The sequence below is a fragment of the Beta vulgaris genome, chromosome 2, assembly GCF_026745355.1.
Source record: "Beta vulgaris subsp. vulgaris cultivar EL10 chromosome 2, EL10.2, whole genome shotgun sequence".
NCBI classification, from domain to species: Eukaryota; Viridiplantae; Streptophyta; class Magnoliopsida; order Caryophyllales; family Amaranthaceae; genus Beta; species Beta vulgaris.
The window spans coordinates 48,428,875-48,500,066 of record NC_079203.1 but is presented as its reverse complement, the minus strand read 5'-3'; the positions used below and the strand labels follow the sequence as shown (position 1 = coordinate 48,500,066).

The 71,192-nt window shown below is 34.0% G+C and overlaps 8 protein-coding genes, 1 non-coding gene and 1 pseudogene across 15 annotated transcripts in view; 6 read left to right on the top strand and 4 right to left on the bottom strand.

Moving 5' to 3' along the window:
* The window catches only part of LOC104884892 (U11/U12 small nuclear ribonucleoprotein 25 kDa protein), a 6,558-nt gene extending 4,335 nt beyond the window's left edge, over positions 1-2,223 (top strand). The window contains exon 5 of one of the 2 annotated variants that reach the window (XM_019247698.3): positions 364-2,223. In XM_019247698.3, coding sequence (XP_019103243.1) covers positions 364-658 — 295 coding nt within the window. In that variant the 3' untranslated portion in view covers positions 659-2,223. The remainder of the gene's footprint in view (positions 1-363) is intronic. The other variant, XM_019247699.3, reaches the window with a different exon arrangement.
* LOC109133834 (ATP synthase subunit b', chloroplastic) lies at positions 2,223-3,009 on the top strand. The gene has a single exon (XM_019247697.3). It carries the CDS (start codon positions 2,230-2,232, stop codon positions 2,896-2,898), a length of 669 nt encoding a protein of 222 aa, XP_019103242.1. The 5' UTR covers positions 2,223-2,229; the 3' UTR covers positions 2,899-3,009.
* Positions 3,010-5,769: 2,760 nt separating this feature from the next.
* Positions 5,770-5,850, bottom strand: TRNAL-AAG (transfer RNA leucine (anticodon AAG)). Its single transcript has one exon. It is a non-coding gene; the product is annotated as a tRNA-Leu (tRNA).
* A 3,534-nt stretch (positions 5,851-9,384) lies between these two features.
* LOC104884888 (uncharacterized) lies at positions 9,385-13,892 on the bottom strand. 4 transcript variants are annotated; one of them, XR_008968214.1, is made up of 4 exons: positions 13,184-13,892; positions 12,015-12,613; positions 11,368-11,779; positions 9,385-9,701 (listed from the first exon to the last, which is right to left on the bottom strand). XR_008968214.1 is itself a non-coding variant. In XM_010669592.3 (2 exons), exons 1-2 carry the CDS (start codon positions 13,478-13,480, stop codon positions 12,326-12,328), a joined length of 585 nt encoding a protein of 194 aa, XP_010667894.1. In that variant the 5' UTR covers positions 13,481-13,884; the 3' UTR covers positions 9,385-12,325. The 4 variants fall into 4 exon arrangements, 1 of the variants encoding a protein (XP_010667894.1); XR_788798.3 differs by having other exon boundaries at positions 11,368-12,613; positions 13,184-13,884; XR_788799.3 differs by having other exon boundaries at positions 9,385-11,499; positions 13,184-13,884.
* A 6,484-nt stretch (positions 13,893-20,376) lies between these two features.
* LOC125495386 (small nucleolar RNA U3) lies at positions 20,377-20,492 on the top strand (annotated as a pseudogene).
* A 5,467-nt stretch (positions 20,493-25,959) lies between these two features.
* LOC104884887 (E3 ubiquitin-protein ligase KEG) lies at positions 25,960-31,471 on the top strand. 2 transcript variants are annotated; one of them, XM_010669591.4, is made up of 5 exons: positions 25,960-26,360; positions 27,845-28,232; positions 28,333-28,424; positions 28,560-29,033; positions 30,285-31,471. In XM_010669591.4, the coding sequence occupies exons 2-5, from the start codon at positions 27,870-27,872 to the stop codon at positions 31,210-31,212; spliced, it is 1,857 nt and encodes a 618-aa protein (XP_010667893.1). In that variant the 5' UTR covers positions 25,960-26,360; positions 27,845-27,869; the 3' UTR covers positions 31,213-31,471. The 2 variants fall into 2 exon arrangements, with proteins under 2 accessions (XP_010667893.1, XP_048495194.1); XM_048639237.2 differs by lacking the exon at positions 25,960-26,360 and adding an exon at positions 26,385-27,016.
* Positions 31,472-32,629: 1,158 nt separating this feature from the next.
* On the top strand, positions 32,630-34,940 carry LOC130590538 (protein FAR1-RELATED SEQUENCE 5-like). The gene is made up of 2 exons (XM_057393030.1): positions 32,630-32,732; positions 33,871-34,940. Exons 1-2 carry the CDS (start codon positions 32,630-32,632, stop codon positions 34,938-34,940), a joined length of 1,173 nt encoding a protein of 390 aa, XP_057249013.1.
* Positions 34,941-35,685: 745 nt separating this feature from the next.
* LOC104886407 (uncharacterized) lies at positions 35,686-36,736 on the top strand. Its single transcript, XM_048639236.2, has 2 exons — positions 35,686-36,378; positions 36,466-36,736. The coding sequence occupies exons 1-2, from the start codon at positions 35,686-35,688 to the stop codon at positions 36,583-36,585; spliced, it is 813 nt and encodes a 270-aa protein (XP_048495193.2). The 3' UTR covers positions 36,586-36,736.
* A 1,639-nt stretch (positions 36,737-38,375) lies between these two features.
* Positions 38,376-46,629, bottom strand: LOC125495017 (uncharacterized). 2 transcript variants are annotated; one of them, XM_048639232.2, is made up of 12 exons: positions 43,929-46,629; positions 42,962-43,099; positions 42,434-42,818; positions 41,311-41,717; positions 40,882-41,220; positions 40,200-40,675; positions 39,930-40,088; positions 39,669-39,838; positions 39,296-39,433; positions 39,050-39,193; positions 38,768-38,963; positions 38,376-38,690 (listed from the first exon to the last, which is right to left on the bottom strand). In XM_048639232.2, the coding sequence occupies exons 4-8, from the start codon at positions 41,311-41,313 to the stop codon at positions 39,679-39,681; spliced, it is 1,137 nt and encodes a 378-aa protein (XP_048495189.2). In that variant the 5' UTR covers positions 41,314-41,717; positions 42,434-42,818; positions 42,962-43,099; positions 43,929-46,629; the 3' UTR covers positions 38,376-38,690; positions 38,768-38,963; positions 39,050-39,193; positions 39,296-39,433; positions 39,669-39,678. The 2 variants fall into 2 exon arrangements, with proteins under 2 accessions (XP_048495189.2, XP_048495190.2); XM_048639233.2 differs by having other exon boundaries at positions 39,930-40,085.
* A 144-nt stretch (positions 46,630-46,773) lies between these two features.
* LOC104908969 (MAR-binding filament-like protein 1) lies at positions 46,774-52,200 on the bottom strand. Its single transcript, XM_010698140.4, has 2 exons — positions 51,878-52,200; positions 46,774-49,172 (listed from the first exon to the last, which is right to left on the bottom strand). Exons 1-2 carry the CDS (start codon positions 51,941-51,943, stop codon positions 46,875-46,877), a joined length of 2,364 nt encoding a protein of 787 aa, XP_010696442.1. The 5' UTR covers positions 51,944-52,200; the 3' UTR covers positions 46,774-46,874.
* Between the last annotated feature and the right edge of the window lie 18,992 nt (positions 52,201-71,192).

Here is a 71,192-nt window from a genome sequence, read left to right as displayed (position 1 = left end):
GTAGCTCTTTTATGTAGTGCTCAGACAGTTGTTTATCTAGCTGGTGGTAGAATAATGCTGCCTCTGTAGATATAAATGCCAAGTATGCTGCTCTAAAGATCCAGTCGTCATTCCCAGAAAAAAAAAGATCCAGTCATCGTATGGAGAATACCGGAACTACTAGTTGTTTTTCGAGATAGAATAAAGAAAGACAATAACATTCTTTTTCCATGGTATCATAATATTAGAGATGAAGAACATTAATCAAACTTCTCTTAAATTTAGCTCTTTCATTGGTGAACCCCCCAATGGTAGTAGACTAACACACACACACTTGCACTCTAGATTAAGAAAACTGAATGATTGGGGTGTATTATCATGCAGAGTAGAGACCTACGAAGAGGAAATGCCGAAAGAAGAGGCCTCTGATGATCTGGAGAATCTAAGTTGTCAAGTAGAGGATATTTCAAGCCACAATGATACGTACATGCTCTCTCAGTTTTTTAGGGGGTGGTTTATGTATTCGAGACTTTCTAGCTCAGAGCAGCTAAAGTTGGAAGCGCAAGCCAATCGATCAAGGTGGACAGGCGGATTTGTTGGCTGCTTAAGAAGCTTGTTTCATATTTGTGATAATAGACGCCCCAACTATTCTTCCAGAGTTGCACAGGTAGAAATTTGATTAGTATCATTTGCACAAACGTACCTCCTCCCTCTGCTGAACTGGCTTCTGTTGGATAGTCATGCATTAACAGTACTATATAAAAGTTGTGTACATATTTACACCGCGGGAATAATTCGAGTGCTTATACGGAGCTTCAAATCAAGCTATAGGATCATTTTCAATACCTGATACATTTGTAGAAATATGGCACGTATGAACGAGAATCAATAAATATATTGAAATTTTCACTTTCTCCCGTCATTACCTGCAATTCTTATCATTAGTTTGCTACATGTCTTTTCATATCATGAGTGTGATGAAGCTGGTAAACTGGTAGTTCATTTGTGATGCTTACTCTTCTCAGAGGAAAGAACAATTTAGAAGCAGTTCGGTTGTTTGGTTCAAAGTATGGAATAGAAAGGGAATGAAAACAAATAAAGGAGAGTAATGGTAACAAAAATGTTTTGCTTTATTAGGTATTTGGATCAAGCCATGGAATTGAAATGAAATGGTAACTATTACCACCAAATAATGTATTTTGTTACTTGAGGGGGAGGGAAGGGTAACAAATTGGGGGAGTTCATTAGCACCAAGTAATGGTAATGGATTAATGAGGGGTTGAAACTTAAATCAAACAAAAAGAAAGGGAATCGGTAATTGATTCTGTTTCTTGGAGCCCAAAAATCACGAATCAAACGTGCTTTCAACTGGAAACTTCGGGTAATGGACTTGCTTACTGGGCGAGTTGGTGGCTTGGTGCAGATTTAGCCAATTGTGGGTTATTTGGCTACTTAATTCCAATTTTTTTTTACATGGTTATGATATAAGAAACCCTAATTTAGTCAAATATTGAGAATAAATAAAATTGAAAGGGAAATGAATAAAGAGGGAAGAAAGTGAAGCAAAACAAGGTTTCACTTTACTTATATGCCATTTTCCACTTTTAATAGTGATACTAACTACTAGTAATTCCCCTCAACAAAAAAAAAAAAAAAATTACTGGTAATTACTATAACAAAAAGTTCACATAAAAGATGCATCACAAATCCTCGAATGAAACTCTTGTTGTAAGACCGTCTCACTATTTATTTTGCGAGAATCACTTTTCGTATGCTTTTTTTTTTTAAAGATAAGTCCTTTAAATAAAGAAATGATAATCAGATAGTCTTGTAGTAGACCAATAGAAAATGCATCGTATTCACCTTACTTAAAAAGTAAGTATCAAGTTTAAATTCAAATAATTTTCATAAATCTAACAAGATTACTTCAAAAATAATAACGTAAAGAAAACACACCCTAATCTCGGTCGAAAAAGAATTTTCAAAGAAAAGAATATTCATAATAAAACAAATTATTGGAAAAGAAAATTACAAAAAAAAAAATGAAAATTGTTTGTACCACAACTTGGGAACCCAAAATTGTGTGGCATAGATTGGGATAACCTTTTCCCCAAACCCATCTTCTCCCTCTCCAAACCAAAACACCCCCCATCAAAAATCTCTCACCAATAACTCCATTATCATCTTACACACACAAAAAAAAAAACACACAGAAACACAAAAAAAAAAAAAAGAACAACAAAATCCGCCATGGCAAACATGCTAATGGCATCTTCCTCCAAATCCGTGTTTGCCATGGCATCTTCCTCAAAATCTCTCCAATCTCCCACCACCACCACCACCACCACTCCAAAACCAAAACTCTCTCTTCCAAAAACCCCTCTCAAATCCCTAAATTTCTCTCTCCTGAAATCCGCCGCCATTTCCATAACTCCACTTTCTCTCTCCTACCTCCTCCCTCACCCTTCCTTCGCTGAAGAAATCGAAAAGGCTTCTCTCTTCGATTTCAACCTCACTCTTCCTATTATCATGGCGGAATTTCTCATCCTCATGTTTGCTCTCGACAAAATTTACTTCACTCCACTTGGTGATTTCATGGATAAACGTGATTCTGATATTAAAGAGAAATTATCTGATGTTAAAGATACTTCTTCTGAAGTTAAACAACTTGAAGAACAAGCTAATGCTGTTATGCGTGCTGCGCGTGCTGAGATTTCTGCTGCGTTGAATAAGATGAAGAAGGAAACTCAAGTTGAAGTTGAGGCGAAATTGCTTGAAGGTAGGAAGAAAGTTGAAGCTGAACTTCAAGAAGCGTTGGCTAATTTGGAGAAACAGAAAGATGAAACGATTAAATCTTTGGATTCTCAGATTGCTTCTCTTAGTGAAGATATTGTTAAGAAGGTTCTCCCTGTTTCTTGATTTTTATTATTATGTGTTTTTGTTAGTTGTGTCAAATTTGTATGTGAAATTGGATATATATGAATTATGATGATGAATTATAGTATATGATACAATGTTTTTACTTTTGAATTGTACTTGTATGTATGTGGTATTTTGATTATTGCTAGTTATGTTGATGTGTGATTGGGCATATTGACTTTTTTTGTAATATTAAAATATCAACTTTGATCATCTTCAATTATTAATTTATAACGATAAACGTCAAAATTTCAATTGTTGATGAGTTAATCTCGATGTATATTACTGAAGATATAAACGTGCCCAATCAATAATGATGCATCTATATCAAGAATGTCTTGGCCTCGTGATTAAAATTGAGGTGATGTGAATGATAGGTCACGGGTTCGAATCTTCCTCCTTTTCTCTGTACTTTGTAGTGCCTTCGTGGGTTATATAGATCAAACACATAATAATGATGCATGTACTAAGAAACAAATTAATTATTAGGCTCGTGCTATGTCGCAGGTAAGAAAAAAATTCATTTACAATGGTACTTCAAAATGATAACACTAAATACAATTTGGTCTAGTGATTAAAATTTTACTATATAAGCTTGAACTCACGGAATCAAAACATATATTATGCAATTTCTAATTTTTTTTAATTGTTCATTACATGAACTAAAACTCTTCGGGAAGGCCGTCATGTGGTACAATTTCTTGTTTAGGAACTTTTAATATATTTATTTATATTGATAGATGGTGTGCTTTTTTTAGTTGCTGTCAAAACAAGAAACTCCGAACTCCAAATTTGTTTATTGTAATGTGTTTTAATTGTTCCTTGTGTATCTTGTATAAGTTCTAGGAAGCTCGAGAACCTTTGGAACTTGAGATTTGTCTATTTTAGCTACATTTGGGTTCATGAAAACCAGCTGCTTTCATGGCTTCATGCTAATAAAGCCCAAAATTATCTGGGACTTGAGTTTGCCCAGTTTCGAAACTGTTTCCATGGTCGAATCTCCAACTGTTTCCGTGCTACACAGTGTAAGTCTCATGAATTCCCAAAGTACATCGTGATGTTATGCACTTTAGTCTTTATGTAGGTACTTCTCGGTGATAATTTTGGCAGACCCAGCATGAAATTGTATGATAAGTAATTGTTGGTCTAGTAACTTTTAAACAATATGTAAGCTCATATCAATTACTTCCTTCGTTTCGTTTTAAATGCAACAAAAAAAATTATATATCTCACAAATAATACCCCTTTATTGCATTTAAAGCGAAACAGAGGAAGTAGATCTGATGAATAGGTCTAAAACTTCAAAAGGAATGAAACAATGACATGTGGTTAAGTGCTAATTATTGTATTAATTCACCAATTTCTCATGATAGGTTATGCAGCATTGTTGGTAACTTAATTGTTTGGTTGGCAAAAACATGGGAAGTAGAACTTCCTAGGAAGTTCTTTTTCCTACAAAATGGAGAAAATAACTTACCTAGGCCCCCCAGGTAAGTGGAAATTTCCATAGGAAATAGAATTTCCCATGTTCAATCAAATAAAAAAATGTACTTCCTAGGAAATGAAATTTCATGGACAATCCAAATTCAAGGGAAGTTATACTTCCCAACTTCAACCAAATGACCCCTTAAATTTGTCCAGAATGCCTATTATGATGGATGATTTGTTCACTCTTGGAAAGTGATCAAGGTTTTCTCCTTTCCATGGTTGTGTATGAGTAAGCTTTGCATAAACCCTGTGAAATGTAGTAATTTACATGGGGGTGTTTGGCAATTAGAGTTTTGGAGCAAAAAGAGAGGTTTGGACCACTTTTAGAGTTTTGACTAGTCAAAAACTCTAAAAGGTGTGTTTTGGTAAAAGAGAGTTTTAGAGAGAGTTTTGGAATGAAAACTCTCAAAATGAAAAAGCTCCTATTAGGAGCTTTTCCTTTAGAGGATTAGGTAGGAATATGTTTAATGACTTTTTTGCCTCTAATAATAATACTACACATTTATAAAAAATGTTGTCAAATCAGCAGTCACATCTGTTGAACAAAAAGTTAAAACTCTAACAACAAACTCTAAACTCTAACCGCCAAACTCTAAACTCTAACTGCCAAACTCTAAACTCTATTTGCCAAACAGGAACATGGTCTTTTTGAAGTAATGACCTGTATAATTATCATATAATGGTTGTTTGTGGTAATGCCGTAATGGCGATCTTTTTGCAACGTGGTAGGAATACATGATATGCCATAAGATATAAATATAGGAGATACATAATATTTCCTGAATGCAATGATATGTCGAGTACAAAGTAAAACATCTCATCGATTTCATCACACTTCAATTTACTTATTTTATTCAAAGCTAGATGATTTTATGTAGAATCATGTGAGTTTGATAAGGAGGATTGTGGTAATGGTATCAGTATGGATGTGCAATTACATGTAAATCTGGATCAATATTGGTTGAACTTATATACAATTTAAGATAAAAAAAAAAAAAAACTAATGAGAAAACAAATTTAGACATGAGCTAATTAATCGGACCTTTGTAAGTTTTCAACGAACCTTGTCTAGTTTCACCGTTGACCTTGCCAGCTTAAATAAGAACATACTATTTACATGCGCTTGCAAACCATTCAACGGCTTATTACTTATTAGCATTCCACTGTGCACTTCATTCAAAATATCATGTACAAGAGCAAAAGGATAAAAGATAATTGCGTTACATACATAAAGAACTAGCTCTCTATAATTCGACCCAAAAAAATTATTCATCTCAGGTTTATGAAATATGCAAAGTAATTAATATTTGTTAAAAAAAAAATTACTGGATGTTGAGAAACCTCAAAGTCTCAAGCGGACGAAAAGAATGTAAAAACGCAATATGTTGAGAGTGGGATTTGAACCCACGCCCTTTCGGACCAGAACCTTAATCTGGCGCCTTAGACCAACTCGGCCATCTCAACTCTGGTAAATTATTTTACGACAGCTTATATAAGGAGTAAAAATAGTTGTTGCCAACCGTCTAGCAAAAATGACAAAAGTGCAGGGGGTTAATAATGCTAAAAAACTACATCATTCATGTAATCATGTTAATAAACAACAAGGTACAATTAAATTTAGAAAAGATATATTAATAAAAAAAAGGACCTTATGAATTATATGTTTCCCGTCTTGGTCGTCTATTTTGTACAGATTTGAATGGTCGATCAATTGATAAGCATTTGAAAAAAGATGTGCTCAATTTGTGTGGAAGAGTGCCTTTGTAAATATGGGTATGAGAGAGATGAATCTGTGTGTGAGTGTTAGGGGTGTTCGTTTTAGATAATGCGATCCGATTCGAAATTCTTGACATGAGGAAATGCTATTCAAATTCGATTTGAAAATATTGAATATCTGAAATTTTGGATCGAATATTTGATAACTAAAAAAACTGAATTTTTAAAAGAAAAAGCTCAAGAAAGTTTCGTATCTAGCCGAATATTTAGCATATTTGGTCATGAATCTAGATATCTCTTGTAACACCCCAGAATTTCAAAGCGTAAAAGAAAGAAATAATAAAAATAATATTATAGGACGATGGTGGAAACATCGTCTTCTGGGAATGTCACTACTACAAGAAATACGTTTGAATAATTAAGTGACAAAAACAACATAAATAAATAGTATAAATAAATTAAATTAATTAGATTAATATCCAAAAGAGAAAACTAACTCTTAAATTAACGGAAAATCTAGGCCTAAAACATCAAATCAACCCGAGCCCAAAACCAAAGAAGATTTCCATCAACATAACTACCTGTAAAAATATACAACAAATATCCACAATCAGTGGGGAGTAACTAACAGCTCTTCCAGCCCAATATAGGATTCAAATAGCAATTTTAAGAAAAGCCCAAACAAATACTACTACCTAGCAACATGCTTCATAACAATCAGTAAATCAACAATAATTAACTTAAGATAAGCATACAAGATCCATAGCATAAGCCTCCAAAATAATTAAAAAATTAATATAATAGGTTTTGAGAAAGAGCAGAACGTCAGTGGATCGCAACCCTCTTACTGACGTTCCCTACTGCCTGTGTCTAAGAATGGTCAAACTCCCGATGCAGGATAGTACCCAGCTCAGTACTTCCCAACCTCTCAAACTACAACAATTAACGCAGATAATACCCCTAAATGCAACCTAGGTGGTTGACATGTTTTTCACCGGGGACTACATCTATCCTGGCCAACGGATATCTTAATCTCAATAAAATATTTCTACAAATAAATACTATAATTTATTCATCAAATATAAATAATAACGATGTCGTTCAGGCCTTACACTTAAACCCAGCAGAAACTAGGATCACAATCCAAGAGTTTCAATTCAACAATATTTATTTTTCTCAAAGTAATAGTGATAATAATACCAATAAAAATTATTTCGCTCAACCAAAAAGAATAAACACTCTTTAAAACATAATCATATACCAAATACACAATGAAATCAAATACTCCAAACTGCTACTACACTCTCATCGTCTGAGTTTGGGTACAAGGTTAATTATTACAATGTTAGTTATAATACCTCCGGTGCATAACTCTTGGTGAAACGATACTAAAGACAATATTATTCCCCCTCGAGTACTGTAACGTCGATAACTTAGTGCCCGTTTGGTATTATGATGGTTTTCTATTTTTTGGTTTTCTGATTTTCAAAGTCATATAATATATGTCCTATAATGAACAAAAAATTATCAAATTTATTGGAAACATGCTAATTTTGAAAACTGACAACTAAAAAGTGAAAACCACTTTTCCTGGTTTCCTATTTTTTGGTTTTTAGTTTTCAAAAAAACTAAAATTTGAAAACAAAAAAAGATAACGAACGGTCCCTTAGATATTAATTTATAAAAGTACAACATTATTATACTCTCAATTTGATTACAAACAACAATACGCTCATAAAATAAATTAATAAGACACTCACAATATAACTATAAATAAATATATCATTCAACTCAATAATAAAAATGAATAAATAAAACATGTAACAATTCTTCCGAAAAACTCCACATAACAAGATTTCACCTCAAAACAAGCTAAATCTTAACATGCTTCAACACAACAAAGTACACCTTTTGAAATGGTTTTAAACATAAGCAAATTCAAATAGACATAACTTTTAGCATACACAATATTTGTATGAGATTCCAATTGCATGTTAAAGCTTATCTCAATAAATTTCTAACGAATGGTCATAAGCTCAAATCCGATGTAAAATGAATGAGATATGATACTTTGAATATACACTTCCAAACTGGTCGCAGGTCGAGAAAAGTCGCCTGCTTCTTTTCTGGCACAACCAATATAATAGACTAGCCTTCATATGCACGCGATGCGTGCGTTAATTTCAAAATTTGTGATTCTATTAGATACTCCATTCGTATTTTATTTATGATTAAACTTAAATGTGAAAAATTCAACAGTTAGATGAATTTAGATATATTAATTCGCTAATGCAAAAAAAATAAAAAGGTTGTGAGTGATTGTTAACATTATGTTTTTGTGAATGAATATTGAACAGAAAGAACAAAAATAATGAGTTGGTTTAACTGAATTAAAGAGTATCAAAGGTAGTGAATGTCCAGACTTTTCATGTGCATGTTATGTATGCCATCTTTTTTTATAAGGTTAAATATTTTGTCCATTTAATTTTTGATTGAAGTATTTGATGCATATACCATTTTGAACTTGTTTTAAATGGCAAGTTGGAATGAGAATTTTTGAATGATTTGCTTTTGTAATTTTTTTCATTCCATTAATTAGATCATTGAGGGTATTTTGGTCACTTCAAAAGAGGACACCACACCTCCTCCCTTGGCTTATATAATAGAGATATGTTATTTCACCTGATGTTTCACCACTTATACTCATACATCAAAAGGAAACATACCCAAGCCAATATATGATTATTACCATATAAATTAACTACTTTAACATAAAACATAAATTACATAGCCCAAACATGATAATTTCCAGATTATATAAAGGAAATATTTACATGAATAATCCCAGTTTTCACCAGTCTTCTAAAAATAATCCCAACTTTAGATTATTTTAGAATAATCCCTACTTTACGGAGTACCTTCTCAAACACTAGTGGAAAAAACATCAAGTGCTCCGGTTAAAAACTGTTCAAGTGCTCCGTATTTGACCCGTAGCAGACGTCATACGAGCACTTGAGTATTTATCAAGTGCTCCGATTGAAAACCGGAGCACTTAAATTTACAAGTGCTCCGGTTGTCTTAAAAACCGGAGCACTTGTGAATTTTATATATTCAAAATACATCAAGTGCTCCGGTTGTTAAGAGAAAACCGGAGCACTTGATTCACAAGTGCTCCGGTTTTTTCCTAACAACCGGAGCACTTGAAGTATTTTTTTTTAATAAAAAAATTGTTGTTGTTGTACAGCAGCAAGCATACAACAACAACAACAACACTGGTTGGAATATTAAGGAAGCAAAGGTTAACTAAATTCTAATGCACACACAAAATCACCAATCATATGTTTCGCGTTTCCCATATGACGAATTCCACCTTAAATAAATAAAAAAAAAGGAACAATAACTAGAAGAATAGACAGGGAACATCAGAAAAGGAAAAGAAACAGTCTACAATTTCCCATCAAAAGAGAAAGCAACAGTAAAGATCTAAAAACACAAACAAACACCATAATCCTCATACTCCTCACAATTTCCCATATGGCTACCTTGAGCTTTGCTGCATCCTCATAATCCTCTTTCTCAACGACATTTCTAAGTTGAGACTATCAACACAAACACAACAGGGATTGTTTAGTTAAATGCCTGCAACTATAATATCAACAAGCAAAATATCAATTGCACCACAGCTCAATTAATATACTAAAAGTGTCCTTCCCGTAAAGAATCATAATAGATATAAATAACCAAGAAGAACAAATATCAGGTATCATGTGAAACCATTCTAAAATAACTAATAAGAACATAAAAAACTGTAGGTATCATTCAGAGTTCAGAATAAATTAAGCCACATCATGAGTTTAGTGTTAAATTCTACAAGTAACCCGAAGTTGTAATTTTAAGTTTATGAACTTATTATCCATTAATGAGAGGTAACATAGCAAATTAAGAAGGGAAAATTTTAATGAGACATAACATAGCAGATTAAGAGGGGAAAATAAGGCGCTAATCAGAGTGTGACAACAGAAAAGTGAGTGTGACAACAACAACGGCTAGGACCCAAGGAAGAACTAAAGCACAAATAGGTATCTATACAGAGATGTTTTAACCTGTCAAGTGTAAAATTGCAAATTATACATGTATTAGCATTGTCTGCCAGGGCAGGTGGCTCATGTAAGTTTGTTGTCTGAATAGGGAATATGACTCCTGCCTAACAGTATTAGAGTTGAGATATATATTCCACAATATAATTATACATCATCACATTAACTATAACAATTAAAGCTATCACATCCTTTGACTAACAGTAAGAGAGCAAATGATTGTTTTACTAAATGTTAAACGATAAGTGCAACACCCACAAAAATCAGAGCTTATTAAAGGTAAGAAATATACTAAAAAGTCATCCTAAAAGCAATTAAAAATAAGAGTAGCAAAAGAGATAAAGACAAGCATGAGTATACATACTACCTTGAAATGCAACCAACCCATTTTATATAACATTCGTCTTTGTTGATTCTGATCAGTTACGGTAGCTACTTAATGGTTAACATCGTAATAATAGCAGATAACTCATATTACCGCAAGATTGTAACTGTTTCCCTCCCTTTGACATATATGTAGACCTTCAATCTAGCAGTAAGTGTATAGAAGAAGCTTTTTTCTATTATTATAGTATTCACTTAGTGGGCACATTAGGCACCCCTACTTATACTTTATCCTTATACACTAATCTATACAAAGAACCTCTAAGAATCAGCTTTGAAAAGTACATTTCAGTAGCTAAGTTGAGTTAAAGAAGAACATAGCTCGCAAAAAAATTGGCCAAAAACAAGCAATATACTTATTGTAACCCAACAATCACATATGAAAGCCTTTCTCTAAGTACAACTATAACTAAGCACTGTCTCGTAAATACATTTAGAACCTTTCTTGTTCTAACCTCTCTAAAGAACCTTTCTTTTTTTAGAAGACACTATAACTAAGCACTGTCTCGTAAATACATTAAGAAGTGAAGCTGTATAGTGCATAACTCAGAGATAACAAAACTGAATAAAATCTAAAAATCAGCTATACAAAAAAAAAAACAAATAACACCAAGTTAAACTTTAGCATGTTAGGAACTAAAAAAATAAATCTCCGACAACGGCGCCAAAATTTGATACGTGTCGTTTACCGTATACAAATTAATTACAAATTAATTACCTTCATAGGCATTCAAACACATGGGTGTACTTTAACCAGAAATAGGGTCGTCAAAACAGCTCTTACCAATTACAAATCATGAGAATATGGCCTCAATGAAGGCTTCGGCATCAAAAGGTTGAAGGTCTTCCACGCCCTCACCAACACCCGCAAATTTTACTGGAATGCCAAGCTCATCAACCACCGCCTCAAAACTATCTGAGAAATAAGAAAATAGGAGGTTGAAGGAAGAAAATAAGAAGTAATCAATTTATTTAATTAGAGCAAAACAAGTCATCTACTGTTAAATACGTGCAGCTACCCTACATTGATGAGAAGGGAGATAAACAAAACCATCCCCTTCATCATTTTCAAACCATTACTTAAAAACACCTTTTTCCTCCTGTTTACAAATCCAGCCTTCTCAATGATATCAAAATTTTGGAAACATTTCTCTGTCATAGTATGTGCACATTACCAAGTTCTTCAATCTGCAAAACTGGAAGTACAGACCTAAGCAGAATTATAGCACAAAAAATTTTACAAGAACAAAACTAAAAGATGATATGTTATTGGTATTATAGCAACTATATCATAGAGTTTAAATTCAGGCAGTGTTGTAGTGTCATAGTTAATTTAAATGCATAAAAGTAATTTAATATTTTCTAGGCTACATTCATAATGCAATTGTAATCCTAAGAAATACTTAGAAACCAGAATGAGGAGCAACTTACAGTTTCAAGCACTTAGACTTTTTACAGTTGCAATGCTTACACGATTTTCCTTCTCTAATAGTTTCGAATTTGCGCCTATTGATTGGTTTAGGACATCAATAAGAAAGCTCTAGCTTCAAATGCAAGCCTGTGTAGTAGTCATTATGAAATCACAAATTAAGAATACTAAACTTGCCTTTTCTTCTTCGGACTATTTGGATTTAACTCCTCGATAGCTGCATATACTGATGCCTGAGAAGAATTTTCTGCAATTTCAGCTACATTTTCAGCAGGACCCTCATCTTTTCTGAGAGATGATGAATCTAATGAGTTCATGAAAGGATCCTAAGCAGTTGGAGAAATAATTTCCTGGTGGGGTTGCTACAGTCCTTTGAAGCTGCTGCCAACGCATTCAAGTGCAGACCTATACCTGGCAGAAGGCGCCTTGAAGAATCATTTCCAGGTGTGATGGCCTGCCTAATGCAGGGCAAAGGTTTCTCCTCACTTTGAAGAGAAGACAAAGAACTGGAGAATAGAGCACCATCTATACTCTTCTTAGTTCTTGGTATCTCAAAGGTAAGACACCACCGTCGCAATGCTTGATGTAAATTACTGAAAGGCTGCAAGCAGAAAACACGAACCTGCTTAAAAGGAGTTCTCCATACTTCTTTTTGAAGAAAAATGTTGTGGAAGCACTAAAATTACAACCCTAAAAAAAGGCATGCAAGGATAAAACACCATGTACAATGTTGTATAAGCAAAGTTACACAAAGAGGTGGAAGGACATCAAACATAGAGCAAATATGGATTTTAGGCTTGTAAATTGTATTCTATAAATTGTGTAATCCAGAAATCAAAAGGTCATATGAACACAAGAACAAAGACAAAAGTCTTGTATCCAAATGCTTATTGAAAATTGTACATAAGAAAAAGATTTGTAGCAATTTGAGCATTTGAACTAAGATTGGCACATCAACCTAGGGAGCATATACGTCGATATAAACCACACATCTATCATTTCCAACTGCAGAAAAGGTAACTAGCCAGCAAGCACAAATAAGAATAAGAAAAAACAGAATACGAAGTTGATGTGGTCAACTGGTTACTAATGAAGACAACTAAAGGTGACAGCATACATAGTCCAGAAAAATATGAAGTATTTTATAAGCAAACATGTAGATTTTTCTCACCTGCTTTCCTTTTCTTCCAGCAGAATCACCACAAAGAAGTTCACTAACAGAGGAAATTTTCCAGAGTCTCTGGCGCTGCTCCATTTGCTTCAATTCAGGAGCCTCTGTGGGTTGAGTTGAATTTCCAGCAGAATCACCACAAAGAAGTAACCAAGGAGGCCGGAGGTGAGACCCCAAGAAGCAGATCTGAAGTTTTGGGAGGACAGAGAGTGGAAGAAGCATATCTGAAGCAATGGTGGTTGAATTTTGTGACGGCCGGAAGCAGAAACCGATGAGGGTAGAAGCTTTGTCAGTCATGAACAATAATAATGAAGTCGAATTTCTCTCGAAAATTCAATCCAATTGAAACCTAGGGTTTAATGAAAAAGCAAATGGAAGAGAAATTCGAATGAATTATACTCTGCGCCATTCGAATTCAAAGTGTTTGCAGGCCATTATTTGATCGAAGAAGAAGCGAGAGATTGTAAAATCTCCTCGAGAAGAAGAAGCGCAGAGAAGAATTTTGCGATTGTTTTGTTCGTTGGATGATAGACCAGAGCGGAGAAATACGATAATTGCAGATCTAGTTGAAGCAGCATGAATAGTGAGGAGAGAGTAAAAGGAAAACAGAAGGTACGAAGAAGTTCGACGGACGAGGGAGGAGGGCTCCAAACTTCCAATTGACGGAAAATAAAAGTGAAGCGCAGTACTTACACCTATAGTCGAAAATAATTATTTGGAGGAAAACTTGTGCAAGTGCTCGGGTTGATTAACCGGAGCACTTATTCACAAGTGCTCCGGTTGACTAATCAAACGGAGCACTTGATGTCAAGTGCTCCGTTTGACTAGTCAACCGGAGCACTTGTGAATTTTTTATATTAAAATTTTCACAAGTGCTTGGGTTGATTATTCAACCGAAGCACTTGACAAGTAGCACAAGGAGTTTTTTCCACTAGTGAAAATAATTCGAACTATTAATTTTCTATATATTATATATAGACCTAAAACGGATTAGTGAAGGTAACAAATTAAAAGTGATACTTTGGTTTATTTTGAGAAGATTCCCTCAAAGTTAGGAATATTCTGAAATAATCCAAAATTTGGATTATTTTGATAAGACAGTTGAAAGTTGGGATTATTCATGTCAAATTTTCCCATTATAAATCCGACCAAATTACACCCAAAACTACACCAAATGACAATAAACTTAAAATGACAATAAACTCAAAATGACAAATACTAAGGCATTAACATAACTTCAAGGCTTTAATTCCTACCATTCACAAGTACTTTCATGCTATCAAAACAACAAGATACTTAGCGATAATCATCACATAACAAAATAGACTTAATATTAGCCACATAAAACTCCAAATGAAAATAATCCTAACATGAATCTAAGCCTACTAACATGGATTCTAACAAGACTAAAACAACTACTTTTATCCTAATGTGCTAGAAGAGATGTTAGTTACCTCGAATTTAGGTGGAAAATAATGCTAGAATGGCAAAGAAAAAAGAGAATAACATTGCTCCCGAAAACTCCAAACCGGATGACTCGTTTGATCGGAATGGAAACTACAGTCACGTATTTCACTTTCTTCAAAAACAAATCACACTACGAGCAACATCTTTTCGAGCAGATGAATTTTGACTACTCATCATATGTCCAATTTCAATAAGGGACGAAGGCGATATGGGGCCAACAAGATGGGTTGTAGAAATGGCCGAATATGCGAGAAGGAAGAAGGACTATTTCTCTTTCTTTCTAAGGCTGGCGTGAAGAGAGGTTTTTGAGTGCAAGAAAATAATGTGATTATTCATATCATTAAGCAAAAGTTTAATTGCATTAAGATGGGTTAATGGGGGATGGCTCTTCACCTTTTGGTAAATACAAAGAGAGATAGAAGATGCTAATACTATACATACTCCTCTAAATTTCGGACAACATAAGAAGGAAATGGACTTGCAAAATTCGTTATGTTGGTCGGTCCAAAATATAATTAACGCTTAAAATAAAATCACACGCTACTTAAATTTATAGAATTACTAACTATATGATCGATAAAATAAATACGCACATTATATATATAACTAATGAAATTTAAATAAATATATATTTAAACTAATAATCACAACAACATAATACGATAATTAAATAATTATACACTTTCAAAATAGTTTTTAATAATAAATTATTTTATTTTAACAGAAAATATCATTTCAATGTAAACAATGCCAAAAATGAAGAATGAAAAGTACGGGGTGTTATATCTCGGATCGGATATCTGAAAAATATCGAAATACCTTAATGTTTCGGGTATTTTCAACTATCCAAAAGTGAAAATTCCAATCCGTTTCAGATACGAAAATGTTCGAATATCGAATCCGAAATATCTGAACACCAACAAATCAGATCGGATATTCGATTTACCGGATCGGGTCGATCGGATCAGATAATCATGAGATCCGTAGTGAGTGTTTTAGAAATAATAAGAAGGTTCATATTAGGTGTAAAAGTATTGAAAATATAGGAAAAACAACTCTACTTATAGAAAATACAGAAATTAGGGCCTATGGTCAAAGTTGGCGAAACTTGGCTCCAAAAAATAAAACAAAGCCAAAGAGTAGAGACGACGCAAAGATAACATATTTTATAAATCTAATTCTTCATGCAGGTAATGGTACATATATTTCCATAAAAAGATCTAAATATATAATTATTGTATACCCTTTAATAATTATTTCTTTTTTAAGAAAAAATAGTCTTTATTTTATTGTTTAATCAGTATAAATTTAAAGATTTATTTGGGAGAACTAGTTTTATAAGCATACGATGTGTGCGAAAATAAGTAGAAAATTATTTTTTAGGAAATGTAAAAAATTAAATTATTTGTTAATTGATTATATATAATAAATTAGGTTTTTTTCAAATTATTGACGGTTTTTTTTACTTTTTTAATTAATAGGTAGTTCCTTTTTCTATTTTTACTTTTTTTATTTTTTAATTATTAAAGTAAGTAGTTATTTTTTTTAGTGCATTGTGCTCCCGGGAGCACAATCAGAACTGTGCTCCCACAATAAAAAAAATAAAACATTTACGAATACGAAAACGAACATTTACGAATATGAAAACGAACATTTTACTGTTGAAGTGGAACATTACAAAATTCATTTACGAAAACGAACATTTTATTATATTGTTGAAATGGAACATTACAAGAATTCATTTATGAAAAAGAACATTTTATTGTTGAAGTGAAACATTGCTAGAATCCAAATACGAAAATGAACATTTTTGGTTGAAATGGAACATTACTAGAATTCAATTACTTAAATAGAACATATGCTTATCAAATATAGAACATATTTTCAGTGAAAATAGAACATATTTTTAGTGAAAATAGAACATATTTTTTGGTGGAAAATAAGTTTTAAAAGAATATTTTTTTTAAATTAAACATTTGCTTATTGAAGATAAAAACAGATTAACAAAATATAGAACATAATTTTTTGCTGAAAAATATGGTTAAAACGAACATTTGTTTATTGAAAATAGAACAATTTTTACGAAAACTAGAACATATTTTTTTTCTGAAAAATATGCTTAAAATGAATGTTTGTTGAAATAGAACATTTGCTTATCGAAAATGGAATAAATTTACTGGGTACATGGTGTGCAGTGTGCACCGTGCTCTCGAGAGCACAATAGAATTTTCATCTTGACGTATAGAATTAGAGATACTCTAACATTTAAGAGGCGTCTCAGATGTTTTTTTTAAAGAAGCTCTAGAAAATAATAAACCCTAACCCTACGCTGTATTCCTCACAAACTTCATTCCGTCCAAAACTATTCGAAGAAGAAAACTTCTCCAAGAAAAATGTCAAGATCTGATGCACAACCAAAGCTCATAAATCTAAGCCTCTTCCTCTGGAACAACATCATCAATGAAAACAATATTATACCCTTTGATGAAGGTTTGTTTATCTTCAAAATCTCTTCTCGTAAAGAACAAAAAATAATCAAACAACCTCATGTTGTTGTTAAATTTAAGCTACATTATCTCATTGATAGTAACTTACCTAATTTAGCCCAACAAGTTATTATGGATGCTAAGGTTTTTGGACCTAAAACAACAAAATCTCTTTCTCAACAAGTCTCAGATTATATCATCAGTTGCTTCAGTTTTCGTCCCATGGCTCGTTTTGGGTTTGATCCTAGTCGTCCTACGGTGGTTTTTGTGGCGAAAGTTCTTGTTGATGGTAATATAGAGGAGTCTACAATTGACAAAAATATTCATGATGATGATATTTCGCCGCATCGTAGAGGTTTTGATCTATATGATGATCTTACTACTGATGATGGAGGCTGGCAACTACTGTATGGAGTTGATGATGATGATGATGATGATGATGGTGATGTTCCATTGAATGTGATGGGTGATTTCAGGGAGCGTCTACTTCTAGGTATACTCGGGAATGATATTGATAATGATAATGATATGTTTTTGCTTAGGAATGACATGCCGTTATATCATGATGATATTCACATAAACCCTATTTTAGCCAACAATTATGATTTTGAGGATACTCATAGTGATTATACTTATGATTTTCATGATGATCAAGATGTTAATGGATTATTTGGGCATGTTCCGGATGTGATTCATGATGATGGTTATGGTTTTTATAGAAATCAACATTATATCGAACTTGCTCAGGAGTATTATAGACATAGGATACTTGATGAAACAGAGAGACAATATAGGGAACGAGCTATTCTGAACTTCATCATGGTAGATAACAATGTTATGGAATATTCTGAACTAGAGGATGTTGATGATAAGAATGATGATGAAAAGGATGTTGATGATAAGAATGATGATGAAAAGGATCTTGATGATAAGAATGAAGGTGAAATTAACCATGTTCTTAGCATTTTAAGGTCGTTGCATCAACACAAGCATATTACTTTTCCAATGGTAATGGTGGGTGAGAATTCACGAGCAGCCAAACGTATTAAGCTTGCACAAGACCAAACAAGATCAAAGAGTTTATCGAAGATCAAACCAACAATAGAATTAGTAAAAGGAGAGGAGTTGAGTGAAGATAGTTTGTGTTCAATTTGCCTTGAAAAGTTGTCAAGTGAAGAAAAGAACATCAGGATAAGTCATTGTAAGCATCTTTTTCATGGCGAATGTATATTCAAATGGCTTCGGAAGAAAAAATCATGTCCTAATTGTCGATTGAGTAGTTTGGAAAAGGTGTATTTTTGATTTTGAGAAGTTGTCAAATTAAAGATTTATTGTTAGATACTACTATTCACATTCATGATGAAACAAGTTGGTCAGTTGGAGTTTACCAAATTCTTTGTACTAATTGGAATTCGTTAATTGCAATAAAGTATCTTGTTGTGTTTGATTGTTATTCTTGTCAACCTTCATCCCTTTTGCACTTTCTAGCTTCTACTTGACCCACAACTGTTGTTGACGGTCAAATATTATTTTCTTCACTTATATGATAAGTTAGCCATTGTTGCTGACATGGATTCCAGCTGCTAGTTTGTTAGTTAGGTTGGTAGATATTTGGTAAATATATTTCTTTATGTGGGAGTTTCTCGTATGGAGTAAGATGATATTGACAAAGTTTTGAAGGAGATTATATACATTCAAATTTCTTCCCTGCCTTGTGGTTTATGCCCAAATTTTAGCTTTGTTTTGTGCTTTTTGTTGTAGTATTTTATACCCGAGTCTCATTCGCTAGGCGATTATAGAGAGGTCAAAGATTGGGTGATGTGATCGGTGTTGAGATTGGTAAATTTGGGATACTGATCAGTTTGAATGTTTCAAGCAGTTTGGTGATGATGGAATGAGTTTGTTGGTGAGTATGAAACACTTTGTAAAGTGTTTGCAGTCTCAGTTGGTAAAGCTATATTGTGCTTTTTATGGAGATTGATCTAAGCTAAGGTGGTTCTTCGACTGTGGTTTTTCAGTTCTTCATTCCAAACTCGAGACAGAACGATAAATCTCCTAGCTTTCCATTGTATGCTTCATGTGCTTGATCCTGATTTTCAGTAATCTTTGGGATTTCAGGTTACTTTCTTAGTTTGTACTGAATTGGTGCTTATTTTATGTCTATTCAAGCATGTCTAATGTCATAAGTGTTTGTACTATATACCTTTGGGTAAGTCAGTAACGGCCCGTTTGGTAGTTGGTCATAAATGGTGGTAATGGGAATGAATTTGTGTGTAAATTTGTGAAAAATATCATTGTCCATTCCCATGGTAATGCTAATTTATCCTAAAGTGTCCACTTTCCTTCTCGAATTTTCATTCCCATCCAATACCACCTTGTTAGGTGGTAATGAGTGGTAATGAAAATTGCTTCCAAAAACACAAGTTTAGGGGTGAGATTGCTTGTCCATGGAGAAAATATGCCTCCCCATGGAGATTTTAAGGGTGCTTCCCTAATAAAACTATACTTAAAATTCATTACCATTACCGCAATTTATTAACGACTACCAAACGGGCCGTAAGTGTCTGGGTCAGTTTGCAGAAACTTTGGATGGAAATAGCATGTTGGCTGTTATTATTATTCATCCAAAAACATTGTATATTGTGGGATAGAACACAAATTGCAGAATTCTTCAATGTTTCTACTTTCTTTAGTGTGAAATTTTGAATAGTAGCAATGCTGATATTCTTGTTACCATCATACTCTAGAGACTGACGTCAAAGATCATCATTAAGTACAGTATTATTATTATTATTATTATCAGTAATGCCAATAAGAATGTTGCAATCCTGATGCGATCCCTCATTTCAGAGAGGGTTGCTATGTCCGAGTGGTTAAGGAGACAGACTTGAAATCTTTTGAGCTTCACGTGCGCAGGTTTGAACCCTGCTGCCGACATCTTTGTGGTTTGCCCTTCTTCTCTCTGACACGCGAACATCGTTGATCAGCTGAGTCCTTACAATGTATGCATAGGATCTAACTAGCTGGAGCAAATAGTGAAAAATCTTCTTGTTTTGATCAGGGCAGTGGTAATGAAAGATAAGAGGGTGCAGTGATTGGGGTCTAGCATTGGATGTGTGTGATAATTGGCACTCCATATCTCTGTGTATGATGTGAAATAGTGAAAGGAAGAAATCCCACATCAGTCACTCGAGAAACTAATTGCATCAGTGATTAACCAAAGAAGGGAGTTAAATGAGCACGACCTTACTAGAACAGGATATGTTCTATAGGATCATACCTCTGTATCTTTGAGTTCTAAGGAGACAGGAAACTAAGTCTGGTGGATGAATTACGACCATGTTATATTATATACTGATACTACCAAGTTCCGAGTCCCACACTCTACTATAATTTTTTTTGGCTTTCTTAATGCCTGTGAAGAATTCATTTATTACGTTAATTAACATATTTGAGAACAGATGAACATCATTTTTTTAAGGGAAGTATAAACTTTGTCCTTCGATTCATTTTCTAACTAACACGAGGTTATGAGTTCGCTTCTTAAAATGATAGTAGTATTTATTTGTTCTGTGTACTTTTGTAATATAGAAATTACATGGATTCATGACCCTTGCATGAGGAAGTTATGAAACATCACGGTCAGGTATCTATTAGTAATGCCATCTAATTTTTCATTTTTATATTTTTTGACAGAGGTTGCATTGCATGAATAAAGAGAGTTTACACACCATCAGATGATCAGGGTTACTAGAGACCCTTACATTATTTAGAAGACAAACTACAAACAAATTACAAGAAGTTAAAAGGGTAGAAAGCTCTTGTTTGTTGGATCCTTGATTGTTGAGAACTTGAGACGACTTTGTTTGCAACGTTCAAGCTTGCTAAAGCCATCAATGCCAGTTGGGAGCATTGCAAATACTTGAGAACCTGAGGAACTTTGAGAACAAGGATAGAAACAAAAGGGTATGGTCGGTCACAACGGATTTGTGAGTTTCTCACAAGCAACATGACTAAAAGTAACTTGATAAGCACACTAGAAACACCAAAAAATAGGGAGCAACGTTAAGATAAAAAATTTAAATTTTAGTATATACTTCTAAATTTCTAATAAAGATATATAACTTTTATATAGTCAAGATTAAGACAAATGGAAAGTTTTCCTCCTAGCAAAATGCATCAAAGGTTCCAAATTTTGTTTTTGGGGGAAGCGGGAGTGGCATACCAAACGTACAAGGAAAAGAAAGAATTGTTTTCAAAACTTCTATCGCATCTTTATGTAGAATAGCTAATTAGTTGCCCAAAAAAATATGAATTTAGATCCTTCTAATTTATATAGCTACTAATTAATGAACAATAAAATACTTTTCTGACGTGACATTCTCTCTTTCATTCTTTGGTGCTTACTCTAAGTGAACCTCATACAACTAAATAAATTTTTAACATATATAAAGTCTCGAACACACGACCTAGCTCAAGTATGTATATATCCATCAAGCCACGAATCCACAACAATCTCATCATTTTCTATCTCCAACGTAAAGGTGATACTATCGGTCTCCAACGTAAAGGTAATACTATCGGTCTATCTTTAATGATGATCAAATCTCTATATATATCTAAAATACAATGCAAACAAATATCATGTTTAAAGACTCAAACACGCAACCTCCTATTTGAAATACGAACACTCTAACCAACTATTCTTCCATCACTTTTTGGTTTTTATGGTAGAAAAATATATATATATAACATACATCTAAGAAAAGCATCTAAACATATAATTATCCCACAATATTCCCATAATTATTAAGGAGACAGCTTAAATTTCTTTTGAACTTGTCGCCTACATGGACTTTGTAGGAAACAAAATTATTTAAAGACAACATAATATTTCTCTTTTTGAAAACAAATAAGTACAAATGTATATATTAATACTCATTAGTTTTAATGGTAATAATAGACTGTGCTACATTATAGTACTAATATTATAGAAAAAAACTCTTAAAATTTTTATAACCTTCCTAATCAACACCATTATACTATTTAATTGCATCCGATTATATTCTTACACATTAACCTAAATTTCAAAAATAAGGTTGTACCATAGTCTTTGAATTAATTATATATTTATATATATGTACTCTTATGAACTTGAGAGTTATACTGATCAATTCAATGACTCATATTATACTTTACTATGTAGAAATTTAAAAGGAATTGGAAGATTATTTCACGAGCACAATCCAATGCCTATTACTTTTTTTCACTTCTCTCAAGTGATGCCTCATCTATACTACTAACTCTGTTTTTAATTAGATGTAATATTTTTATTTTAATCCACTCACCATAAAGGCGAATATTGTATCTGAAAAAACATAGGTTGTATATATACTATAACAAAATTCATTAATTTTAAAGTTGCCCACTGAGAACACTTAAACTTCTTTTTTGAATTCATAAAATCTTTAAAATGAAAGCCTATTAATGTTATATACATTATTGTGTCAATTCTCAATAAATTATATCAACTCCTTTTTTTGTAATTATATTCTTGATGCTTTATAAGAACAAATCCTTATAAACAACTTAAATATTAATAAACAACTTAGATATTAATATATATATAATTGGTCAAAATCGAAAAACTTTCAGAAACGGAGGGAGTAATGTTCTGTTTTTCTAGTTATTTGTTAAGATTATCATATCACACTTTTATATAATCCCTCCATTTCATCCGTAAGGATGCTTTAGGGTGGCCCACCAGATGGAATCCTCCCCAGTTCTTTATTTCCATTTAAAAAAATATATATATAATCCCTCCATTTTTAAATAGATGCACTATTTTGACTTTTATAATTGTCCATGCACAACTTGAATATTAATATCTATAATTATCCATTACTAAAAAATTTGCATTATTAGTAGGTGAGCTTGTTATTCTAATTATCCATTATCTTTACTAGTAGCTTGTTAATTATCCATTACACAAAATTGTGCACTACTAATATATGTAGAGTCAATTCACCAAAAAAAAAAAAAAAAAAAAAAAAGTAGAGACAAGTCAGCAAGCTCAACTTGGATGACCTAATGAATCAAGTCAATACAATTTTTTTTTTAGGATTCATGTATTTTAATTTTTTTTCCAATGCTGAACTTTGTTTAAGTGATTGAAAAAAGAGGGTGATATATAGAAGATAAATCTTTAATAATGCGTGAAACAAAATGGATAACTTTAAACTCTGGATATCAGTTTTCAAACATATTTATACTTTTATATTTTGTTGATGAGGTCATCAGACAGACCATTAATATAGTATACATTGATCCAATTTTCATTTTCTCTCACGTATAATTAGAAACACTTCAGCTAACATGGTAGTTTTTTATCTTTAGATAACAAATATTGTTAGCCATTGAAAGGTTTTCATAGATGAATAGATCAATCCGGAAAGATGTTTTAGGGTGATCTATTAATTGGATTCCTCCCTAATTTTTTTATTTCTGGTTACTAAAAAAAAGAAAATAGATCAATGGTCTATGGTAACCATAATTGTTCTTTTATAAGCCAATGAGAACTCTATGGCTAATTCTAGACCACATAATTATTTATTTCTTTCATTATCTAATATCTTTTGTGTGTGAACACCTAATTGCCACATAGTTAATAATAGCATAATAAAGTAATAATGATTAGTGGTATATATATTTACCCAAAAATAACACATATCTGATCTTTTTTTTAGGAACTAATAGACATTTTCTTTTTCTTTTTTGAAGGTAATTTTCAGAAACTAGATAATACAATCTAGTTTTAATTGGACTCTTATTACATTTTATTTTCAGATGTTGTTTGGTTAACAAAAGAAAAAATGGAAAGTAAATTTTCCTAAAAAGTTAGGGAAGGTCTGTTATTTGGTTAAAATTATCTGGGATACCTCCCATATAATGGAGGTTTAAACTTATGTTGGTAATACCCTAAGTTGAAATTCCAATGAGAAGTTAACTTTCTCATGATAAACCAAACAAGATTATACATTTTCTTAAAAACACAATTTCATGTCAAAATAAACTTTCTATAAATGACACTTAATGTGTGTACCAAAGAATACTTAATGTTTACTCCCTCTATTTTTTTATCTTTCTCACTTGGAATCTTGACACTATTCATGTTTCGAGAGAACCTTCTCAAATGTTCTCAATTTATAAGAAAAAACATAGTCATGTGGGGTCTTGTTTGATTCGTCTTAATTAGTACTTTATTAATATTCAATCATTATAATTTTTACTAATATATAATGAAAGATATTTAAGTTTAAAAACGTGCATTGGAAGACGCATATAAAAAAGTGAGAATGATAAAGAAAACGGAGGGAGTATATTGTACGAAACAAGATTATTAACTTTTTATAAACAAGAGGATATTATACCAAACAACCCTTAAATGTTTGTTCTTCATTTAATATAAAGCACAATTCTAACCATTAATATATATCAAATACATATTAATAAAAATTATAAATAAGAAATAGCGGTATAAGATTTTGATGTTATGTAAGAAGAAGTTGTCAAAATAGTTGTTTACAAATTAACCAGTTAAAAAATCAAACCAAACTTTAATATATAATTTACACACCACTAAAAGGTATCTGAAAGGCGAAAAGCTATAAATTGTAGCTTTTGACAAATACTACGTATACCACTACCAAGCCAAATAATTCGTAGATGGTGCACATGTCCATATGGTGAGAAAGGTGTGCAGATGTACATAGCTAACAAGCCGAATATACATGAATAACAAGTCAAATGAACAAATGTATAGCTCTGTTAGTAGGGATGACAGTGGGGCGGGTCAAGTAGGAGACCCGCTACATCCCCGCCCAAATGGGGCGGGGATGGGATCTAGGTTTGGCGGGGATGGGGTGGGATGTGGATTAAAATCGTACCCGCAATGGGTGATGGAGCGGGTGTAAATTTTATGTTATATCTGCCCCATCCCCACCCGCCTCGTCCCATCCTCGTCCGCCCCGCATATTTATTATTAAAATTCTAGTTATACACTTATATTATTAATAATTTTATATTGCAAAATATTGATATGTGGGTATGACGCGGGTATGAAGCGGGTGTGGGTATGAGGTGGGTATAAAGCGGGTGCGGCTACCCATGCGGTGGTGGGACGGGGATGGATTTAAATACGTACCTGGTGGGGGCGGGGATGGGTCTGAAACTTTCTCCCGCAATGGGTGGTGGGACGGGATGGGGATGGTGATTTTATGCGGGTGCGGGTGTGGGTGTGGAGGTTAGAGGTGGGCATGGGTCGGGGCCGGCATGCGGATCGGCCAGGCCCGACCCGTTGTCCGCTACGTGGGCCGCGTGCCTGTCATGGTCGAGAAAATTTATTTCAGGCCTGCACCGGCACGAGCCCGCGGGCCGAACGCTCCTTTCCTTTGTTTTTTAGCCTAAAACTGTCAAAAATACATAAAACACGAGCCCGGCCCGTGGGCTTGGACCGGACCGTGGACAAATTTTGAACAGGCTCGGCCCGGCCCATGCCCACATCTAGTGGAGGTATCATCCTTCGCACCCGCCCCGCCCCGTCCCGCCCAGTTGATATCCCTATCTGTTAGTATATGTTCATTAGTATTGATCTTTATATTCATAGCTTAATACTTGATATTCATCGTACACACCTTTGACCTTCCTCACCATACAGACATGTGCAACTAATAATTTACCAAGCCAAAAAGGCAAAAACTAGTATTTTTCTTAATTAAACCAAACTTTTTAAGTGAAGTTAGGTACAATTTCATGTTTGATCTAGATCCTCCATAAATAAATGGCAAGAATAAATTGTGAGTGTGGCATGTTGCCAGTTTGCCACCCAAAGCCTCAAGCCACCACCTGATTTTCCAAACTTGTCAAAAATTTCACCCTTAATTTGATGATTTTTCTCCTTTGGCCACGAGATTCAATCAATTGAAGATTCCCTTTCAATCCCCCAAAACAGGAGAAGCCTAAAACTCTCCCACTTCACCATTTCTTACTTGTAGTTGACGTTTTGCCAAATTTGTCTTCAACCCCCATGAAAATACCACCTCTTTCTTCTACTTCCTGCTCAAATCTCTTTCTTACTGACTTTCCCATAAATAATTTTTAGTTAGCTTCTTTTTTTTCCCATTTCTTTTTTCCCCAGTTACTCGCCGTTTCTTTTGCCACTTCTAGTAAGATTTTTTTCCCTTTTTTCTGCTTTATGTGTTCTGGTGTCTACTTTTTTGATCATTTTGTCATGTTTTGGCAATTGGGGTTTGTCAATTTTTGCTTTATTTTGATGTGGGTTGTGACTTTTTTGTGTTATCTGATTGTTTTTTTTGCTTAATGTTTGATCGTTGTTAGTTGTAACCCCAGTATTTTTCTTATTTTTTGTGTTATTTTTAGTGTAAATTGAAAGAATTGAATGGAATATAGAGCCTTGTAAACACATTTAAAGTTGGCTGGAACTGGATTTATGAATACCGAATTCGCATAAAATGTTTTAGGATATGGTTAATTTGGTTTACTAGCATATTACTGTAATCATGTTTGTTGTAGGCTACTGTTACATGGTAAAATCGAAGAAAACAGTAAGAAACTAAGAAGTGAACATGTTGAAACCTCATTGTTTTCTTCTTTGATTTGGACTTGCTGGGGTCTACTATGTTATGTTACTAGCAAATAGAAGATTTGTGTCTTTTTCTTAGCTGCCCTTTAGTTGTTCTCTGCCTCATCAATTGGGGGAGGATTCAAATTTAGTTTTGCTGCATGGAATCTCTCTGGTGGAAATAATCTTATACTTGCAGAGTTGCAGGGACTTCAGGAAAAAAGTTATGGTTTGGTTTAGGTTTGTCTTACCTTGTGCTGTTCTTCATGCTCACTGTGAATTATTGTTGTGTTCTTCGATTATTTGCTGCATGTGGAATATGGCATGTAATATTACATATGGTGAATGTGATGCTTTATGTTCGGAAGATCTCAAAGACATTGTCTTTCATTTGATTGATGCTGGATGAAGAGTATACCTTTATAGCGACTGTTGTTGTAGCCTGTTATCTCAAGTTTATGATGTGTCTCTGAGAGTTTAGTCATTTGTGAATCTGGTGAAGTTGCTACCTTAATATTTAATAATATATGTTCGAGTTACTCAAAATGCAAATGTCTGTGATTACAAGGCTTGATCTTATGCTTGTGTATATAAAAGATGCTAATGCATTGTAGCAACTAGAAACTGTAATGGGACCATTTCTCCTTGGCTGTGATGGCTTTTCATAGCATTAAGTCAGAGACAGAGAAGCTATCATAGATCCTTGTCAATAAATTGTGGCAGTCTTCTTGCTCATAGAAATTACATGAATTTTGTTTAATATTTTATTTCGGCATCCCAATTTGCAGATATTCTTGTTGTGGCTGTTCTCTAAAAACGCAGATGTAATCTGAGACTATGTGAAGTGTAGAGTACAACTTCCACTCTTGCACATGTTTAGTTTCTCTCTTAATAATGAACTTAGGAAGTTGTTAGCAGCTAAGGATAAGTATACAAATAAGATCTCGAAAGTGTATGCATTTGCTGATGTATCATTGCATTTAGCCTGTATGATGTCTTGGCTTGATTACACCGATTAAATAACAGTATACAAAACAGTGACCATATTCCATTACCTGCTATCTTCAGGAGTACTTGCTGGGTTTCAGGAGATATGGCCAATCAACTTATATCAAAACAACCCACTCCTTTTGAGTTCGTAATCTATGAAGGCGATGCTGATAATATGAGGACTGTTGTAGTGACACCAAATGAAACTAATCCGTGGATTGATCCCTCGTCATTGAAACTTAGGCACAGGATTGGGAGGGGCCTATTTGGTGACATTTGGTTGGCAACCCATCACAGGTCAGCCCAAGATTATGATGAGTATCATGAAGTGGCAATAAAGATGCTTAATTTGATGAAGGAAGATGGTGTGAAGGCCTTTCTGGACAGGTTTGCTAATATCCTCCCTAAGTGTCGTGCAATGAAAGGTGTTTGTTGGCTGCATGGGATTTCTGTCATAGATGGGAAGGTAAAAAAAAAAAATTCAATATCAGTGTTAGCAACAACTTAATTTCTGTGTTTAACAGGAATTCTTGTTGCACATCTGTAATCTTGTTGTAACCCGACAGATAAGCATTGTCATGAAATTTTATGAGGGATCAGTTGGGGACAAGATGGCTCGCTCTAAAGGAGGGAAACTTTTGTTGCCTGATGTCTTGAGGTAATATAAGGTGCAAGGGAGCTGGTGAATACTACCAACTGCTCTCCCTTTGTTGTTCTTTTTTTCCGATTAATTCTGAATATGACAATATTTTGTGATTGCAATAATTATCCTCATTATGAGTTGTGTCTATAGGTATGGAATTAACTTGGCTCAAGCAATCCTGGAATTTCATTCCCACGAAAATCTAGTTCTCAACCTCAAACCTTCAAATTTCCTTCTTGATGAGAATGATCAAGCAATATTAGGGGATTTTGGAGTTCCTTATCTTCTGCTGGGGCTACCATTGTCAAACTCAGATATGTCCCTTACATTGGGAAGCCCAAACTACATGGCTCCAGAACAGTGGGAGCCAGAGGTTAGAGGTCCAGTATCATGGGAGAGTGACACATGGGGGTATGGGTGCAGTATCTTGGAGATGTTGACAGGTGATCAACCTTGGTGTGGGAGATCTGTGCAGCAAATCTACCGTTCAGTTGTTATCAATCAAGAAAAACCACAGATACCGGGTGGTCTGCCTCCTGAGATTGAAAATGTTCTTTCTGGTTGCTTTGAGTTTGACTTCAGGAATCGCCCTTTGATGACAGACATCTTGCAGGCATTCAAAAGGTTAGTTTCTCTTTTGCTTATTTTTACTAGGAAAACTGAATCCTTCAATATCTTGTATGTTTTTTGTTAAAATATATATTCCGGCTTCTTTATGACACCAGTGTGTATGTGATGTGCATTATTTATCTGATGTTGCATGAAACCAGTGCATTATACGTAGTAGCTCCTCTATCTTAGCCGTGAGGGCCGCCTTGAAGTACAATTCCTACCGCCGAGTCGGGTTGTTTTGGAATGCAGCCCCAAACTGGCGGTGAATTCCGAAAATTTGATCACCCTCTTCGATTTGTCCTTCCACCCATCTAAAATCTTGAAGAGTGCTATTGGACCTTATGTGGACCATTTAGCTCCAGTGAAGCATTCTTTTCGCCCCTTATTTTCTTTAGTAGTTGTTTAGGGGTGGACCGTGGACTCTGCTTCACACTAAAGTTTCTCATTCTCACTTCTCTTCCCTTATTTGACATACTTATTCCTTTAGCGATCTCCTTGGCAAAGCTTAGTTGACCACAGCTACATACAATACAAGTTTACAAAGATGGCTGTGCATGAAGTTGTCCTAGCTGTTAGTGAAGAAAAAATGATGCAATTTTCAATGTTTAACTCATGGCAGTGGAACTGTTTAATGGGGTCTCTAGTGTACGAGAAGTGTGTTTCCTCCTGGTCGATTTTCTCCCCTGTTGGTCATTGCTAGCAGCTTCTGGTTTGTAAGTATTGAAGAATTGTGAGTACATGAGTGAGTCAGAGACTTAGAATAACTCAGCTTCTGGAAGAATCATTCACTGATAGCCTCATTGGTAATCAAACTTGTTTGAACTGAAATTGAAGTCACTCTAGCTCTTAGACAAGTTCAATAAATGATCTACTCCAAATGTTTACAGTAGCAGCATGGCACTTCTAATATTAGAAAGGCATAAGATCGGTTAGTTGTCCTTGATCTCTCCGTTTCCCTGTCGAAATCCAGGGAAGATGGGCATATGAAAACTTATGATACCATGGAAGTAGATGAGCAAAGGAGAAGGTTGAACCTTGTTAGATTGTAGGAGAAATTGTTTCTGTGTTAGTTTGAACAAACTAAAGACATGCTAATTTTGGTGCTATATCTCTCAATGATGATTGATGCACCCTGTTAGATAATAGGAGAAACTGTTTCTGCATTGCAATAATATTTTACAAAGTCAATTCAGCTTCAGATCTTCCTTTCCTAATCATTGTTGTGATATCTTACATCTGTTTTGATCTGAAATTGACTCACAGCTCACAGGATGCGATTATGAATGATGAGACAGCTTTTACTATGAGGGGTAAAACAAATAGTGGCAGGCCAAACCAGCATTGTTATTCAGAGTGGTTTCTTTCTAAGGACTCTCTCCAGGAAGGGGATACAGTGCGGTCTCGAAAGGCACCAATTTCCTCCAAACTTGAGAACATGCTAGTTCCAGAGGGGAAAGTTGTTGGCTTAGAAGGCAGTGATGGTCAGGATGGCTATGTCTTAGTGAAGGTGCACGGAATCCATGATCCACTAAGAATGCGAAAATCAACCCTGGAGCGCGTCACCCATGGCTTCACTGCTGGAGATTGGGTGCGTCTACGGGAGGAGCAAAACCAGCATTCACCAGTAGGAATACTTCATTCCATACATCGTGATGGAACTGTAGCTGTTGGATTCATTGGTTTGGAAACACTATGGAAGGGTCAACATTCGGAGCTCCAGATGGTGAAGCCTTATCACGTGGGCCAATTTGTGCGACTTAAAGCCAATGTCTTTAGTCCCCGCTTTGAATGGGAACAGAAAAGGGGAACATGGGCTACCGGGAAGATCATACACATTTATCCAAATGGGTGCCTTGCAGTGAACTTCCCAGGAAGATTCCCTTTTGGTAAAAATCACGAACGGTTCCTGGCTGACCCGGCTGAAGTGGAGGTGGTCTCATTCAGTTCCTGCCAAGGAGTCCTGAAGAAATATCATCATCTTGAGGACATCCACTGGGCTGTAAGACCTCTTCTTGTTGCTTTAGGTCTATTTACTGCAATGAAAGTGGGACTTCTTGTAGGGAAGAAGATAGCTAAACCAAAGATGACAAGCGAGAAATACCAGGGAAGTATTACAGCGACAGATGATCAGCTTACTGATGGTAATGCTGGCAAATCTCAGCATAGCTTCCCTCTTCTGTGGCCGAAATAGTTTTCAAAAGTAATTTGTCGACTTAACCTGAAAAAATGGCTCGCACACCAACCCGCTCCCCCCTTCAACCGGTGTGAGGCTGTTAACCAATCTGTCTATCCTTTTCTTTTTCATCAAGTGAACATATCTGCTTAAAAATATGGTTTCTAGTCTTACTTACTGTATAGTTACCGAGGATCATATGCTTGTGTATAAATTTTACATCAAAACACTTTGTTCAGTTTATCTAGCTATGTAAATATCTGTCTATTTGTATCGAGTTCGTGTATGTTCCTCTTTCATCCTTCTGTCGTGTAAATATTATCCTATGGACAATGGAGTATCTTCATGTCCCAAACAAGTGATTAACTTTCGAGTATTAGCGAAAAAAGAGGTTTAGCACGCCCAATGTTTGCTCTGTGTCGTTTCTTACTTCATTATGTTCGACTAATGAGTTATTACGAGTTCGTAGATTTGTAATATACCTGACGAAAGTAACCCGTTATAGATTAAACACCATCATTAACATAATGAGGATATTTGATGAGTAGTTGTTAGCTATTGTATTTGATTTGGGTAAACCAATGATTATCTGCTGCAAAATGAACATAAAAGAAATTTGTCAGCTCATCTTGTGTCTCGTTTTCTTTTAAACTCTGGTTAAGATACCATATAAGATATTGGAAAGGCGTAATAGATAATAAGACAATTTACTCTGAGCATCAGTATGCCAATATCAACAAAGATAGTAGTGCATCCAAAGATGTCTTGGCCCAGTGGTTAAGATATAGGTCACAGGTTCAAATTTCCTCTTCCCTTATGTTTGATTTCGAGTGTTTATGTAGGATAGAAATATAGCTTGCTTTGTTTGAAAATTATTTGCTAATTAATCACATCAATGCACCCTTTGCCCAAAGCCTGGATGGTGGACCAGAGACCACCTTCCTCTACATGATCTCACTCCAAAACACATCATTTTACATATAAAACGCAAAAAGCAACTATAGAAAATTAATTAATTAAAAAAAATTATAAAATCCAAAAAATCCCTGAAAACTTGCTGAATCCCGCCGCAAGGGGAAAATACTGTCAATGAGTTGGAAAAAAAAAAATGAAAATTCATAAAAACTAGAAAACCGCAAGCTTCCCGTAATTGTTGGTAGTAATTGTTGGTAGTTGACTTTTTTTTTTCCTTAACCAATAATAATTGTGAAGATAATAGAATAAAATAATAGTTTTGTCTTTTACATATTATCTCATTTGTTATCACAGTAACTTTTTTTCAAAAACAAAAATATAAACTACTATTATTTATTATTTTTTGTTTTTGAAAACATTGATATTATTATTGATACTAATTTAAGAGGTACTGTCCCCTCAAAAAAAAAAATTTAAGAGGTACAGGATTAACTTACTGTGCTAAAAAAAAACATCAAAGATGGTTGATTGTGAATTTCGAGATGATTCGGATTGTCGTTTCGCTTCGGATGACATTAACAATGACGAAGATATATTAGATGGAATCGACATACAAGGAGGAGGTATTTTAATATTATTTCGTTGATCTCATTTTTCCTATTTTTTTGTTCTTATTTGTTATAGAATAATAAGTGTGCTGACGTAGAAGATGTAGTTTTATTTGGTGTTTGTTGATGTTCTTTTAAGAATTTGATACATTCAATGTTATTTTCTATGTGAATTTCAATTTTTTTTCTGAACTGAACTTGTGTAAATAAGAATATATGATGTAAAAAGGATCTGACTCATGGAATTATAACACAGTAGTAACTTGTAGATCCTCCAATAATAATATGAAGATTATATTGTCAGTTCAATTATAATATGGTATCGACCTGGGAAAAAACGTTATATAGTTGTTTGATAAAAGATACTGAGAAAAAGAACGTATGACTCACGGAATTATAACATCATAGTAACTTAAAAAGAACATATAATAATAATATAAAGAACATATTGCCAGTTCAATTATAATATGGCGTCGACCTGGGAAAAAAATTATATAGTTGTTTGGTAAAAGATACATATGAAACCGTTATGAGAAAAAGAACGTATGACCACGAAATTATAACATCATAGTAACTTAAAAAGAACATATAATAATAATAGTAAGAACATATTGCCAATTCAATTATAATATGGCGTTGACTTGGGAAAAAAAATTGTATAGTTGTTTGATAAAAGATACACTATGAAACCGTTATGAGAAAAAAAACGTGTGACTCACGGAATTATAACATCATAGTAACTTAAAAAGAGCATATAATAATAATATTAAGAACATATTGCCAATGCAATTATAATATGGCGTCGACCTGGGAAAAAAATTATATAGTTGTTTGGTAAAAGATACATATGAAACCGTTATGAGAAAAAGAACGTATGACCACGGAATTATAACATCATAGTAACTTAAAAAGAACATATAATAATAATATTAAGAACATATTGCCAATGCAATTATAATATGGCGTCGACCTGGGAAAAAAATTATATAGTTGATTGATAAAAGTTACATATGAAACCACTATGAAACTATTACGAAGAAAAGTACATATGACCATGGAAATAGATCATCATAGTAATTTATAAAGAACATATTAAAATTTTATATGTTTGACATAATATAATGATGTTATATGTTTTTTTAATTTCAATTAGGGTTTGTGGAGGCAATCACTTCTGAGTTGTTATTAAGAAAGGTTAAATCTGACGAGGAAGCATATGAATTGTATAATAACTACGCATTCAAGCATGGTTTTGGTACTAGAAAAGGAAAGATAGCATATAGGGCTGATGGGAAGACAGTTCGACAACGCATGTATTATTGTTCTTGTTCTGGGTTTAAGAGTAAAAAAAACGTTGAGCCAAAGGCATTTAGTAAGAAAGATTTTCGATGTGGATGCAAAGCTCTTGTCCAGTTTGATGTTGACAAAGACTCTGGTTTATATATTCTTGTCAAACATGTTATGGAGCATAACCATTGTAGAATACCTATTTCTAAAAGGCACTTGATAAGGTCTCATAGAAAAGTGACACACGACCAACTTGCTATGCTTAGTAACTTGACAGAAACAGGAATACCTATCGCGGATGCAGTTCGTGTGTTGAAAAAGGAAGCTGGAGGTGAATCTGTTCTGGGATTCATTAAGAGTGATGCTTATGATGTGCTAGCTGCGCAGAAGAAAAAGAAACTTGATGGTTGTGACTCTAAACAACTCATTAAGTATTTCAATGAGAGAAAAGCATATGAGGTAGACTTCTACTATGACTTTGAGCTGGACGATGAAGGTCATCTTGAGTGCTTTTATTTTCGGGATAGTAGGATGAAAATTGATTATGACGCATTTGGGGATTTATTGGTACATGACACTACATATCGTACTAATAAGTATGATATGATATGTGGTCCATTTGTCGGGATGAACCATAATAATAAGAATGTTATGTTTGGCATCGGTTTTATCTTGAATGAAAAAGCAGTCTCCTTTATATGGTTGTTCAATACCTTTTTGAAATCTATGGGCGGGAAGCATCCGGTTACCATTATGACTGATCAATCTGCATCAATGGCAAAAGCAATTAGAGAAGTATTCCCAAATTCAAGGCAAAGATTGTGTACTTGGCATATTGGTGAAAATTCTAAGAAGAACATTAAAAAGTTGAGAGCAATGGATGGATTCCATGATTTGTTTCAACACTGTTTTGAAATACACCGACACAATTGCTGAATTTAATTACTATTGGTCGAGGTAAATTATTTCTTATACAACATTTGTTATTTAAAAAAAAGAAAAATATAGTTGTTGTTTAATTTGCATGTTTTTTTTATTGGTATCATAATGTTGGCAAAATACTTACATGAGCATTGTTATACGATGACGATTTTTTTCATAATTAATTAGTGTTAATTTTTGTGAGAGACCAATAATAGGTTTTCAAATACAGTTAAAGTTATGTTCACAATCATATAATATTGTTCTTAATACAAATTATATATGTTATTTTCTATTCCAGCATGGTCGAAAAGTACAATGTGCAGAAGTAAAATGGATTCAGGACTTGTATGTCATTAAAGACTTGTGGTGTCCTGCTTATTCCAAAGATTATTTTAGTGGCGGTATTTTATCTTCGCAACGGAGTGAGACCACAAATAAGTCTATTTCAAGGAGACTACATAGTACTCATGGACTTTGTGACTTCTACAAGTGTTTCATTGAGGTTGTTGACGAGTGGAGGAGTAATGAGAACAGGGATGATTATGATACCATTTCCGGAAACCGTCATCTAGTGTGGGCAGATATTGGTATATTGGAACATGCAAGGGTAATTTATACCACGGCGATGTATCTACAATTTGAGGATAATTTTGTAATGGTGTACCATGTGTTGCCAAAGTTGTTAATATGCATCCTCCACTATATGACTATCATGTGAAGCATCCAAAGAAAGATTTCCTCATGCACACCGTGACCTATGACGAGTCAACATGTTCAATTCAATGCACGTGCAAAATACTTTGATGAGGTTGTCTTCTTGCAAACATTGTCTTCGTGTGCTCACCTTAATAATGTCACAACTATTCCAAAGAGATACATTGTAAAAAGGTGGACAAAGGATGCTATGTGCACTAAAGTGGATGACCATGTTGTTGAGGAATCCGGAGTGGTCCCTTCTAGTGTTTGGAGGCTGAATACATTAAGGAATTTCAATAAATTAATCATCATGAGTCAAAATGATATGAGTGCAAGAAATATTATGGAAGCCGCCTTCACTGAGTGTCAAAAGAGGGTCGAGCTCTTGGTCGGGAGTTCTGAAAACGCTAAACAAACCCCGGAAAATGATGGCACTCAAAGTTTAGATGACATTTATGAAGATGGAAATTTGCTTGAAACTGGTAACATAGGAGATGGAGGAGTGGATGAGGCTAATGAGGATGGGCCTAATGGGAGTGAGATTGAAATGGATGACATTGGAGGTGAGAATGATAATGAGCTTAATATTAAGGATCCAATTAAAAAAAGAAAGAAGGGTGTTAGGAATATCAGACTAAAAAGCACTCAAGAGAAGATATGCAATAAATTGAAAGGCCAAAAGTTAAAATCATGGAAAAAGAGAACTGGAACTGGGATTGGCAAGATGAAATCGAAAGCTCAAAAATCAGTAAAGGTAATGTCATATATAACTTTCAATTTTTTTTACCATTTGTCTATCTTTTTAATCATTGTGTAATTTACATGCATTCATAAATTTCAGGAATATTTGGATGTACCTGAGAATAGTTGTGTTGCGCACCCTACCAATCCTGAAGCGCAATTGCAATTTCATGGACATGATGAGTACTTTGGAATCAATGTTACTCCTTTTGGGAATTAGAATATTCATGTTATTTAGAAATATTTAGGCTAAGAAATAAGTGAATGAAAAAATATTAGAATTTATAGTCAACCTTCTGTATTTCATATTGGTTTGTGATTATTTGACATTACTTTTCTAAGCCGTTTGAACAATGGATGAATATTTATCATTTTTTCCGGTGTCTAAGTTCAAGTTGTGATTTTTTATTGTTTGGATATTATAGTTTTAGCGTGGATAGGTGTATTTTGAGGTGTTGGGTTGTAATTGTCCTCACAATAACTATTTTGAATGTTTTTAGGAAGAGATTATTAAAACACATGGATGTATCTGTAGTGTCTAATTATAAAAGAATTAGAGGACATAATAATTGAGAGCAAACAAGCTACACACAAAAAAACGCACAAAATAAAAAGGAAAGAACATGAAGGTAAACACAAAAGAACACCATACTAATTTAAAAGGAACATTTGCAGATGAGATTTGGGAAACCAAAAATTATAGACAATCACAAAAATTAATGTTCATGGAAAAAACATGAAAGTGTTAAAAAAGGAACACCATAATTATTTAAAAAGAACATATCCATATAAGACTTGATACTACATATTAGTGATACAAAAAAAAACAAATAAATGAAATGAACATGATAAGATATAAAAAGAACACAACACATACAGGAAAAGAACATTTACACTAAAAACAGAAAAAATGAATTATGAATATAGGATTTGTTAAATATATTATATAAGTACTAAAAGAACATACAAAAAAAAAGAACAACCACACTGTTTATAAAAGAACATAAGGACATAGTTGGTTTACTCACATTCTAAATCGAATTTTGATCATGGAAAAAATTTAAAAGTGTTAAAAAAGGAACACCATAATTATTTAAAAAGAACATATCCATATAAGACTTGGTACTGCATATTAGTGATACTAAAAAATCAAAAAAATGAAATGAACATAATAAGATATAAAAAGAATACAACACATACAGAAAAAGAACATTCACACTAAAAACAACAAAAATGAATTATGAATATAGGATTTGTTAAATATATTATATAAGTACTAAAAGAACATACAAAAAAAAAAAGAACACCCACACTGTTTATAAAAGAACATAAGGACATAGTTGGTTTACTCACATTCTAAATCGAATTTTGATCATGGAAAAAATTTGAAAGTGTTAAAAAAGGAACACCATAATTATTTAAAAAGAACATATCCATATAAGACTTGGTACTGCATATTAGTGATACTAAAAAATCAAAAAAATGAAATGAACATGATAAGATATAAAAAGAATACAACACATACAGAAAAAGACATTCACACTAAAAACAGCAAAAATGAATTATGAATATAGGATTTGTTAAATATATTATATAAGTACTAAAAGAACATACAAAAGAATAAAAGAACATACAAAAGAAAAAAAGAACATCCACACTGTTTATAAAAGAACATAAGGACATAGTTGGTTTACTCACATTCTAAATCGAATTTTGTTTTTGGTAACGTGCTTGCATGGACTGTTAGCACTTTGTTTTTGTGGTATTTTTTGTTAAGCACATTTTGTAGATGATTACTTGACAAAGATCCTTTGTTAGGAAAAAAAGTTGCTATCACTTATTTACAATTTTTTTTCAGTTCATTTCGATTTGAGTCATTTTTTGTGAAATAGTTTATCAAAGTTCAATTGAATTTAGTTCAGGTCAATTTTCAAAATATTGGGGACTTAATAAGATAACGGTGAATTCCAAATATATATTGTGTATTTTATGACGTAATACAATAAGAACTTGCAAAGAACATGAAAGTATACTATATAAAACATAAAAGTATATTACAAAGAAAATCAAGGTATTTATAAAAGAACACAGGATCAAATGTCAATATTATTAAAAAATGAACATAATTAGACGAGAATACCATTTAAAATTAATTAACTAAAGCTATTATGTGCACCACATGCACACGAATCTTTAAATTTATTCATTGTTTTCAAGCTTCTTAAACTTTCTTGCTAAGACCTGGAGCTCGACCCTTTTATCATTAGCATTGTCGGTGAGTAAATCAATGCAGTATTGTATCCTTAGCTTCTTCAAACCTTCAAACTGTTTTAATAAATATAAGGATTAGAATAAAATAACAATCTCAATTAAAAAGGTAGTAATTAAACTACGAGACATACATTATCTGAGTATAGTCCACAATCCCAGTTGTTTTGTGCATGGTAGGTTTCCATATGTCTCATTGCATATACACCACAATCAACAGTGTTCATGTTGGATCTCCAAGGCATTTCTATTAAACCTTATCTTGAATTTAGCTACATGCCTATAACACTTGTATTCCGCACGGTGGAGGAACAATGAAAATGCTTCCAGCTATAATTGAAAACATACATTACTTTGTCAATAACACATGGTTGCTATCATATAAAATAAGTGAGTCTTATAATTGTGAAATTTACCACTTTCCGAGGATAATCACGATACTTGCTTTCAAGGGGTATCCCATCCTCAAGTATTCTATTATCCAAGATGTCCAAAGTTTTGGCTTTCATATTAATGCACATAACGTAAAAGTGACTCCAAGCGTGAACAATGAAGAATACCTGAATAAATGAATTAGTTTAATAGAGTATATTATTTAAGTATATGAAAAAGTAATATCATAGTAAATAACATGGAAATTGGGTATGAAGAATATTACTCACAAGATTAAATCCTTTGATGGTATCAATTTTGTTCTCATACATGGTGAAATCAAGTGTCTCAAAGAATTTTGATTGTCTAAACTCAATGGTATCTTTTTGAGTACACTCACCATAATAATCATTCATGCACAACAAATTCTGCATAGATAAGGTGACAGGATAGTAAATATATAGTGTATTTTATGACGTAATATAATACGAACTTGAGAAGAACATAAAAGTATTTTACAAAGAACATCAAGGTAACTATAATAGAACAAATGCTCTAATGAAAATATTATTGGAGTTGAACATAATTAGAATATATGACATGACGTTCTAAGATACAAAGAAATCAATTATTAGAGGATTATAGTAAGGTATTAACACTTACAAATGCTGCATTAGGAAAGAATATTTTTCTCTTTTCTATTCAATTTATTCCTCGAGTTGAGTATGTGACACCATGCATCAATAAGTTCACCAAAGATATGTCCATCAGACCCAAGGGATAAACAATACTCTCTATTTAAAAAAGTGCTTCCATCATCGTATAATTCTTCGCTAAAAAATTAAAACATATACCTGTTAAATTATTTAGATCGATAAAGGAAAATAAATAATACATAAAAGAATAGATGAATAGTATTGTTACTCTTTAGGAAGTTTAGCTGAAAGAGCATATTCAAGTATGCAAATTTTATCGTCCTCCTCCTCGTCTACAAGATGTGAATATTGAATTAAATACGGGGACTTGAAAATTGCAGGGAGCTTTCTCATTCTTTTGGTAACCTTCTCCAAGTTATGATCACTGCTTTGTGTTTGAAAAAAAAAAATGGAGTCAGTTAATTATTTTTTAAAACATACACAACCACAAGCATAGTGAAACATAAAATTTTCAAATACCAAGGAAGATTTAATTTACCATTGTTGATCGTTTGCATTATCTTCATCACCAAATATCTCATTAAAATCCAAATTATCAAAATTCAAATCAGACTCAGAATGGTTCTCATTCATAGGATGATGGGTGTCCGAGTTAAAAATGAGAGGCTGCAGAGGAGTAGGTTGTTCTTCTCCGCAACATGGCAACACTTGTTCAGATTCACCGACAACTCTTTTTACAGCTGAGTCAACCATCTCTCCAAACCACTCAGATGAAAAGATTTCATTGTCCTGACTCAATAACGAACCTCCGACACACTTCTTCGAAAACTGTTGAATATCGGGAGGCATTTGCGAACCAGAGCACCTTGACCACATTGTTGCAACATTTTGCATCATGATATTATTTATCAAAGTGTTTGGGTAAAAATTCTCGACAGATTTCAAGAGGGTTGTAACCCGTACGAAACACAAAGCAATGTTTAACGTTGCCTCTCTCAATTGGGTGTTAATTTCCTGAAATGAATAAGGAAGCCAAAGACAAGATGGAATATTATTATTTACTAAAAGTATTGCCATTCAAAGGTAATACGAAATGCAAATAATGACCCAAAAGGTCATGGGATTGCTAGACACACTAGTTTTTTTATTTTATCATTACTTAATCTATGCAAAACATGACAAAATTCATTTTCATGTGAATTAGTAGAATAAGTACATACATGCAGATTGGATGGAGGTTCAAGGTGTTCTTGTTCCTCTGCCTGATGTTTATGATTCTGTTGTTCATTGGTTGATTGAGGATCGTCTACCTGAGGGTGTTGCTCTTCTTCGCATTGTCGTTGGCACGATTGTCCTTCTTCGCTCAAGAGATGAGTTGGTATTGAGATATCCATATTTACTGGCTTCTCAATCCTATCCAACAAAGCTCCACAACCAAAACCATACTCAGATTCAGAAGATATCCTTTTCTTAATGTCCTCTAAACGCCATGACGAGATGAGCGGAAACAATCTAGTATGAGAAAAAGTTTGCCTTTGCAGTCGATCAAAATAACAAATCTGGAAAACAAGAGAAGACATTAATGTAAAAATAAGAAAAACAACTAATTGAAAATAATATTAAAGCTACTAAAGAAAATAATAAGATACCATGAGGAAGGGTAATGGCCCCGGGAAGAACCTTGTAGTGTTCTTCTTCCAGTAAATTGCCCATTCAGATAAGCTATCCAACGTATATTTACACCAGTCATATGAAGATATACGCGTGGTGTCAAAGGTAGTACTAAGAAATCGATACAGTGGTTGGGTGTTTGAGTTAGACTTGATGCATGTGTTAACTACTAAAACCAAAAAGCTCCTCCTCCAATTGTCATCAACATTAACGCCATGATTAAGAAGTTTCTCGACTATAGCTTTCAGACTAGGAACTCCACCACCATGATACTGTTTCCAATTTTCCAACAATTCATAAAATTCTCGTCCTCGTCTTTTCCCTCAACAATGACTTCCCCTCCAATAGAAATACCATATACGAGATGGACATCAATTGCATCGACCTTGAATTGTGTTATGGAAAAAAAAAAACCATTACAACAAAATACTATACAAAACCCACAAAACGAAATGCACATGAAAATTATAATAGTGCACAAAAATTAATATTCATGGAAAAGAACATGAAAGTGTAAAAAAAGGAACACCATAATTATTTAAAAAGAACATATTCATATAAGACTTGATACTACATATTCGTGATACTAAAAAATCACAAAAATAAAAATGAACATGAAAGTATATGAAAAGAACACAACACAGACAGTAAAAGAACATTCACATTAAAAACTTATAACACCATACTGATTGTCAGAATATGTACATATATACAAGAATTGACATAACTACCTGTCAAAAAAAAAAAAAAGAATTGACATAACTAAACTACAGACTAGAAATCAAACAGGGAAACTTATATTCGTGATACTAAAAAATCACAAAAATGAAAATGAACATGAAAGTATATGAAAAGAACACAACACAGACAGTAAAAGAACATTCACATTAAAAACTTATAACACCATACTGATTGTCAGAATATGTACATATATACAAGAATTGACATAACTACCTGTCAAAAAAAAAAAAAAGAATTGACATAACTAAACTACAGACTAGAAATCAAACAGGGAAACTTCATAAAGGTATAAATCAAATAACATCATACTACTAAAAAAAGGACATTTACGAATATACTAAACTAATAAAAATAAAATACCTTAATGTCTCTGTTCCTATCTAAAAGTATGCACATCCCATAGGGGTCAAAATCCCTCATAAGTTTTGCCGCGAATACTGTGTCATTCCTTGGAAAGTTAAGATGCATGAGGCCTCCGAATCCCATATCCCTTATCGCTCTTAGCTTATCATCTTGTCCCTCCAAACCTTTAATTAGTTGCATAAACTGTTGAACAGTATGCCTAGGATTAAGAGTGATTTCAACTTTATTTTTTCCTAATGTGTTAGCATTCTTCGAGCTCATTCCCCCTTTCTGAAGCGGCTCCCTGGTAACCAATTGTTTTCTTTTCCTTTTCTTATTATGACCAGATAAATGTTCTTCTCCTTGATTCTGTGTGTCTTGAACTTGTATGCAGACTTCTCTACTATAATCAATGCATCATAAAAATCATAAGTATCTAATCACTTTAAAAATTATAGATTTAAGTAGCTACACTATTATTATAATCGTATGTATGTGATGTTTAAATTAAATAGCACAAAATTGCAATTAAATAATCGTCCTCACTTTTCAATATCCTTATGACCACATGATTTGTTAATGTCATCCAACAATTGCGGATCCACAACCTGTACTTGCATCGCATTGTTCCTAACCAATTTCTTTTTCTTCTTTGCAAACTTCTTGATCGGAACATCTAAATCACTGCTTCCCACCAAAAACAATCATAAAAAACAGCAGAGTTCATATTTATTTTCCAATGGTAAAAAGTTAACTTACATATACAAAGCTCGAATCGCAAACTCAAAAGAACATGGCTACTAAACAATTCGAACATGCGCATATAGTTTTGTCTATAAATTTGGTCAAATTATATTATCACACAAGTTAAGATCAATTTCTGCAATTAAAATTTATTAATAGTTCAGACAATTTAATTTTACTAACAATTCATGCAATTACACACAAATCAATAACAATTTTCACTACCAATTAAAATTCACTATTCAATTTATACAATTAATAACATACTAACAATTTACCAATAAGTATGACTTTAAAAGAGAGAGACTAACCAAATTCTAAAAGGAACCATAGCCTTAATTATATTCTAGAAAACGCATCTGTCTTCTTTTCATTCAGCTATTGTCAAATAGCAAAGCTTATATTCTAAAAGAAAACGCATCTGTGTCATAATACAAAGTTACACCCCAAAATCCCAATTGTCACTATTTCTATCACTACTATCAAAGCTTCACTTCTCCATTGTCAAATAGCAAAGCTTCATGAATTGTAAGCTTCAAATAAAAACTCAAAATCATCCAATTAACTCCTCTTTCTTGCAAAAGTCATGCAAAGTTAACCCACTGGTTGTGATTTCGTTGCTTTGTTCTCAATTTTTCATCTATTATTTTCACTGTCTTTTACACAATTATCCTCTACCAACCACGAGATAGTACAATAGAATAGAAAGCAAAAAGAATTCAAGATCCTTATAAAGAAGATGAAAAATATTGGATATATATTTAATTACCTTTTGTTTCCAACCTTTAGCCTACCATCCATGGCGTCAATGGTGAAGAATCACTGTGAATTGGCGTGAATTGGGCATGCAAAACCTTGAAGGAGAAAAATATGAGTTTTGAAAACTGAACAGGTATTTTATCAAAATCGGATATCAAGGGATTTCTAGATTTTTTTTAAAAAAAAATCAGTTTATATTAATTTTTGCCAATTTTTTTTCTCAAAACATGCGTTATTTTTTTTTAAAAGCAGTTACTTTCACAAAAAACTAATAGATAATATTATAGTATTTAATATAATTTTTTTAAAAAAATTTATAGCTATAAATTTGAAATTCATCCGCAAATTCCGCGATATTCTCACTGATTTCTGTAATTTTTTTTTTAATTTATTTAAATTCTGTTTTGTCATTTTTTTTAAATTTAAAAAAAAATTCTGTTTTGTCAATTTTTAATTTTACTTAAATTCCCTGCGTTTAGTTTGTTGCTAGGTGCGTTTCAATCCAAGATCACCGTGTGGATGGTGGTCTCGAGTCTACATACAAATTTGCGCCCTTTGCCTGCCTTTTTACATACTAGTTAGTTACTAGTTACTAGAATGAATAATCACATTAAATCACGGCCGTCTGATATTAATAAGTGAGGGGTGTAAAAAAATGAAAGATTTTGATCTTAATTCTTAGCTACATTTTAGCTGTCTTTTTTGTTATGTTTAATTGGACTAATAATTAAGGATGTCCTCCTGTGTTTGTTGAAAATCTACATTGTATTCTCTTCCTTTTTAAGGTCTCCCAATATGGTTTAGAAGTATCTTAGTGACATACATCCTAGTGTTATCTTTCGAATCATATAAATATCTTCAGAGATATGTTTATGTTTTCTGAACTCATTTTTCAATGTTCTCAACTTACTTAATAGCTACTTTTCTTATCATTAAATGACGGCCAAATCAACTTATGTAAACCTATTTTTCCTACTATAACAAGAAGTTTGAACTTATTAAATTGATTCAACCATAAAAGATCCAAACACACAAAATATCTTAGTAGCTATATTTATGAATTAAGGGATAGTGATGGTGTGATACATCTTGACATATTGTGGAAATTTCTCACTTCTTTTAAATTGTGAAACTCGTGAGTCATTCCTCTTAGGATTACACCATAAACAGTCGAGTTTTATACATGTGTTACGTTTCTATATAAGTCTTACTTCTCTCTGCTTGCCATTTATCCCCTAAATAAGAAAAACTTGGCATTATGAAACTCTCTTTTGCATTACTTTAGCAAGATTCTCGCATCAAAAGGTTCTAAAAACATTATGGATAACATTAAATTTACTTTTTAATACAAAAAGTTCTTTCATCAATCTACTACGTGTAGATAATAGATTTGCCTTCTTTATGAAACGTAAAATATAAGGTTAGTCGTGTCAAAATTGCATATATAATCTGTTATAAATCCCCCTCTATTTAAACCTTACTATTTCTCTCAAATTTGATATCCATCCTTGCTCAAAATCTTGTATTAATGGCTACCATTCCCCTCTCGGATCTTCACCAATATCACTCAATAGATCGAGCTTTAATCACCCGTCTAATCGTGGACTTATCGCGCAATCCAGCAGATTCATTACTAGCAATGGCGTTTTGGTTTTGGTTAGAAGAAAACCATTTTCCTTGCCTTGTAACAAGGCTTCTTAGGGCTTCAAACTTCATTGTTAACAAAGTAGTAGATGAAGCTATGTTTTGCTTGAACTCCCTAGCACCTAATCAATGCATGCCTCTTATTACCAGCACAACCTTCACTACTACCATAATGGGGCAAAATGTTCCTTTAGACATAATGCATAGTGATAAGTCTCTTACTATAAACAAAATAAAGTACTTCATTAATGATGTGTGTGCTCGCATATTTACTGATATATTGGACCAAGTTATTGAGGGTAATCCTGAATCTAGGCAACTCTATCACCCTCTGAATGTTCCTGGTTTTCCTCATTCTATTTTTGGTAATGTGACTATTTTGAAACTGCCCTTGTATGAACTATTTCCTGTTGATGATCTGTGGGGATGGAGTATGCGTATGTGATCGAAGGTGTCTATAGATGTGATACTTTTGATTTGACGAGCTCAAATCAAGATAGAGTGACGAACGAAGATCCTACTTGGATCTCCGACTTGATTGTTTCGGACTGCTTAATGCTAGCCAATCTGAGGTCCTGAATATCTGACTTGATTGACAAGGACGGCGGCGTCTGAGAGCTTTCTAGTTACATGTTCTCTCCTTTATCGTATGTTCACATAAATAGTATTGTATTACATGTGGTTGTTATGCTATGAAACTTGTTTGTGGTTATCAATCTTTTGTTGCACTATGAGCATTTGAAATCTATCTAAAGTAACCTAAACATTAAAATCCATATCATTGAATTCACAAACACAATAGATGGAGATTAGTGAAGTTTATGCAAGATAGCCAAAATAGCAATTTGGTATATAACTTCCGAAAACTTTACCAACTAAGCTAAAAATAACATCCACTATCCATCAAATACTCATCTAAGTAGCAAATAGACATTTTTGTGATAGAAAAAGCAATTCGATGTGAGTCGACATCCATATTGCACCACAGGTTTTCCAGAAGACATTATTTCTATCACCAAATATTCTATTCATAGATCAGATACGTAATGTATGTCAGAACTCTTTAAACAAACCCCAGTGAACTGAAGCTGCTAGAAAAGCTTATGTGATCAGTTCTCATGTTTTACTGTTCAGGCCCCCCCAAAAAAAGTAGACCTAAGCTCAACATTCAACAGCACTTCAAATAGAACATGTGGACTTGAAAAACTGGATGCTTCCAAATCAAAACTTCTTTTCTAACAAAATGGAATAACAAATAACTATGCATATTTATACACAAATTTCAACCAGAACATCTGAATGGAGACTTCTACTATGAGGTTGCAACACTGACAACACCTGCTTCTAGGACTAACCTTTCTGTTAAAGCTGATAGACGGGCAACTTCAGATTTGAACTCACTTAGACACTCGTTACTTTCAACCATATCTGATCCTGGGTCGACCGCATTTTGTGGGGGGACATTGTCGTCAACCAACCATGACTTAGGGCCAAAACCGTTCTGTGGGAAGACGTTGACATCGAGATCAGCATCCATGCTCAAGCTAGCTTTATTTAGAAGCTCTCTGCTCATCTCAGCAAGTTTTTGCAGAGCACTAGTTGCAGCCTCAACCTCAAGCTGAGCAGCTTCAAGTTGAAGTTTCTCAATAGCTAAATCATCTACACCGTTCTGTCCAAGTCTCTCTTGTGTCAAGATAGAGAACTTCAAATCATCAGCATCTCGAAGCTTTTCCTCCTCTAATTCTTTTAAATTTCTGCCCTTTTCTTCTAGTCTTTGAAGAACCATTTTCAACTCCTCGTCTTTGATTGCAAGTTGCCTCTGTGCAGCCAGAAGTTCCATCTCTTTTTCCCTAAGAATCTCTTTTGTTGATTCAAGTTCAGCTTCCAGTTGTGTCTTCTGCCATCTATAATCCTCTGCAGGTTTTCCTAACAATTGCGATCGAAACTTTTCCAAGTCACTTGATTTGCCTAGAATGTCTTCGTTCGTGGAGATTACCAATTCCTTAGTGAGATCTACAATCCTTCCAACCACAGTTTCAGCTTCAGATGCCTTATGTCTTGCATCATCTAGATCATGCTGCATTGCCTCAGCATAATCGTCTTTTTCTTTCAGCATGCCAGTGGTTAGGATAAGCTGCTCTTCCTTTTTATTCAAGAGCACTTTCAGCTCTGTCACCTGTGCGTTGACTTCCTCTAATCTCTTCTTAGCATTAATGAGCTCCAGATCTCTCTCTTGCAGGATTAGCTGGAGGGAGTTTTGTTCAAATATTAAGTGTTGAATTTCCAATTTAGCGTCCACCAATTCTTTTTCCTTACTCTGTAGGAGACTGCTTGTTTCTTCAAATTCACTGTTCTTCTTATTCAACTCCTCTTCAAGAAAAGATGCCTCATTGATTGCTTGTTGTAGGTAACACTTCTCCCTATCCGACTTTTCCTGTAGATCCTTCAATAAGTCTCTCTTCAAGGACAGATCCAGCTCAAGTTCCTTATTCCGAGACTCTGCAACTCTGAGCTTTGCTCTTTCACTTTCGACTTCTATTTGGGCACTTTTCAGACTATTCATGTAGGACATAATAGTTTCCTTTTGCTCTTCTAGTTCCAGCAATTGCTTCTCCAGAACCAGCTCTTGCTCCTTCATTTTCTGTCTTGAGGTGACCCAGGATTTTTGGGATGAGACCAGCTCGGATCTCACATCAACAAGAAGCCTTTTAACTCTCTGAAAATCTTCCAGAGTTTCTTTACTCTCTTTCATGTGCCTGGAAGCTTCCTCCCCGAGCTTTTTGAGTTCTTCCTGAGCTCGCAACCACTCCATCGTCTGCCTCTCCAACTTTGTCTCCGCAGATTTTAACTTCCCTGCTTCAAGTTGCTGCGTGCATAACAATTCTTCTATCTCTCGCTGCTTTCCCAGGAGGGCGTTTCGCAGTTCTCGAAGTTCTATATCTTGCTTTTTCACTACGTCATTGGCTTCATCCAAGAGCTGAGCTTTGGCTATAAGCTGAGCTTCAGTCTTGGAAGCTTCTTCATTTTTCTGTGTCAATTCACGCGTCAATTTATCCAAATCTTCGTCTTTCAACAACAATGCAGATTCCGCTGCAGTAATCTCCTGCTCTCTTTCCTTCAGTCGCAGTTTCAGATCTTCTACATGCCTCGCCTGAGAGATCAGCTTCAAATTAGCCTGCCTTAACTCCACCTCCAACTTCTCCTGCTTGGAACAAGCTGCTGCAATTTCCTCCTCCCTACGCTCTAACTCCTCCTTTGCTTGCTTCAATTCAGCATGCTCCAACATCACCATTCTTTCTGCTTCATGCAGATCTTCCTCCTTAATTCTCAAGGCTTCTAGTGCAGCCTCAAAATCGGACTCCAGATTTTCAATATTGAGGTCTGACTCAACATCTTGAAAATAATGGGAATTCACATGCATATGTTCTTCCAGCTTCTGTGTTTGTGCGAACAACCGCTCAAGAAGAGACGTTGTAGGTTCAGGTGCGCCATTGCTGTTGATGCTGGATTTCCTATCTCTCAGAACTGAATTGATGCCATGAAGAGCACAGCACCTTGTTGTTACAAAAGATAATGCCTTGTGCCTTTCATGGGCCCTAAGAAAGCGGAACTGCAGGGCAGAAAAAATAAAATTAGAATATTGAGCAGCAGTACTGAACTATTACAAGCATGTAAATTGTACTAACAAGAATCACGTATCAAGATTGTTAGTGACATCTAGAAAACCGACTCTGGAAAGGTCGTACATTCCTGTTAAACTACTAAGAAGCAAGCAAGCAACACACAACAAGGACAAGTCGTCTTTCTGGAGATGGGCTGAATAGGTTAGATATGCTTTACTGAACATCCATAGATCTACCAAAATTAAACATGAGCAATTAAAGATGAAAGTCACTATAAGCAAGCTTGAGAAGTGTTGCTTATAATGCCTTTATTACACCACTATTGGCTATTTGCCATTTGGTTACTTATTATCTACTTACGTCAGCTTTTCACAGCCCATCATTTCCTCATATTTACTAATCAGATATTCTGTTGAACAAGATTCGAGAATCTAGAGAAAGACATTTCAGCATCCTATTCAAGACTTCGTTGTCTTTAAAGAAGTCTTGTTTAAAGTTTCTTGTAGAAGCACTGATAGGATGAATCAGTTGCTATAGTTGAGTTGTTGTTTGGTCATTGGTGCTTCTGGCTCTTGCATATGTACAGTTTTCTATATCAACCCTTCCTACAAGGTGGAAATAAGAAATACTGATTCAATTTGTTTTGCCCAAGCTGTGTTGGTGGTTTCTAGGTTGTAATACAACAATTTCTGGTTCAGTAAAATCTAATTGCCAAGTCTTCGAGAAACAATACTTCAGTTGCCATAGCCCCGGAAATATTTTTTTGAGATACAGAAACTACCTAAAAGACTGAACCATCCCTCCAAAAAACCCTCTGGGACAATGATGGGAAGCCACCACATGTTTCCTAACACCGGAGCCACCCTGTTACAAGCCTATATCCAGTACAAGTAACATTGGGAATCATGGAGGTTATGAGAGACTTCAACACTGGCAACTGTTTGGTGGCCCCTCATCCCCACCCCAAAAGGATGAAAAAAGAAATAGATAGGTGTACTCCGCTCTACACCAGTCCTGATATATAGAAAAGATTACAGATCAACTAATAAGTAATAACCTCTAAAGCATGTTGGTTAGATGTTTTTGAGGTCGGGATGAAGCAATTCTGTTAGCTGTTGTTTGGTTTGTGGGAGTTGATAACCCCTTACCGTTTCTTGGAGGGTAACTTTATTCCACCCATCTGTTATTGGTCCCAACCAAACTATAACACACTGTTACCTCCTCAATTCCCAATTTTCTAAATGGTTCTACTGCACTCTCACTCCTTTTCTCTCTCCTCTTCAACTCCGTCTACCCACTCCAATTCTTCACACAGATAATCAGACATCTGAATCAAAAAAATTTCAACTTCATGGAAATTATTTCCATCCAATTTTTACAAGCTCTGATGGATAATAACAGTGAAGAATCTCTATGAAAGTCGATAATCACAATTGTAAGTGAATTTTTTCTTTCCTCTTTTGGGATTTTATTCTTAAAATTTTTGAATTTGCGATATGGTAAATAAAATGTATGTACCAGTCTTTCAGAGCAGTAATAGTTTTATTTAAGATTTTGGTGATAAACCCTTCTACTTTCTTCTCCTGTAGATCTCTGTCATGCTCTCAAGATTAACATCAATAACAGCAATGGTTCTAATAAAGTTCTTGATTCTGAATGGGGCAGTGATCTTCTCATAAAGATAATACTTTTGAATTCGATTATTTCGCTATTGACGAATTATCAATTAATTAATCTAGAAAATATATGAAAAATAAAGTTGCATAGTGATTCAATTTCATTGTAGGATCCAAACTATAAATAAGTGTAATGTTATTTTTATGTTTCCCCCCTCTTATTCGATTCGATTCGGATCCATTCTATTCCTTCTCTTATAATCGAACCAAAGAGACCGTAAACAACTACAAAGATTTCTATACATTCAACCAACAAACCTCCAATACTCACAGCGCACTAGGGTCTTAACAAACCAATCCTATCCACTCAACCAAACCAAAAAAGCAAAAAAAAAAACTCAACAATCATACCCAAGTTACATAAATTACCAATCTTCATCGAACCCAACTCACTAAGAGAGTGTTTGGTACGGAAAATTTTGATGTAGGAAACGGATTCAAATAAGCGTGTCCATTTTTAATTATTTGGTATGAATCTTAAGTAAAAAATACCATTTCTAGAGGAAAACATAATCCCTTCATTTGTTACCCTTATCAAACTAACTAGTGGAAACAAATTACGTTTCCTTCCTCCATCATAAACCTCTCAATTGTTTCCGCTCCACTAGAAATTAAAATACCAAACAACTATGAAAATTCTATATCCAAATCCTTTCCACTCCGTTTACATTAATTATTACCAAACGCATCCTAAACCTCAAATCAGCTCACATCCAATCAACAACAAAATTAAATCACAACACCTTAATCAACAACACACCAAAAACTAACAAAATACAAATCACTGACCACTACGAAACATAAAGGGAGTAACAAAAATGCAAAACTTTACAAGAGAAACATATAATATAGTCATAAATTCAAACACCCAGATATTGCAACACAACTACAACATCAACAAAGCATTAGTCCCAAAATGATTTGGGGTCGACTAACATGAATCGTCATAAGAAATTGTTTCTTAAACACCCAGATATTGTAAAACAAAAATAAAGGAGCCAATATTAGTATTATACCTTGAAACAATGGCGTCGATAAGAAGCTGGAATATGGGGAAGAAGAATAGTAGCAGAGAATCCCATGGCTCAATTTTTGGGCACATAGGTGCCTCTTTTTTAGTAGTATGTTGAGTTTATTCGCCTTAAAATTGAGAGAAAAGAAAAAAAGGCCTAAAGATTAAGAATCTGCAGAACTTCACAGTTCACAGTAGCAGATAAATGACTAGAAAAACGGAAGAAAGGTGTAGCTTTAGTTAGTGCTCCTCAAAGTTGATTTTGTTATGTTTTAGTGTTTTACTGATAATGTTAAACTCGGCTTATTTATGTTTGGCTTTGGGGCTCTCGTTATAGTATCCAACTGTCCAAGACACCAAAAGCTTTGCTCTTTTTTTCACTCTTTTTATTTTTGTTCAAGTAAGCCGACATCTCCCCTCAAAAAAAAAAAATGGTAAGCCGACATCTCATTGTCAAACGTGACAAAACCTTAAGACGTGAGAGTTGAGATAGAAAATCGTGCGTGTCAATCCACCCTAGCCTATCTCGTGGGTCGAACCGTCGAAGCATGGTCTAGTCTGAATCGTGAAATTGGTGTGTGAGATATATTTGAGCTTAGGCCACGAAAGTCTGCTACTAAAGTCGTCCAACTCGTACCACGAAATCGGTCCAGTCCGTTCCATGCACCGGACCAACCCAATCCAAATAATTATTCAACCAAGTTGCGTATATTTTAATCAAATTGTATATATTTTAATTCGATTTCATATATTAACTACACAAATTATTATAATAGACGGTCTAATTTTAATATAAAATTAGACAATGTAAACCTACGTTCTCCTAAGAAGCCCATTCAATTTCTCTCTAACCTAACACTATTTTTAGGTATCTTGCACCATCCTAGTGTCCATTCTCTTCTCCTTCTTTTATTTCCCTTCTAAATTTCGAATCAGAACAAACAATTTTTAAAAATAGTCCGTCAGTCATACAAAATGGATTAAGCTAGTCACTAAATGGATTAAATCAGTCACTAAATGAATTAAAGAATGTTATTAATTAATAGATTAAACTGGTCACTAAATAGATTAAAATGGTCACTAAATAGATTAAAGTAGTCACTATATTAAGAAATATGATCAATTCTCTTCTTAATATTGGGCTTGGGCCGCGCCTACTTTTAAATTAAAAGTAGACGGTCTCTTACAAGACCAACTGTATTAACTAAATCAACCAAATTCAAAAGTAATGAAATTATTTCATTAATATTAATAATTTTATATATTTTAATTAATTTTAAAGGTTTTATGTAATAACAATGAATAATTCCAATGATTGAATAATTTTGAAAAAAAAATAAAAATTCTCATGCCAGACCGCCAGCCCGATGCAGCTCGCTAGGCCCGCGAACCCCACGACCAATTCTTGAACCGTGCAATTCGGTAACAGATTGGTGCGGGACAAGATTTTTCAACCCGTGGATCAGCCGGCCTAACCCATGAATTTCACGTTCCGTAACTGGGCCATCAAATCTCGGCCCGACCCGGCTAGCCTAGCCCGCTCTAGTGGCCATCACTACTTGAGAGTTGAGAGTATGTCTATAAACTTGTTAGTTCTCTCTTCCATGATTAGTACAATTATGGGTGATTAGTATTGAAATTCTGATGTTACTATTAGAATTACAATTGTTAGGAGTCTCTAATGTCCTCCACCTGCTATTGTACGTATTGGTTTGGCTTTGTCACAAACTAAGGGTCCGTTCTCCCCAGCTTATTTTCAGTTCAGTTCAGCTCTTTTCAGTTCAGTTCAGCTCCAATCAGTTCAGTTCAGTTCAAATCATATTAGTTTAGATCAGTTCAGTTCAGTTCAGCTCCATTCTTTTATAACCATTTTGTTAAATATTATTATTATGTTGTTATAATTTATTTTACTAATTACTCTTACGATTATTATTATTATTATTATTATTATTATTGTTGTTGTTGTTGTTGTTGTTGTTTCTATATATTATTTTGTTTATTATAGCTTTACTCATTATTATTACTATTATTATTAGGAGGAATATGGTTTAGGTCAAAGCAAAAATAAACCCACTTTTTTTAACCCATAAACCAATCAAATCGCGTCAAGACGGTTTATGATGTAATTTTTGCGGCCCAACCCAATCATTATTTTTATTACTAAATATTTTTATATTATTAAATCTAATTATTAAAATAGTAATATTAATTTACTTCTTATATATTATTGTTATTATATATCATCATCAAGTATTAATATATTAATATAAATAATATAAAATAATAATCATTAATTATCATTATTATCATTAATTAGTATTATTATTATTAATTTATGATTATTAATATTGTTTATTTATAACTATCATTTAAAATATCCAAAATACTATTATTATTATTATTCATATTATTACTTATCATATAATTATTATTTAACATTCATATTATTATTGTTTAAAATATTATTAATATATTTATTACATTCAGTTTATTTCAATTTAATTTAATTCAATTCAATTCAATTCAATTCAATTCAATTCAATTCAATTCAGTTCAGTTCAGTTCAGTTCAGTTCAGTTCAGCTCAGCTCAGCTCTGATAAGTTCAATTCAGATCAGTTCAGCTCCAATAAGTTCAGTTAAGTTCAGTTCAGTTCAGCTGTTTTATGCCGAAGAGAACAGACCCTAAGACAATTAGACAAGTTGTACTTGTAAAGGTTGATCTATTACTCTATTAGCCTTCCGTCGTTTGAGTTCCAAGGCTAGTCACACGTAATGTTACTTGTTTTTACTTGTACTCCTAAAGTTTGTGAAGTTTGACTTAGGAAGGCAAAAGTAAATGACAAAACAATGAAAAGAATAGGGATTCAATGGATAGTCGATATATTATTAACTGAAGATGAAGAACTTGTGTATGTAGTGTCTAACTAAATCTTAAAATTGAATAAAAGAATCCAATTGGAGGCAAGTCAAAGGAAAAGGGATTCATTTTACAGATTTTATCTAGTTAACTTTGATATTGATATTGAAACTATAATCGTATTACTTTTACAAAAGTAGTCATCAACAAAGGATAAAATGAAAGATCCCATATACTTTTTCCGTTTCGATTTAATCGCAATCAATTCACTTTTCACGCTTATCGAGACATAACTTTGACGGTTAATATCTACTATAATATATATGTAAAAATTATAAAAATTGATATTACGAAAGTATTTAACGAGATGAATCTAACAAGATTTCACTTGACTATGTTTTTCATTATGTATAAAGTTTAAATCTTAGTCAAAGTACATACTGTGAATAGTGTAAAATGTTAACTGTTGCGATTAATTCGAAACGGATGGAGTATTTTGAATCATCAATTTTCTCCTAATTATTTCACGAATCCCCGTAATTTTGGTAGGGGAAAAGAAGCTTGTACGATAATCAAGAGCAATTAAAAGATGCTATAAGATGCAGTATATATATGTTGTCTTTTTTTTTTTTTTGTTTCCACTTCTCTGTCTATAAATATTATAATTTTGTAATACTCTTTTTCTTCATTCTTGTTTGTTCCATTTTCTTTTGTGAAATGTCCTTAAAGCAATTGTCATGATGGGCGCCAACTTTACTTTCACTTTTATTATATCCGGTCTCACCTCTTAAGTTTTGCATCACTTCCATCTAACCAAGAATTAAAAATAACCAAATTCCAATGAAACATAGAAAATGGAACGACAACGATAATATTGTCCAATCCTCAATAATACATACTTAAATCGATATCAATTATCATATAGTACTACGATCATTTAGCCATAACATTCATTATTTATTTTTTTAACAAGGTAAAGAGAAACCTTGACAAATTGGGGGAATAAAGGGGATTCAACTTGTCAAAGGTGAAAATCGATCCCAAAACTTCCTGTTACTGGGAGGAAAACTCTAACCACTCGACTATCCCTCACTCCCCATAACATTCATTAATTACTTAGCCCATTTTCTAACATATATTCCAATCATATCAAAAAGTATAACCATGACTCACAATTTACTAAAAAAAGGTTGCATTACAGTTTTGCACGCATCAAAAACTACTTTGATTTATACAATTAAGCAATGTAATCTTTTTATGGTTGTAGGACAAAGACAAACTTCACGGTGGATATAATCATGATGTTAATTTATGTAATGCAATTTTGATAGGTGGAAATTAGAGGAGAGTATATCCTAGTTTGCATGATGTGATTGCTGGCCATTATTATCATGATCTATTATTCATGTGGATTGAATTGACAGTGGAAGCATCTTGTCTTGACACGTGGCCCACTTATACTGGATCTTAGAGGTTTCTTAGGGAAGAAGTATTTGTCGATTTTGAAGGTCTCAATCAATATTACGAAATAGAAAATAATTTACAAATGTTGTCCAAGCCCATTTTTGTGTCCGTTAAAGAGGCCCAAAAACTGTTTTTGCAACAACTGACGCCAATTTTGGGTTGAGACATTTGGACTAAAGATTTATGTCGATATAAACCTTGGTTTACTGTCTTTATACGCGCTGCTTTTATCGGCCTGTATAGAGTATGGACGCAAAACAAACGATATATTTCTTCCGTAACAAAATAGATGGTACACTTTTATTAACATATTTTTTTAACCAATTTTTTAGAGAGGAGAGAGATAGAGAGAAAGGAAAAAGGGGACCCATGTGATAGGAGAGAGATAGAGAAAGATTGTTGTCTAAAAAGGAAGTGTAACATCTATTTTGTTACAATCATATTTAGAAAGTGTAACATTTATTTGTTACGGAGGAAGTATATTTTTTTACTCTTAACCCCATTACTTATTTAGAAATGAAACTTGGAGAAAAGTCTACCGAAGATTAGCTAGCTACCATACTTGTTAAACTTATTCTTTTTTCTTAATTTTTACGTACATAAAAGTGTAAAATTAGACTGGTTTTTGAATTTGAGCGATATCTTGAGTTGTTGCATAAATTTTTCATAATATTTCTATTGAAAGTATACAATCATTTATTAATGTATAAGTACTTATAGTTGACTTTTGAGGCTTAAAAATCAAAGCTTAATGACCATTTTCTCTTGTAGTAAGGCCAATAAAATTAGAAAAAACAATGTGTAGTGTAGAAACTCACTTGATAAGGGAAAGGCTAGTACTTGAATTTGGTGTTTACTTGCACATAAGATCTATGATTTGGTATCAAGGATGTCTTGGCCGAATAATTAAGATTGATATTTTGTGAATAATAGGTCACAAGTTCGAATCCCACTCTCCTTCTTGCAAAGGTTTTGATCTTTCTTGCACAAGTAATATAATGGTAGATAAATGCATTATATAGATAATTTCTCTTTTCATTTTGAGGTGATGGAAATACTTGTAAAACAAGTGTTTGGAAGTTCGACAAGATCGAATTTCGGTACGGATGGGTTTTAAGTTTGGTCTTGGACAACTTTCTTTTCGCATGTTGTTTCGAGTCGAAAGAATATCTTTTTCAGGTAGGCTACTAGCCTACTATAAGTGTTAGCATTATGAAAATGTTCTATAGAATTTGGGTGGGCAATGGGACGACTTGAATTGAGTTCGGGTTGTTCCGTTTACTTAAATGGGTTGACGTATCTTATCTCAACCCACCTAACCTGTTTAAATAGTTAAATGGGTTGGGATTCTCAACCCAACCTAATATGATAATATATAAATGAGTCGATCTTAAATTGACTCAGTAATTCATTTAAAATCATTTTTCAATGTTCTTAAACAGCAACCAGATTATTAATTACTTAAATACCTCACGTTGTAAGTTCTTTGAAATACAAAGAGCTCATACATAACAAGAAGACAATTTTTTCCCTAAATAAAAAACAATATGACAGTTTCAAACACACTACAACCTTTTTTAGTGTTTATATAACTTGGAAAATTGGGTTTTTTGGATAGAAAAATAAAAAGGTTACTGGATCAACCTATCTAAATAAACGGGTTAAATTAATTGAATTCAAGTTTAAAATTTCAACATGACCCACTCATTTAATTAATATGGGTTGGGTCGGCCCAATTGTTCAAATGGGTTAAACCATTGACCCAATCCGTTATAATTGAATTGAATTGGTGGATTGGGTCGATTTTGATCAACTCCAAATATAAGCTGATTGTCAAGGAACGCTATTAAGTAAGTATTTATTTTACTCGGACGAACTGATATTCGGATCTAAAAACTCATGCGCAAACATTGGAAAAAAAGAGAGCAATATTATCAATGTATCCCTATTCAAAGATTTCAAACCCGACTCACATTTCATAAGATAGATGAAGTAGGTTAAACTTCAACCGTCGAACTTGAAAATAGAGTTTTCACTTAGTAAATAGATTTCCTTTCTTTTTCAGGATTTGTAATTGCACCTTATTTTTTCCTCCCAAAAAAAACGATCTAAACTAGTGACATGGAGATATAATTCTTTTGATAAAAAAAAAAGAGATCTTTAACCTATCCTAATAAGTTAATTTTTTAACATTATCATAACCTTTATGAGAATGACACCTTCGCGATAACATAATGCTGACCATGCTAATGTTATCAAAGTCGGAATTTTAAAATAATCAACATGCAAATGCAAGCATGCATATGCCGATCGAATGTTTTGGCATTTACAACTACAAAGCATACTTCCTTGAGAAGAAAAAGTGTAGTATATTACTATGAACTACTACTAGGTCTGTGAAATTGATACCTAAATGTTTGATACTCCCTCTATCCCCGACGTCATGAATCTTTGATTTTATTATTGGATAGAGGAAATAAAATCTTACGTTATTCTGAATGGAAAGTCTGTGCACCTAATCTATGTGATATGAATCTCTTATCTCAACACATACATGTTCTATTTATATTCCATATGATGTGCCTCTCCACTTGATTCTTTTAATCTACACTCTATAACTAATAACTAGCTAGTATTTTGACCTAGACGATACCTTAGGTCAATTATATAAACAAATAGTATGTTATTATTCATAAATTTCATAATTCATTTGATACTTTTCGTATTTTTGTTGTTCAATGAAAAATTAACGTCATGACGTGATAAGTAAAAAGGTTTGAATTTGAATAGCTTAAAAGGAATTGAGGTAAAATAACATGTCATCTAGTCTCTAGGTAGTATTGTAAGAAGGCTAGAGATTTACTTTAAGTCTTTTTAGTTAAATATAGTAATTATTATAAGACTTTATCATATTTTATTTGAAACATTAGACAATAAAGTTATATTGTATTGATGGTTAAGCTCTCACTTTTCAGTTTAAATGCCACGTGTTCGATACCTTGCAAACATGGACGACATAGAACAGAAACTTGAAGAGAGTGGCACGTGGCTTATAGACTTTCTTAGGAACGCCTTATAATATATTTACTAGTGTGTTGCCCCGCACGTTGCCTCGGGAGTTACCTTTTTTTCTTCTTCAAAATTGATATGTATTTTTCCCACTCTTGTAAAAATTATTTTAAAAAAAATCTAACATTTAATTTACTTTAGGTTTGCAATGAATATATAACATTATGTGGATATATAAAGCACTAAAAAAAGTTGGTTGAGATGGTAAGGATAAACTTCTCTTTGCAAGAGGTTGCATGTCCAAACGTAATGGCGAACAATATTAATTTTGTAAGATGATGTAACGATCTACATGGTACATAAGATGATGTAGCGAAGTTACGTGGCGCATATTTATATAGTGAATAATGTCACGTGGCACCATTTCCTTAATTGAAACACCTTTTAATATATATATAGTATAAATATAAATTCTTAAATATACATGTTCAAACTATTATAAACTATTTTGAGAACGGAGGGAATACGACATCTTAAAAAACTATAATATATGCTTTATAATAGTTGATATCTATTCTTGTCAACAAAATATTATGACATTGTTTTTCCAACTATGGGTTTCTTCCACTTAGCTCATTGGAACTTTTTCTTTCAACACAATGATGCAATGAAAAGAAAAAAGTTCCCTTCATCTTAATGGCAACCATCCAATCTTTTCTAGTATATCTCCTTATTAAAAAAAATTCAAAAGTGAAGATGATGCTAATCTTTGATTTCACAAAGGCCGGATATGCAAATGCAATGACCTAAAAAGAAATTTGGCTTTTTTGTATCTTTTATTGAATGTCTTTTTCAAAATAGACCATGATTATAGAGAAAAATAAACAAACAAAAAAGTCTCCAAAGTATTATGATAGTTTCTCACATATAGGCCATAGGATCTGATGGAGTATCTAATCCAATATACACCAATCATATAAACTACTACAAAGCAAAGATATGAATTGATGTATATAGTTGAGGTTAGGTAGTAATATAATATATGATTTTTCAAGCTAAGTGTGAATCCCTTCATACTAGATAAAAAAAAATTCCAATCATAACTCCTTAGTACGAGGTGCAATTGCAATTATATTACCTTTATGAAAATTATCTTGGATTTTATTCTCGTACATGGGTCCGGTTTTGATGCTAAAGTTTTCAACCCTATTGTCCTCTTCCTTTCCAATAATAATAATAATAATAAGAAGAAGAAAAAATTGTTTTAAATAAATCAACATTTGCGTGGTCTTCCAATTTCAAGTCTTAACTTTTGATTATTTCTGTTCAAGTTCACCTTACATTAGTATTAACTATAATTAAGGTTTATGACTATTTAACCTGGAAATGTAGGTTGTATCCAGTAATTATGCTGACGTGTCCATGACCGTTGGGTTTAATTTTTTTTCTTCTTCTTTTTAACTCCTTCTACCTCCTTTCTCCCTTCCCTCCTTCAACTGAACATTTTCTCTCTCCTATTTTTTTTCTTTCTTCTTCATTTCTCCATTTTCTCCGGTTTTCCATTTTCTTCAGCCTCTCTTCTTCCTTTTTTTTTCCGCGAAATTATGTCAGGAAGGAAGCAAGTTCCTTTGGCTCAGGATGCTCCTCCAATTCAAGGAGGGTTAAATGCAAGTGTGGGAACAATGCAGTGGTGCGAACAGTGAAGAATGGGCCTAATGTTGGTTCCAGATTCTATGGTTGTCCTTTATGGCCAATAAGTACAATTTGTCCCAATTTTTTTCCCCTAATTTTGTCAATTTGTAGGTTTCTTAATTTTTCCCTAATTTTGTCAATTTATAGGTTTCTTAATTTTTCCCTAATTTCTCAATTGGGAACCTGATTCACTGTTGTTGTTTTGTAGGATACTAAATGTGAAATGTTCAAAATCACTGATGAAGCACTGCCCATGAAGATCTTCAATTTCAGATTTTTGAGAAGGATACTAACATAGTTGAGTTGGAGGTTGTTCAGACATTTAAGGACAATAAAATCATGAAATTGCAAACAAAGAAGCATAGCTTGGAATTAGAAATTTCTGCATTGAAGAAAGAAAATGCTCAATTGCGTTGTAACTTGGTGCAAAGTGCCACAAATGAGAAGAATCTGAAATTTGCTCTCATTGTGTTGTGCTTGTTATTTTGTATTTTTTACTACCTTAAGTAGAGGTTGGTGGATGGATGAATGTACTTTGTATTATTGTGCTGACTTTGGATGGTATTAATAAAGATAACCTTTGGTTCAAAATTTCAGTGCATAGATAATTAGACAACAATATTGCAGTGCTTCAAATTTGCTTTGAAAGTCTTCTTCAATTTCCAGCAGGAAGCTAAGTGCAAATGTACTTACATGAGTTCAAAAAAATTGCAACAATTGCAAATTCATAGCATTCAGACCATAAGTGACTAAATTTGTCTCATCCCTAACTAATTGCAACAATTGCAAATTCATAGCATTCATACATTTAACAATTGCAAGTTCAAAAACTAGTACATGAGTTCAAAAAAATTGCAACTTTGTCCACAAAACAGCAACTCTACTGAGTTGGGTCAACAACTTGGGATCCTTGGCTTAACTGGGTGCATTTTGTGCCTCCTCCACCAACTGCACCCCTGCCTCTGCCTCTCACACCAGATCTGCCTCTCCCTTCACCTCTGGCTCTTCCACCAGTCCTGCCTCTTCCACCCCCTCTTGATCTAGTTGGGTTGATGATCTGGGCTCCATCATCCATAATCAGTAGACCAACACCTACTGGTACCTGCCAAAAAAAAAAACAAAGAGTTAGTACAGTTAATGAATTAATAAATTGACAAAAAAGAAGTTAGTGCAGCTATACCTGATTTCTTCCTCTCCCTCTGCCTCTTCCAATTGTAGCCCCTCTTACAGCATAGCCACCACCTCTGCCCCTTCCAGTTGTTGACCCTCTAGCTCCTATCCCACCTAATATCATCCTCCTACCCCTGCCTAGTTGTGTAGGTTGTGCAGTGACTGAATGGTGGGATGTTGATGCTTCTGTAGGAGTTGAAGTAGGTTTTTTAGGTCTTCCTCTTTGTTTCTTAGCTGGGGGTTCAAGTGGCTGTGCAGTATCCTTTTTAGGACAGCCCCTCTTATTGTGTCCCTTTTCCCTACACAAGGTGCATGTCATTTCCATGCCATGCCTTGTTAGCTGTCCTGGCCTCTTGGGATCCTCATATGGATCTCTAATCCTATTCCTTCTAGGCCTCCCTGGTCCCACCTTAATTGGAGGGGGATCCAACTTACACTCCACCCGAGGCCAATGTCTTTCACCCTCAATAGGTGGTATGGCAGCAGCACAGGTTCTCAGATAAACCTCTTTTCTGTAACACTCATCAACATAAAATTCTGCTTCTTTGTTAAGGAACTCAATACAGGCCACAACATGGCAACAGGGTACACCTAATTTGTCCCATTTCTTGCAGGTACATGTTCTATCCTCAAGGTTTACTATCAACTGATCAAGATAGTACTTAACATTGAAAATGAAATCTGTTAAATCTGTTGAGGGAATAACATCACATAGTGAAGCTTTTTCCTTCTCCTTATCCAACATAGCTTGTATCCTAGGGCATAAAACTGAATTACACTTCTCCATTTCTTGTCTTTTGGTCACTAGTCTTTGCATTAGGGCAACCCTAATATCCTCCAACATGTAGATTAAGTGTTTGGTCCTAGCATTGACTATATAACCATTAAATGTCTCTGTCATGTTATTAGTTATTGCATCAGATCTAATCTCATCACTCATGAAAGCCCTACAGAAGCAAGATGGGTTATATGCCCTAAAAGAAGCTGCAGCATCACTATTTTCTTTCTCTAATTCATCCAATGACTCATTGTAGTCAGCCATGCTATAAGATTTGGCTATGCTCCAGAACTTTAACTTCATGTCATCTCCCCTAAAATGCTTATGCCAGTGAGCAAAGACATGGCGAGCACAATGCCTGTGCTCGCATGGCAACACAGTGGCAATAGCATGTAGTATAGCCTAAATAGCAACACAAGGCAAGCTAATATTAGTGTGCAATAACATTAGTGTGCAATAACATTAGTGTGTAATTGAGATTCACATAATAAATTAGTAACATAATGAGAGTGTGTTTAGAGGCTTTCAAGATGCTCATCACTGACAATGGCCAATCCAGTACCATCTCCCAAGTCAAGGGAAGTCTAGAGGTGAGTGATGAACCAAACCCAAGATGAATTATTTTCTCCCTCAACTGCAGCCCAAGCAATTGGGAACATCTGCTCATTGGCATCCCTCCCTACTGCAGACAAGATCTGACCACCAAGGAAGGTCTTCAAAAATGCAGCATCAATGCAAATGATCCTTCTGCACCCTTCCTTCCACCCCATGGCCAAACCCTCATAGCAAGTGAAAAGTCTCTGGAATGTAGGTGGATTTGACTTCTTACTTGTGTCAACCACCAAATCCAAGATTGTATCTGGGCTTGTTTGCTTGATTGCTTCAATGTATCTCCCCAACTTGAGGTAATGATCTTGCATTGACCCATGAAGTAGCTTGTGGGCATGATACTTCACTTTGTAGGCAAAACTTTTCTTCACCAGCACCTTATAAGCTCTCTTAATTGTTTCTTGAATGCCCTTGGCTGGCCAATGGGGCCTAGCCTTGAAAACCTCCAGCATTTCCTTAGCTACCCATGTAGCCTTTAACTGCCTATTCTTCTTCATGTTTCTGTGACACTTATGCACTCCCTTCATCTTCCTGACTAAAAAACTTGCTTTCAATGAATGCCAAGACCCATACAGGTAAAAGGAACACCCCTTTACACACCTCACCCCAAGTTCCTGCCTCCTTGACTTGTTGCTTATCAAAAAAGTGAGGTTCCTTCCTTGCAAAATAGAATACTTTGCCACTGCCTGCTTAAAATCATCCCTGGTTGCAAACCTTTGCCCTGGCTTCCACTCAAACTTACTAAAATCTGTTTGAGGACTAACTAACACTCCTCTCCTAGGTCTAACACTTCCCTCTGCCTCATCACCACTCTCTGGAGGTGTGTTTAGGTCCTCATCACTGTCAAAGTACTCACTCTCATAGCCACACTCCCTTGTGACAGTTGATCTACCATTTGTAGGATTTGATTGGGTATTTAATGTACCTTCAGCAGCTTCTTTTTGTAGTTGGCTAGCTATTTGTAATAACTTGTTATTAGCACTCCTCACTCTATCCCTAGCAATGTGATACTCCTCATCACTGCAATCAGACTCCTCTAACACAGGGTCCTCTTCATCTTCTGGCCCTAATTCCTCCTCATACCCCTCACTCAGATCTGCATCTTCACCTCCCTCACTCAAATCTGCATCCCCATATTGTTCTTCTTCCCAAGTTTCATCTGGTTCATATAATGAATCCTCAGATGCATCACTGTACTGCTCTATCAGCTGATCTAACCTCAATGGACTGTCATTAGGTCTAGGGTCAATCCACTGATAATTTTCCAGAAAATCATTGCTAGAAGGAGGTTCTGTGACTAAAGGTTGAGTTACTGTTTTTTGTGGTGTTTTTTTTGGTGTTTTTTGTGGTGTTTTTTGTTGTTTTTTCTTTGGTGTTTTTTGTGGGATTTTAGGGTTAGAAAGAACAGGTTTTGGAGCTTTATCTACTTTGGGTGAGGTGTCAGTCAAAGATGATGTGCCAAAGTCCAACAATATGCACACATCATCACTCCTCAACCTAGGTCTAGTTGCCACATCAGGTGGACCCCTTCTTGGTGTCAATTTGTTTTTTTTAATGGGTTGAGAAACAGACATTGATTTGGGAACAGGAATTGGTTTTGGTTTTTGGGTGGAAGAAATAATATTCTTACTTGTTTGGGGACCAGGAATATTCTTCAAACTACTCACATCATTGCCTTTATGTTGCACATATAAGTCAATTGACCTTTTTTTAATGGCTAATTCCCCAGCTTCAAACACCTGAGCATCACCCTCAGTTTTTGTCAACCCAACCACCATGGCTTCTCCCGGCCTAAGATACCAAACCCCCTCTATGTCATCATATTTTCCAGTTTTAGTAGCCATCTCATGGACCCCCACAATAACATAATTCATCTGGGTTTGCTTCAAAGGTTCTGCCTTTACCCCTAGGTATATCATCTCCCCAGTATTAGCTTTAATAAATTTCCTCCATGCCAGAAACGTAAAGTTACATTCTTGAACAAACTATCTGACATTGCAACCTAATAACCATGAAAGATGAATTTAATAAAAAGTTAACCTAAATTCAACATGTGAGGTAAAACTATAAGCTAAATTTAATCATTTTAGCAACAATATAAGCCATGAATCAAGACTAAAATTCAAAATCATAAGATGTTGAAATCGAAAAAAAAAACTTCAAAGAAGGAATTAAACGCACCTACAATGATGAAGTGGATGGGAACTTTCACCCTTTTCGCAATTCGCTGTTAAACGCACCTACAATTTCGCAAATTTCAGCAAATCCCTTCGCTAATTTCCGAAATTCTCTCTTGTTGTTTCTCTGATGAAATAAAATGGAGGAGAGAGATAGAAGTTGTTTTGTTTTGGGGGTTTTCGTTTCTGGGTGGGTATTGTTATGTGGGTGGGTTTTTGGGTGGATATGGTTATGTGGGTGGGTTTTTGGGTGGGTAATGTTACTTGGGTGGGTATTGTTAGTTGTGGAGGACTTTAATAAAAGTCAGACTTCCAACCAACCTATTTAATTACCTATTGTGCAGGTAAGTAGTCATAAACCTTAATTATAGTTAATACTAATGTAAGGTGAACTTGAACAGAAATAATCAAAAGTTAGACTTGAAATTGGAAGACCACGCAAAGGTTGACTTATTTAAAACAATTTTTCCTAATAATAATAATAATAATAATATATAATAATAATAATAATATTATTGTTATTAATAATAATAATAATAACAATAACAATAATAATAATAATAACAATAATAATAATAATAATAATAATAATAATAACGATGGAGATTCTAAGAATTGCAAATAAGAAGTTAAAAACACAACAACAAGCATTCTAATGGGAGCTCCATAGACACACAATAATGATAAAAATAAGGAAATTTATATTAGCATAATTGTATTAATTGATAAGATAATATTTTCATTAACTAGCTTAAACTTTAGAAAGTAAATTAGTGTCTTGTATAACATGGACTTTTTTGGCATATAACGAACGAAGTATAGATATTAAGAATTTTATCATCTAGAAAAGTATATATAATATTTATCCACAACCGTAATAATGTGTTTGGTAAGACAATTTGAGGAGTGGGAAATACGAATAAAACAGATGAATCTATTATTTGTTATCTGAATATGGATTAGGAAAAGAGAAAGGGTAGAAAATCGATCGATATATTTTCTTTTCCTTCAACTGGAAAAAATATTTTAAAAGTTGAAATGGTTTGGAACCCACTTCGCTGCACCTTTTCCTTAACTGAAATTCCTTAACATCATCTTTTTGTTTGTCATTGCTATATCTAACAAAAAAACATATCTTAAAGAAAACGTACAAACAAAATTTCTCCCTCAAACAAACGGGAAACTCTTGGTAACTCATTTTTGGAGTCATTTGAAAGATTCTGATAAAGACAGTTTGGTAGTTTTATAAGTTGGAGACTTGGAGGTACCAATTTAGAGTTAAATTGATAACAACCTAGAGTCAAGTAGAAATTTACCAAACTACCAAGTAAAAATTAATTTGATACTTGACTTTGATTTAATTCTAATTTAGTATCACCTTATTATTAGAGTCTTCAAAAAGCTCCAAGCAACATCACATATTTCTTTATTATTTTGAAGGGTGAAGACAACATCCATATTTATTATGCATCAAAGTGAAACATCAGGACTTCAGGAGTAGTTGTCTGCATTTTTGTTGGACAAATGAAATCTCAAGTGAATATGACCTTAGATAGCAAATCTAACAAATCTTTCGTGGAAGCTATTGACAAATTGTTAACGTTATATTCTCAAAGATGTTAATGATAACATAAATCAGCTTCAAGCTAAAGCATTCAATGCTCAATTTATAGACAGCTGTTGTATATCTAGTGTCTGCCTAGTTTGTGGTAAACGATAAACCTTCTTTTCAATAATAACTACATTAGGCTCGGGTATACCTCGGATAAGATTAAAAAAATCGTGCCTTATAAGTATATTTGTTGGATTTTATCCAAGTTGAACGCGAAGGTTTATTGTTCGGGCTTATGTTTCCTCGCGGTTTGTTATTTGGGCTTATTTTTTCTTAACCCATATATAAATATCTTATTGGCTGTTTTTCTCTCTGAGTTTATTATTTCATTAACCTAAAACACATAGCCAATTTTTCCTTCTAAGATCTGAGCAGTTCTTGAGAAATTCCAACCCTAGAGTTCGGGGTGTAGAATTCTAGGGTGTTGTGTTAACCTTGGGGGGGCGTTCGTCATTGGAAGCCTACACCGGTATGGTGGCGAAATCGCTTCTAAAGCAATGGCCTCCATACCACGGCGCAACAATTCTTAGTACAAGAACATAGCAAGTTCAATTGACAAATATCTGTAGATAAGTTTTACTTATTATATTATTTGTCAATATTGTTTATTAATTTGTTCTTCATGAATATGTCAATCTTACTGGTTATTTCTTACAATATTATTATGTAATTTAAATTGATAACAATAAATACCACTTGGTGCGTGATTAAGTCTTTAGTATATGAACTTGAAGTCATAGGATCAAAGTCTATATTATGTAATTTCTATTTTTTTTTCTTTTATTGTACATGAATTACGTAAAGTAAAATGCTTTTAGGAACAACGCGACGTGTATAATACTAATTAAGAGAGAGAAATATTTGTTATTTCTTCCATGTACATCATAAAAATGGAGAGAGTACAACGAAATAAATCTAGCAAAATTTTACATGATTATATTCTTTTCATATGTAACAACAAATTAAATTATGGTAAAAGCTATAATATTTGATCCCAAAAGGCACATTTATACTAAGAATCATCCGGGAAAATATTAAGCATTTTGTAATATAAGAAGTAGAAAGATATAATCACATAAAATAGAAGTTCTCAAAATTCCAATTTATAAGAGAGGATTATAGATAAACAATGTTCCTCATCAAAACTTGAACTTCCAAAGATGTACTGTCAAACTGCTAGATTTTTTACATCATGTCAGGTGATTCAAGTATCGCGCCTACAAGTTGATGAGGCCAACCGACTAGCTTATTGGTGGCGCCAATATAGTAGGGGTAATAATTAACTATGTTTATTTTGTTTTGTAGGGGTACTTTCCTTTGTTTTTATGTCTTTCTTTCCTTTTATTATTGTACGTTATATTATATTGATGTGTAAAAAAAAAAAGATGTACTTGTATATCTAATGTTATATCACTAAAGATAACTTTTTGGTTTATATTTGCATCAAGTACAAGTTTATACATTCTAACATGTCTATCAAATTACGATTTTTCTGATTTGTAGGAAGTAAAACAGACAATAACTAAAGCAAAATGTTGCCTAACATTTTTCTTTCGCAACTTTATCGAGTAAGTATTTGTGTTCGAAGTCGAAAGAATCCATGAAAAAGTTTGACATCTTTACAGCACTTCCTTGGTGGACGCCTTTCTTTTCCCAAAAGATCAACAATCAATAATCTAATGATTCCCATTCATGATTCATTCAAAAACCATCTCCAAAATTGTAAACTCCAAACCCCACCATCAAGAGTGCTGATATACACATAACATGTATGGGGCAGCAGTTGCCCATAACCAGGGCATTTTCGTAATTTTGGAGCCCAATGTCTGGCCAGGACGTGAGGTCCATGAGTCAAACTTCCTGGCCACACGTTCGCCCTATGGACCTCACGTCCTGGCCAGACGTTGGGTCCATGGGGCGACCGTTCTGGCCACACGTTGGACCCATGGGTCCAACATCCTGGCCACACGTTGGTTTAATGGGTGTTATATCAACCAAACTTTTTACGCTTTTACCCTTAGTTTATGCTGTATTGGCATCTTTATCATGATTATGAGCAATTGCTGCCCCATAACTGTTATGCAAGGATACTTTCTCCACCATCAATATAGTGAAAAAAGAGAAAGAAGTCAAAAATGATAGATAATTGCTAGCTAGTGCCTGCCTAGTTTGTGGTCCATAAACATAAAAAAGAGTGTGTTTTGGTTTAGCAATACTGCCATTTAATAGTACTATAGTATTTTGTAGCTACTAGCTAGAGTTTAGCCTATTCGTTTCGTTTTGACACATTATTTAAAAAGAAAAATTGGCCTCAACATCCTAAATTATAATTCGTATGCACCCAACACCATCAATTATGAGTAGTAGCTTATATGCCACCACCTACAAAGTGAGGTGCAGTTTGTACTACCAACTACGGGGTGGGGTGCAGTCTGTACGGGGTGGGTGCAGTCTATCTGTACCATAGAAACCCACCGCCTTCGACAACATTTTAGGCTTCTGTCCTCATTTATGATACGGAATGCACTCCACCCCATAGTTAGTAGTGCTTAAGCTACTAGTCATAGCTCATGGTGTTGGGTGCACCTGAGCTATAGTAGTTCATGGTGTTGAGGTTAATTTCGTCTATTTAACAAAGTCATGTGAATAAGAAAAAAATAGAGATAGATAAAAAGTGGAACTCATATAATAACAGAGCGATATAGATAATATATTATCATATACAAAAACGTTACAATTGATGTCGAATTTCGTAATAAGAAAAACGTTTCACCTTATTCTTGAGATCTCACTAAGACCACCTTTAATTTACTATTTTACCCTTTTTATTTTTTCCCACCACCCGCTACCCCTGCCAACCAAAACAAGTTGGGCCGTAGCAATTTTAAAAAGTTTTTTTAGCGATGTTTAACATTCAAATAAAAAATAACATTGAAAGTATGAATTTTACCATAAAAAGGAGAATATCTTGGTTGAGATATTGCAAGACAAAGGCAACGAAAAGAAATTGGACGGTGGAGATAAAATTGTAAGAAATGTGAATGATGTGCAGTGGATGGGATAATAAAAACGATGGGAACATCATAATCTATGAAAGTGGTGGGAGACAAAGAAAGAGAGAGAAGAGGGAGCCAAATCTAGCGTATCTATTTTACATTTATACTTCTTACTTGGGAATTTTGTTTTTCTTCTTTATTTTGTTGAGATGACGTACTCGCGCGTGTGCTTGAACAGTGATACGTACATTGTTTTTTGTCTCCTTCGCTGGACCTCAGCATGACTACTACCAACTCTTTTCGTGTTTCCTCACCCTCTCTTTTAACACGTAGATTACAAGCGCACTTTATCTATGTCAAAAAGTTATGCTAAATGGCATACAATATATGAGACATTACTCGACTCGACTCGACTCGACTCATGTCACGCTATTTGTTGGTCTTATTTATATATGGAATATTAATTTTCTTCTTTTTCTCTCCTTTACTTCTTCTTACTCTTTTCTACCTACCATAATCACCAATGGGCTGCCACCACTGCCGCCGCCACCCTCGGCCTCGGCCCCCTTGCAGCCACCCCCCACCCTCGTAAGCCCTCACCCATCCCCCACCCTCGTAAGCCCTCCTTTATTGATCTTCTTCTTTTCCATCTTCTCCTTCCTCCTTCCTTGCCCTTCGCCGGAGTCCAACACCACCACAACCCCTCCCTTCTTCTCCTTCCTCCTCTGTCAAAACCCGCCACACCCCAATTTAAATCCTGGAAAAATAAAATCAGATTCGAATGAGATCTAAAAATGCGAATAAATCAGTTTACACCATAGCACCATAACCACCAATGTTTTGTGCCATGTGACACTCTCCGGTCTCCTCTAAGGCTCTAATACAAATGCTCTATTTTCATGTCGAACCCATAAACTAAAAAAATAATGCTACAAAGTATCGAACACAAGACCG

What these genes read in the sequence shown, in the direction of transcription:
- LOC109133834 (XM_019247697.3), top strand. Translation starts at nt 2,230, where the DNA reads ATGGCAAACATGCTAATGGCATCTTCCTCCAAATCCGTGTTTGCCATG.
- LOC104884888 (XM_010669592.3), bottom strand. Translation starts at nt 13,480, where the DNA reads ATGACTGACAAAGCTTCTACCCTCATCGGTTTCTGCTTCCGGCCGTCA. An exon ending in CTGGAAGAAAAGGAAAGCAG is followed by an intron (nt 12,614 to 13,183) that starts GTGAGAAAAATC and finishes TTCTGCTTGCAG; the next exon opens with CCTTTCAGTAATTTACATCA.
- LOC104884887 (XM_048639237.2), top strand. An exon ending in TTTCTGTCATAGATGGGAAG is followed by an intron (nt 28,233 to 28,332) that starts GTAAAAAAAAAA and finishes GTAACCCGACAG; the next exon opens with ATAAGCATTGTCATGAAATT. An exon ending in ATCTTGCAGGCATTCAAAAG is followed by an intron (nt 29,034 to 30,284) that starts GTTAGTTTCTCT and finishes ATTGACTCACAG; the next exon opens with CTCACAGGATGCGATTATGA.
- LOC130590538 (XM_057393030.1), top strand. Translation starts at nt 32,630, where the DNA reads ATGGTTGATTGTGAATTTCGAGATGATTCGGATTGTCGTTTCGCTTCG. An exon ending in AATCGACATACAAGGAGGAG is followed by an intron (nt 32,733 to 33,870) that starts GTATTTTAATAT and finishes AATTTCAATTAG; the next exon opens with GGTTTGTGGAGGCAATCACT.
- LOC104886407 (XM_048639236.2), top strand. Translation starts at nt 35,686, where the DNA reads ATGACGAGTCAACATGTTCAATTCAATGCACGTGCAAAATACTTTGAT. An exon ending in AAGCTCAAAAATCAGTAAAG is followed by an intron (nt 36,379 to 36,465) that starts GTAATGTCATAT and finishes CATAAATTTCAG; the next exon opens with GAATATTTGGATGTACCTGA.
- LOC125495017 (XM_048639232.2), bottom strand. An exon ending in AACCTCCATCCAATCTGCAT is followed by an intron (nt 40,676 to 40,881) that starts GTATGTACTTAT and finishes TATTCATTTCAG; the next exon opens with GAAATTAACACCCAATTGAG. An exon ending in TCAGCTAAACTTCCTAAAGA is followed by an intron (nt 39,839 to 39,929) that starts GTAACAATACTA and finishes TTAATTTTTTAG; the next exon opens with CGAAGAATTATACGATGATG.
- LOC104908969 (XM_010698140.4), bottom strand. Translation starts at nt 51,943, where the DNA reads ATGGGATTCTCTGCTACTATTCTTCTTCCCCATATTCCAGCTTCTTAT. An exon ending in ATCGACGCCATTGTTTCAAG is followed by an intron (nt 49,173 to 51,877) that starts GTATAATACTAA and finishes TCTGCCCTGCAG; the next exon opens with TTCCGCTTTCTTAGGGCCCA.